This window comes from Choloepus didactylus, chromosome 2 (assembly GCF_015220235.1).
Source record: "Choloepus didactylus isolate mChoDid1 chromosome 2, mChoDid1.pri, whole genome shotgun sequence".
NCBI lineage: Eukaryota > Metazoa > Chordata > Mammalia > Pilosa > Megalonychidae > Choloepus > Choloepus didactylus.
Window position 1 is genome coordinate 113,434,286 of NC_051308.1, and position 72,089 is coordinate 113,506,374.

At 39.7% G+C, this 72,089-nt stretch overlaps 3 protein-coding genes and 1 pseudogene across 3 annotated transcripts; all 4 read right to left on the reverse strand.

Moving 5' to 3' along the window:
• Positions 1-23,882: 23,882 nt before the first annotated feature.
• On the reverse strand, positions 23,883-30,505 carry LOC119512916 (late cornified envelope protein 1F-like). The gene is made up of 2 exons (XM_037807741.1): positions 30,145-30,505; positions 23,883-23,989 (listed from the first exon to the last, which is right to left on the reverse strand). The coding sequence occupies exons 1-2, from the start codon at positions 30,503-30,505 to the stop codon at positions 23,883-23,885; spliced, it is 468 nt and encodes a 155-aa protein (XP_037663669.1).
• Positions 30,506-39,215: 8,710 nt separating this feature from the next.
• On the reverse strand, positions 39,216-39,602 carry LOC119512927 (late cornified envelope protein 1F-like). Its single transcript, XM_037807751.1, has one exon. It carries the CDS (start codon positions 39,600-39,602, stop codon positions 39,216-39,218), a length of 387 nt encoding a protein of 128 aa, XP_037663679.1.
• Positions 39,603-42,750: 3,148 nt separating this feature from the next.
• On the reverse strand, positions 42,751-49,261 carry LOC119517558 (annotated as a pseudogene).
• A 17,756-nt stretch (positions 49,262-67,017) lies between these two features.
• Positions 67,018-67,404, reverse strand: LOC119512932 (late cornified envelope protein 1F). The gene has a single exon (XM_037807764.1). The coding sequence runs from the start codon at positions 67,402-67,404 to the stop codon at positions 67,018-67,020; it is 387 nt and encodes a 128-aa protein (XP_037663692.1).
• Positions 67,405-72,089: the final 4,685 nt, after the last annotated feature.

Below are 72,089 nucleotides of genomic sequence, written 5' to 3' on the forward strand. Positions count from 1 at the left end.
GTGGAAAGGTCAAGATATCGGTATCTTGGCTCACACAGGAGCCGAGCTCCTTGACTCGGACAGTGATGGACCTAAGAATCCATCTGGTCCATGCCTCTGTCTCAAGGTAGGGCAGCACCCAACTATCAATCTGCCTTGGACTTAGATGATGAGTCAGTAGCACAGTTGTAACATTGCTAACTTGACCTTTTGTCCTTGGATATTAGCTCTCAATGGCTTTGGGACCATTCAGTAAAGATTTTTGAGTCACAATGGCTTTCTGAGGATACCTATTTATCCAGTAGGTTTAGCTCCTATATCCCCACTCTTCTCTCATCTTCTTGGAGAACTGGAGGAGACACTGCTGAGATCTCATGAGAAACAATTCAGATTGAAATAATTTTCCTCTGTGTCCTCCCACCTGCCTATGTTCTGAGCCAGGAACAAGCACATTAATAAATTTCATCTTGTTTCCTTCCCTGTGAATCTTTCCTTTTAATTATAAATGATGAAATAATGCTTTGGATATAATAGAAAATATAGTGATTATTTCTTAATTATTAAGTGGAGAAGATATTTTAAGTATGGCACAAAACCCATAATATATAAAGGGAAAGGTTGAAAAATTTAAGTACAGAAAAATCAAATTTTATATCACAAGATTACCATAAATGACATTAAAAAAAACCCATATAATCAATTGGGGAAAACTGCAATACATGTGCCAGGTAAGGAATTAATATCCCTAATGTACAAATAGCTCTTACAAATTAAAAAAATATAAATAAACATTTGAAAAATTCTAATGGGCAAAGGTCCTAGACAGTCCATTCATAAATAGTCACACACAAATAAATGGCAAATCAAATTTGAAAAGATATTCAACTGTATTAATTTTCATACAAATGCAAACTAAACAACCAGGCAATATCTTGCTCTATTTGGAAGGATGTTATCAGATTCATTATTTTTTCAAAATAATGATTGTAGTGGCTAACAAACTCAATGTGTGAGTTTGTGGAAATAAATATTTATATTTTAGGATTGTTATATAAATTGGCATAACCCTTCTGGATGGCAGTTTGCGTTATTAGCATGTAATCAATTAAAATTTAAAATCAGCGTATCCTTTTATGCAATAATTTCCTAGAACTACAGCCTGAGGAAATAAAGCATTGACATAGAAAAGGTAAGTGCTAAGTATGTTCTTTGTAGGTGAACATATCTAATTTAGATACACTAAGAGAGCTTAGCAAGGTGGCAGGATATGAGATCAATGTATAAAAAATAAATAATTATACCAGCAACATCATTATAATCATTGTTTCAGGAAAGAATCATCAATGGATGTCAAAATCATTTGGGTAAAAGTTTGCTAAGACACACGTGTTTAAATAATTTGAAAATGTCCCCTCTTTAGTTGTTAATTTCAAAATAAAATGTGAAAATATGTAAATATTTAGTCAACAAATTTAAAGGTGCTATTTAAATATCAACAACATTTCATATAAGGCACATTTTAAAAACTTTATTGCAGTAATATAAATATATATACAACTCAAAATTTCCCATTTTACCTGCTTTGAAATAAACTATAGACCCTATTCTTGGCTAGATGGAGAATAAGAGGCAATATCATTGTGCTAGGATTGAATCTATTACGTACCCCATAAAAGACTTTGTTCTTTTAATCCACTCTTGTGGGGGCAGACCTAGGAGGGTGGGATCTTTTGATTAGGTTGTTTCCATGGATATGGCAACTACCCAATTGTGAGTGAGACTTCAGATTATTTCCATGGAGATGTGACCTCGTCCATTCAAGGTGGGCCTTAATTACTTTACTGGAATCCTTAAGAGAGCTCAGAGCCAACACAGACCCAGTTGCTTGGAAATGCAGACAGAAAGACGTTTGGAGATGCTAAGCTAAGAGATGAAGTCCAGAGTTTGGCCCGGAGAAGCTAAGTGAGAACCCACAGGCACATAAAGAGAAAACCAATGGAATCAGAAGCTGAAAGCAATGCAACCCTGGAACAAAGGACCAGCAGATGCCTGCTACGTGCCTTCCCAGCTGACAGAGGTGTGGCAGCCATCAGCCTTTCTTCAGTGAGGGCATCCTCTTGTTGATGCCTTAGTTTAGGCACTTTTATGGCCTTAGAACTGTAAATTTGTGAAGTAATAAACCCTCATTGTAAAAGCCAATCTGTTTCTGGTATATTGCATTCTGGCAGCTTTAGCAAAACAGAACAATCATTAAGATGAAAACTGCACAAATAGGATGTATATATGCAATATTCTTTCACTAAAACTCTAACAGGGAATAAATTTTTACTTTATTTTGTCTTCATTTGGTGAAACATAACTTATTTAAAAATTTATAAGAAAAATAAAATGACTAAGAAAATTCATGACAACCTAAATACGAAAAACTTAAGAATATCTTAGAAAGAAGGCAATTGTGAGAGTTCACACGATTTACTTAGGGGTACAGTAATTAAAGGCAGTAGGTAATCTCACAAGATATACACATAGACCACTGGAGCTGCCTGGAAATAGAATTGCTATGAATCCAGACATTTTTGGAGGCTAGAATATGGACAATTCAAATACAATTCTGGGACAACTGGGTATCAATGTGAAAAATATTAAAATAAATGTGATGTATATAAAATTTAATTGCAGGTAGATTAAAGACCTAAATATAACAAATAAAAATAAATAAGCACAGCAAAACTTCGCAACATTTATATGGAAATAGTAGAAGAATTAGTCCTTATGAGATTTTAATAGGAAAACATACCTTAAACAAGATGTGAAAAGCATATGTTTTGATAATGGAAACATTTCACAAATCAAGTTCTATTAAACATTTTAAATCTATGTTCATATAAAAAATATGTCACTAATGAAAAATGAAAGGAAAACCATGGGACTGGAAAGTTATTGACAAAAAATTAGCACCTGGGCTATCTAGAGAACTCCTGAAACTCAATAATTACAAAAGGCAAACTGTGAAACAGAAGAAAAACCTTAAAATGTCAACACAATGTTAGCCAGAAAACACATTAAAGGATTCTCATAATGACAAAATCAGAGAAACAAATATTGAAACCACAATGGGATTGTATCTCACATGCATCCATGTGTAATGATGAAAGTCTGAGAGTACAGTTGTAGGCAAGATACAGAGCAACAAGGAACTCTTTTTTACCACTAGTGGGTGTGCAAACTGATATAAACACTGTAGATAGTATTTGGCACCATCTTATAAAGTTAAAGGAGGGCATAATGTACAGATCAACAGTTGCATTCCTAGGTACTTAAATGAGAGAGATTGCCCCATGCAGACACAATATTATATTTATAAGACTTTTCATAGCTGCATTATTTATAATATTCAATTTTAGCAACAACCAAATGCCAGTCAACAAGACACTGATAAACGTTTACATTATGTTCACAAATGGCTTATTACACAGCAGTACCATCAACTATTGCTACACAGATGCACAAGTAAACCTCACAAACATAGGTTGATGGCAAAAAAAAAACACTTGGAGAAGAGTACACAGGTATGATTATAGTTATGTAAAGCAGCAAATGTGTGAAACATAAGGTGTACTGTTAGGATTCAATATATGTATTAAACTATAAAGAAATAGATAGGAAAGATTAATATCAAATTCTGGAGTAGCTAGCATTGGTGAGGAGAGAAAAGAATGCAATCAGGTATGTATAAATGCTTTATCTCTTTAGTGGGACAGCCGGCAAGAAATTGCTCATCCTGTAATTCTTACACTGTTTAGATATTTGACAGGTTTTAATAAAAATTAAAAATAGAGAGATTATATATCCATAAGACCAAATATATAATGTGGATTGTACCATACAAATCCACCATTTCTAATAAAGGTAAACCACATTTATTGAAAATATTTCAATAAATAGTCCATATGGCAACCAATCTTTGTTGGTCTAATATATCTATAGCAATGGATGCTGTGCCTGCACATAGTAAATACTCAATAAGTATTTGTGTAATTGTTTCCCTTTTCACTTTGTTTATACTTTTTTTGGATAAATGGTATATTTGACCATATTAAAATAAAATTTTCTTGGGAAGGAAGAAAGCAGAAGAATTCGGAAGAAAGGGCCAGTAAGAGGAGGACATGTCCCAATGGATAATGTCTCTCTCTCTGCCATGCCTGAGTAGCAGGGCTTGACCCCTAGAGGGGACCCGGATCTGAAGATGCTGCATTCATGAAAGTTGGTGGGAAATTTGGACACAAGTGACAATGCCCGGGGGACCCATATCATAACAGGAGACACAGAGCAAAGGACAGACTCCTTCCACCATGTACTGGCCAAATGTATCTCTTTATACTGAGGCCCCCAGGGTGCTGAAGACAGCAGGAGAAAAATGATGACACAAGAAGGAATAAAAATGAGTCAAGGCAAGACAAAATGCAGACTTCTGGTTTTATTGTTTCACTTCAGACTGGGGTGGGCAAAAAGACAAGCTGTAGAGAGCCCGAAGCTCTGTGCCTTGGCGTACCAAGAGCAGGACACAAATATGGAGAAGGAGGTCAGTCAGTGTGCTTTGGGGAGAGGCTTTGGGCTTCTGGACATTAGGGCAGAGCAATGCTCCAGCCAGAGCTCCAGGTGCTCACTAAGACTTCTTAGCAACACGGCCAGGAGGAGAAGGGGATATTTGTCCTCTGCTCTTCTAGGCTGAGGGTCCACTTCAGCAGCAGCCTCCAGAGTACTGACCGCTGCTCCCTCCACAGCAGCTGGAGCCCCCTCCACAGCAGCTGGAGCCCCCCGAGGGCTGGCTGCAGCAGTCAGAGCTCTGGTGCCTGCGGCGGTGGGATCTGCGGCGCCTGTGGTGGCTCAGGCAGCAGCCCCCACCCCCGGAGCTGCAGCAGTCGCCACACCCGGAGCTGCAGCAGCCCCCGGAGCTGGGGCCACAGCAGCCCCCAGAGCTGACACCACAGCAAGAAGAGACTGGAGCTTGGGGAGGGCACTTAGGAGGGCATTTTGGGGGGCATTTAGGAGTTTGGCACTTGGGAGGACACTTGGGGGTGCACTTGGGAGGGGGCTGGCACTGCTGCTGGCTCTGCTGGCAGGACATGTCGGCGGGCGTTCAGGAGCTGAGGGAGAACCAAACACAAGTCAGACCCAGGACAGAGGCCACCTCACCCCTTTTGTCCTTTCAGCATTTCACTATGGACATTTAAATGACCTGTTTGACAGTTGTCCTAGAGATTGAATGTCACTGAAATTTTCAGGAAGTTGACCAAGTTCTTTCACATTATTTCCTTCAAACCTCATAATCTCTTCATAATGGTGGGGATTGTCATACCCTTCATTAAGAATGAAATGAGGCAAAAACATATGAAAAAACCTGCCTTCAGTTAAACATCTGGAAAGCAAAGGAGGCAGTTTCTCCAATCATATCAATCACAATGCTGAAATTGTCCTATCTAGAAACTGGGCCAGAATGCAAATGTTTTCTTGAAGAAAGAAAGAATGAACACAAGAATTCTCTCTTGGAGTAACTTTCTTGATGTTTTTGTCCAATAACACTTGGAAGGACAGAATTGTAAATGGTCTTGGAGACTGCCTGGTCTCTGTAGCTCACTTTATTCAAGAAGCTAAAGAACAGTGGTTTTTTTTTCTGCATACAAGGAATTTGAACTCAACTCTCCTGACTCTAGTCTGGTGCTCTGCAATTTTCAATACATCCTGGCCTCAAACTAATGTTTTGGCACAGCGATTTTCAACTCGCTGTGTCCAACTTCTTAAATGGATTTCCAATTTCAAATCAGATCCTCAGACAATGTCTCTCCTTATTGTTTGAGAACCACTGGAGCTAGCTCATCTTTGCAAGAAGAATCACAGTTTTGCTCTGAAAGGTGAAGTCTGCTCCTGAAAGTTGTTCCAGGGGAGCACAGTAGTGAGTGTTTCAATTCCCTCTGACCTTAGACACCCATCCAGTGGCAAATCAGTCTGGTCCAGCAAGAAAGCCCAGCCACTCAGATCTGCCTCCTGTTTCTGGTTCGTGCACTCCCCACCTCCCCTGAGCATATCCTCTCTCAGTCTTCCTGAACCCTCTCTCCTGCTATCAATGTAGCTTCTAGCTCCCTCTTGTCCCTGTCCCACTGTCTTCCCTTCCTTCCATTCTGAGTATCCCTCCTGGGGAATCTCCTGCACCTGCTCCCCGTGGATACTCACCGGGTTCACAAGCAGATTCAGGGTCGGTCAGCACCTGAGCAGGTGAGTGGATGGAGGTGCTCTGGTCCGAGGCCCTTTTATCCTGGCCTTGGGCTCTGCGCCGGCCTGTGAGACAGGGCCTGGGCATGAAGGACCCGCCTCCTGCCACCCACTGGGTCCTGTGACCCGGGATGACTGGTGCCTCCTCACCTGCCTCCTGCACATGGGGCTCAGGGCAGTTGCTCCCAGCTAGGAACAGAGCTGCCGAGAGACACTCCGCATTCCTCCTTTCTTATTTCCTGGGTGGTCTGTAAGAATCATAGAAGCTGCTACGTGTGTATGTTTCTATCTTAGCCACCCTGGCAGATTGTATGTGTGTACGTGCATGTATCCATGTCCTATTATTCTCAGCATTAGATACCTAATTTCCTTGAAGTTACATTGCCTCCCATCTGTATGGTTTTTTTGGTTTTTACTTTTTACTTTTTTAGCTTGTATTATAATTTTTTTAACAATTTTATTGATACACCATACAGTGCATCCTATTTGTACCATCAGTGGCTCCTGGTATAATCATATAGTTATGCATTCACCACCACAATCAATAGGAGAACATTCCCATTTCTTATTTTTAATGTAATTTTATTGAGATATAACATGACATTCAGTCATCCAAAGTATGCATGTATCAGTTTTTCATGGTATCATCATATAGTTGTGCTTTCATCACCACAATCAATTTTTTGAACATTTTCATTACTCCAAGAGATAAAAATGAAAATAAAGATAGAAATAAAAATGAAAGTAGGAAGAACAGCCCAAACATCTCATCCTCCTTCCCACCCCACCCCCCGCATTATTCATTTACTTTTTGTCCCCCTTTTTGTACTCATCTGTCCATACACTGGATAAAGGGAGTGTGAGCCACAATATTTTCAAAATCACACAGTCACACCATATAAGCTATGTAGTTACACAGTCATCTTCAAAAATCACTGGATTACCTTACAACAGTTTCAGGTATTTTCTTCTAGCTATTCTAACACACTAATAACTAAAAAGAGATATCTGTGAAGTCCATAAGAATGATATGCAGAATGACTTCTCAACTCTATTTGAAATCTCTCAGCCACTGAATCTACTTTGTTTCATTTCTCTTACCCCTTTTGGTCAAGAAGGCTTTCTCAATCCAATGATGCTGGGTCTAAGCTCCTCCCCGGGCATCATGTCCCACGTTGCTAGGGAAATTACTCACCTGAGAGTCATGCCCCACACAGTGGGGAGGGCGGTGAGTTTACCTGCAGTGTTGGCTTAGAGATACAGACCACTTCTGAGCAACGAAAGAGGTTCTCTGGGGGTGACTCTTAGGCACAATTATAAGTAGATGTAGCCTCTCCTTTGCAGTAACAAGCTTCATAAGGTCAATCCACAAGATTGAGGTCTTGGCCTACAATGGTAGTCCCCAGTGCTTGCCAGAATATCAGGAACTCCCCAGGTGGGAAGTTTTATATTTCCAGTTTTCCCTAGTTCCTCAATTACTCTGGAATGTATCAGGGCTTCATGCTGACCTGTACAAACCAATCAGATACCACTCCCCTATTCAAGGTTCCACATGATTATGGTGTTGGAATATATTGACCATGTAAGTTAAATTATATATTGTGCCACAGAAAATACAGATTTTCCACCAAATAAACATCTCTTCCTTTGTTCTCACATAGAAGTTGATGTTTTACAACACAGTATCATCCTTTTCCATTTAGTCTGGTTTACCTTAGTCCTAAACAAGCCCTTTTTGTTCTATCTCTAATTAAAATCTGATCTCTTTTTCAGCTTCTTTGACATTTGCTGTATGGGGTAATGCTGACATTCATAGCTGCAAACTCTGGCTGTGAGTCTCAGGTGTCACACAGATTCACAAACAGCTTATCATCTCAGAATTTAGAAATAACCATTGCAACTCATAAATAGATGTGATTGCTGTAAAAGCTTACAGTCTAGGGACCTTTACCATAAGCCTTCCCCTGATAACCTATGTTGTCAGATTCAAATCTCAGAGTTTGCATATTATAGTTAGTTCATATTAGTGAGACATTATAATGCTTATCTTTTTGATTCTGGCTTATTTCACTCAACATACTGTCCTCAGGGTCAATTCACCTAGTTGCATAACTCACAACTTCATTTCTTCTTGCTGCTGCTCAATAATTTGAATGTGTACACAAAGGTTCACCATTCCATCTATCGGTCAATATGCCCTTAGTTCACCTCCATCCATTGCAAATAGTAAATACTGCCCCCACAAACATCAGTGTGCAATGTCCATTCATGTCCCTGCACTCAGTTCTTCCAAATATATACCAAATAATGGAGTTACAGGACCATACGACAACCCCATATTTAGTTAGCTCCCTGTGGAACCACTACACTGTACTCCAGATGGGCTGCACCATTCTACTTCCCTACCAATAGTGAATAGGTACATCCCTCTCTCCACATTTTGTCCCACACTTGTATCCCTCTGTTTACTTTTTAAATAGGTTTATCCACACACCATACAATCTATCCTAAGTGTACAATTAATGGCTCCTGGTATAATCAAATAGTTATGAGTTCACCACCACAATCAATAAGAGAACATTCCCATTTCTTCTGGAAAAAAAAAAAAAGAATCCCATACCACTCATTTATATCCCCATATTATTGACATCTGGCTTTGGTATAGCGGTTTTGTTACAATTAATGAAGGAATATTACAATGTTAATTATAGACCTTAGCTTGTATTAATAGTATTTTTCCCATATACCACCCATTATTAATACCTTATCATAGTGACATACATTTGTTCTAGTTCATGTAAAAACTTTCTTATATTTGTACAATTAACCACAGACATTGGCCATTCCAGGTTTTCCTAAGTTATACAGTCCTAGTTTTAATTCTTTAGCTTGCCTTCTGGTGACATAGATGACCCTAATCTTCCTCTTTCTAGTGTACGCACATTCAGCTTTGTTAATTACACTTGTAATGTTGTGTTACCATCACATGGTATACTGCGATCCAATTCTGAATTTTCACAATCACGTATGGTTCTTTCTTAGTTCTATTCTTCCCTCAGGCTATTTACAACATCCACCTCTGCAGGAGTAATTAACTACCTCATTACTCTTGACCATTGAGGAAGCCTGTCCAGGGCTCCACATAGTGTTCAGGATGAAGGCCACAGTCATTTAATGGACATTCGAAGTTCTGTGCAATATAACCATGTACCACTCCTCCTATTTATACTCGGCTTCCTAAGCAGAACTGGCCTATTAGCTGTAATTGAATATGTCTCTCCCTGCCTAAACTCTTTGCTCTAGTCCATGATCATCCCCTTTCTGGGACAATGTAGTTCAAATCCCACTTATTTTCTCATCTTTTTCTCAAAATGAAATTTTTGTGGGGTATACATTCCTTTTTTAATGCAATTTCATTGAAATATATTCAGATACCATATAATCCATCCAAAGTATGCAATCAATGGGTCATGGTATCATCATATTGTAGTGCATTCATTGCCACAATCAATTTTAGAATATTTTCATTGCTCCATAATAAATAAATAAAAATAAAAAAGAACACCCAAACATCCCATACTTCTTATCCCCTCTATTATTTATATATATTTTTTGTCTTTATTTTATTACTAATCTACCCATGACTGGATAAAAGGAGTGTCTGTCACAAGGGTTTCACACTCACACAATAAAAGCTCTAGAGCTATACAGTCATCGTTAAGAATCAAGTCTACTGGATTACAGTTCAACAGATTCAGGTATTTCCTTCTAGCTATTGTAATACACTAGAAACTAAAAAGGAATATCTATACAGTGCATAAGAATAACCTCCAGAATGACCTCTTGACTCTCTTTGAAATATCAGTCCTAATTTATTTCCTTTATTTTCTTTCATTTCTTTTCCCTCTTTTGGTAAAGAAGGCATTCTCAATCCCATGATGCCAGGACAAGGCTTATCCCTAGGAGTCATGTCCCATGTTGCCAATGGGACTTACTCCCCTGGGAGTCATGTCCTATGTAGGGGGAAAGGTAATGAATTTATTTGCAGAGTTGGCTGGCAGAGAAAGACCACATCTGAGCAGCAAAAGAGGTTCTCTGGGTGTGACTCCTAGGCATAATTATAGGCAAGCTTAGCTTCCCTTTTGCCACGGATAAATTTAATAAGGTCACGCTTCAAGATCGAGGGCTTGACATATTAAATCAGGAGTCCCTAACATTTGTGAGAATATCAGGAATTCCATAGGTGGTGAAGTTTAATATTTCCACATTTTCCCCAGTCCCTCAAGGGGACTTTCACAAATGAAAGTTTAATAATCCCACTGACAGCTCGACTTGTGTCTTATATTTCTGTACTCCCCATCTGTAACTAGTGCAAAACTATGCACATAGTGGGTGGTTAAAAGATATTTTAAATCTTGTAACTAGGATTACATTGACTTTACAGTTTACAAATAGCAGGTCCATACCCCTTAGATTATCTTCATAGGATGCCACACTCTGAATCAGGTACAGTGAGCCACATGATCCTGGGAGATCTGCCACTGTCTCACCTGGGCATGACATTGAGTCTGCTGCCTGGTGGATTCCAATTGGCTTAGTTATGGTGGAAAGGTCAGAATATCTATATCTTGGCTCACACAGGAGCCGAGCTCCTGACTCTGATAATGATGGAGCTAAGAATTCATCTGGTCCATGCCTCTGCCTCAAGGTAGGGCAGCACCCAACTATCAATGTTCTTTGGATTTAGATGATGAGTCAGCAGCACAGTTGTAACATTGTTATCCTGACCTTTTGTCCTTGGATATTGGCTCTCAATGGCTTTGGGACCATTCAGTAAAGATTTTTGAGTCACAATGGCTTTCTGAGGATACCTATTTATTCAAGGGGTTTATTTCCTGCATCCCTACTATTCTCTCATTTTCTTGGAGAACTGGAGGAGACACTGCTGAGAGCTCATGAGAAATTATTCAGATTGAAATAATTTTCCTCTGTGTCCTCCCACCTGCCTATCTTCTGAGCCAGGAACAAGCACATTAATAAATTTTAGTTTGTTTCCCTCCCTGTGAATCTTTTTGTAAATTGTAAATGATGAAATGATACTTTGAGAATAACAGAAAATGGAGAAGATATTTTAAGAATGCAACCAAATCCATAATATAGAAATGAAAGGTTGATGAATTTAAGTACAGAAAAGTTAAATTTTATATGGCAAAAGTACCATAAATAACACAAAAAGACATATCATCTATTAGAGAAAATTACAACACTTGTGCCAGGTAATAATTAATATCCCTAATGTACAAAAAGCTCTTACAAATTAAAAAATATAAATAAACATTTGAAAAAATCTAATGGACAAAGGATCTAGACAGTCCATTCATAAACACATACAAACAAATAAATGGCAGATCAAATTTGAAAAGATGTTCTACTGTATTAATTTTAATACAAATACAAACAAAACAAAAGGGTAATATCTTGCTATTTTTGGAAAGGTGTCATCAGACTCTTTTTTTTCAAAACAATGATGGAAGTGGCTAACAAAACACAATGTGTGAGTTTGTGGGAAGAAACATTCATATTTTGGGCTTGCTATATAAATTGGTATAACCATTCTGGATGGCAGTTTGGGTTATTGGCATTTAATCAATTTAAATTTAAAATTAGCATATCTTTTTATGCAATAATTGTTCTAGAAATTTAACTTGAGGAAATAAAGCTATGACACAGAAGAGATAAATACTAAGTATGTTCATTGCAGTTGAACATATTTAATTTAGATAAAATAAGACAGTTCAGAAAGGTAGCAGGATATGAGATCAGTGTTTAAAAAATTAAACATACTCAATTATAGCAGCAACATCATTATAATAACTGTTTCAGGAAAGAATCATCAATGAATGTCAAAATAATTTGGGTATAGTTTTCCTAAGACACACATTTTAAAATAATTTGAAAATAACCCCTCTTTACTTGTTAATTTCAAAATAAAATTTGAAAATACATAAATATTTAATCAACAAATTTAAAGATTCTGTTTAAATAGCAACAACATTTTATATAAGGCACATTTTAAACTTTTTGAGTGATACATGTATATATATATAATTCAAAATTTCTCATTTTACGTACTTTCAAGTATACAATTCATTGGTGTTACTTACATTCGCAATATTGTGCTACCATGACCAACAGTCATTATCCCAACTTTTTCATCACCTCAAACATCCACCTCCTCCTGGATGGTACTATATTGAGTGTGTGGAATTCATACAGTGAAAGCTAGAAAAATATATTGAAATAAAATATATACCCTATTGTTGGCTAGATGGAGAATAAGACGCAACATCATTGTGCTGGTTTGAATCTGTTATGTACCCATAAGAGATCATGTTTTTTTAATCCACTCTTGTGGGAGCAGACCTATTGAGGGTGGGGTTTTTTTGATTATGTTATTTCCATGGAGATGTGACCTTCCCAATTGTGGGTGAGACCTTTTGCTTATATTATTTCCATGGATATGTGATCTTGACAATTTATATTATTTCCATGGATATGTGATCTTGACAATTCAAGGTGGGCCTTAATTACTTGAGTCCTTAAGAGAGCTCAGAGCCAACATAGACCCAGTTGCTTGGAGATGCGGGCAGAAAGACGTTTAGAGATGCTAAGCTAAGAGATGAAGTTCAGAATTTGCCCCTGAGAAACTAAGTGAGAACCCACAGGCACATAAAGAGAAAACCAATGGAATCAGAAGCTGAAAGCAATGCAACCCAGGAGCAAAGGACCAGCACCAGCAGGTGCCAGCAATTGGCCTTCTCAGCTGACAGAGGTGTTCTGGACTCCATCAGCCTTTCTTCAGTGAAGGCATCCTCTTCTTGATGCCTTAGTTTGGGGACTTTTATGGCCTTAGAACTGTAAATTCGTGAAGTAATAAACCCTCATTGTAAAAGCCAATCCATTTCTGCTATATTGCATTGTGGCAGCTTTAGAAAACCAGAACAACCATAAGGATGAAAATTCTGCACAAATTGAATATATATATATGATATTCTTTCACTAAAACCCTAACAGGATATTTTGTTTTACTCTGTTTATCTTCATTTGGTGAAACATAAGTCATTTAAAATTTGTAAGGAAAATAAAAAGTCTAAGAAAAGCCCTAACAATCTAAAGAAGAAAAACTTAAGAACATCTTTAAAGGAAGCAATTGTGAGAATTAACACAATTTACTTATGGGTGCAATAATTAAAGCCAGTGGGTATTCTCATAGGATATACACATTGACCTCTGGAGCAGCCTGGAAATAGAATTGCTATGAATCCAGGTGTTTATGGAGACTGGAATATGGACAATTCAAATATAATTCTGGGACAACTGGGTATCGATGTGAAAAAATATGAAAATAAATAAGATATACATAAAATTTAATTGTGTGTAGATTAGTGACCTAAATATAACAAATAAATACAAACAAGCACAGCAAAACCTTACAACATTTAAATGGAAATAGTAGGAGAATTAGACCCTATGGGATTTTAATAGGAAAACATATCTTAAACAAGATGTGAAAAGCATGCATTTTGATAATGGAAATATTTCACAAATCTAGCTCTATTAAACATTTGAAGCTTATGTTCATAGAAAGAATATGCCACTAATGAAAAATGAAAAGAAAAACATGGGCTTCGAAAATTACTGAGAAAAAATTAGCACATGGACTGTATAAGAACTCCTAAAAAATCAATACTTATAAGTGGCAAACCATGAAATAGAAGGAAAACATTAAAAATGAGAAGATGCTATGAGCCAGAAAGCACATTAAAGGATTCTCATAGTCAGAAGTAATTCAGAGAAACAAATGTTGAAACTGCAATGGGATTGCATTTCACATGCATCCATGTGTAAGGATAAAAGTCTGAGAGTATAGTTGTTGGCAAGACACAGAGCAATAAGGAATTCTGTTATACCACTGGTGGGTGTGCAAACAGATATAAACACTTTAGATAGTATTTGGCACCATCTTATAAAGTTAAAGAAGGGTATAATGTACAGATCAACAGTTTCATTCCTAGGCACTTAAGAGAGACTGCCCATGAAGACACAATAATGTATTTATAAGAATTTCCAGGCTGCATTATTTATAATATTCAATTTTAGCAGCAACCAAATGCCTGTCAACAAGATGCTGATAAATAAATCACATTGTGTTCACAAATGGCAGTACATTGACAATAGTTACACTGATGCACAATAAAATCTCACAAACACGGGTTGAAGGGCAAAAATACACTTGCAGATGAGTATGCAGGTATGATTATAGTTATGTAAAGTAATAAATGTGTGAAACATAAGATATACTGTTAGGATTTAATATATGTATGAAAATATGAAGAAATAGGGAGGAATTATTAACTCAAATTCTGTAGTAGCTAGCATTGGTGAGGAGAGAAAAGAATGCGATCAGGTATGTGTAAATGCTTTATCTCTTTAGTGGGGTAGCTGGTAAGAAATTGCTCATCCTGTAATTCTTATGCTGTTTAGATATTTGACAGGTTTTTAAAAAAATTAAAAATAAAGAGGTTATATATCCATAAGACCAAATATATAGTGTGGATTGTATCATACAAATCCACCATTTCTAATAAAGGTAAACCACATTTATTGAAAATATTTCAATAAATAGTCCATATGGCAACCAATCTTTGTTGGTCTACTAACATATCTATAGCGATGGATGCTGTGCCTGCACATAGTAAGTACTCAGTAAGTATTTGTGTAATTGTTTTCCTTTTCACTTTGTTTATACTTTTTTTGGATAAATGATATATTTTTCCATATTAAAATAAAATATCTTGGGAAGGAAGAGAGCAGAAGAATTAGGAGGAAAGGGCCAGTAGGAGAAAGGGCTTGACCCCTAGAGGGGACCCGGATCTGAAGATGCTGAGTTCATGAAAGTTGGTGGGAGATTTGGACACAAGTGACAATGCCTGGGGGACCCATATCATAACAGGAGACACAGAGCAAAGGACAGACTCCTTCCACCACATACTGGCCAAATGTATCTCTTTATACTGAGGCCCCCAGGGTGCTGAAGACAGCAGGAGAAAAATGACGACACAAGAAGGAATAAAAATGAGTCAAGGCAAGACAAAATGCAGACTTCTGGTTTTATTGTTTCACTTCAGACTGGGGTGGGCAAAAAGACAAGCTGTAGAGAGCCCGAAGGTCTGTGCCTTGGCGTACCAAGAGCAGGACACAAATGTGGAGAAGGAGGTCAGTCAGTGTGCTTTGGGGAGAGGCTTTGGGCTTCTGGACATTAGGGCAGAGCAATGCTCCAGCCAGAGCTCCAGGCGCTCACTAAGACTTCTCAGCAACACGGCCAGGAGGAAGAGGGGATATTTGTCCTCTGCTCTTCTTGGCTGAGGGTCCACTTCAGCAGCAGCCTCCAGAGTACTGACTGCTGCCCCCTCCACAGCAGCTGGAGCCCCCTCCGCAGCAGCTGGAGCCCCCCGAGGGCTGGCTGCAGCAGTCAGAGCTCTGGTGCCTGCGGCGGTGGGATCTGCGGCGCCTGTGGTGGCTCAGGCAGCAGCCCCCACCCCCGGAGCTGCAGCAGTCGCCACACCCGGAGCTGCAGCAGCCCCCGGAGCTGGGGCCACAGCAGCCCCCAGAGCTGATACCACAGCAGGAAGAGACTGGAGCTTGGGGAGGGCACTTAGGAGGGCATTTTGGGGGGCATTTAGGAGTTTGGCACTTGGGAGGACACTTGGGGGTGCACTTGGGAGGGGGCTGGCACTGCTGCTGGCTCTGCTGGCAGGACATCTTTGTTAGTGTTCAGGAGCTGAGGGAGAACCAAACACAGGTCAGAACCACGACAGAGGCCACACATCCCTTCTTATCCTTCAGCATCCTTTCTTGTCCCTGTACTTTAATAAACTGAGAATAGGCTGAGATTTAGTGACTGTAAGTTTCAACTTGTTGACCAAGTGCTCTCATGTTCCTCTTTTGAACCTAATGATTTAGTCATAATATTATGAAGCATTTTTCAACTGTTTTATAATTAGAAAACTGAGGCCAAAAGATATTAAGAAAAATTTCTGAATATCAAACATCTAATATGGAGGCTTTCCATTGTAATTATTCACATGAATGAAAATCTAGGAAGAAGTTTAGAAATGAAATCATTTCCTTAGAGGAAAATAGTCATTCTCTCTTGGAGTATTTTCCTAGATAACCTTGTCTTATAAAGATAAAGAAAGTCAGAATTGCTAAGGATGTTGGAGGAGAGTTCCTGGTCTCACTAAGTGAGGAAAAAGATCATTTATTTTAAACCTGAGACTTGCCCACAGGTGCCCCAACTTGTTCTAGTGCTCTGCTGTTTTCAGCAACCAGCTCAAGTGAATATCTCCACATAGGGATTTGCATACTAGTTGTATCCTACTCACTTCTGCAACTTCTTAAACAGATACACCAGATCCATTAATATGAATACTTAATCATGTCTCAAAGCAAGCTCTGATTCCCTCTCTACCTGATGAGGAACTCTATTTCCAGCTCAAAAATTTCAGGAAGGGGCAGTTATGTTTTCAAAGGTAAATATCCCTTCCTGAAAGTAATTGCTGGTTAGCAGGAAGGTCAACGCTTAATTCCCTCAGAGACCCAACAATTCTAGATCAGTTGATTTTTAGAGCACTGAGCCACAATCACACATCTCCCCATCCTAATATTCCCAGTTTGTCCTCATGGCTCCTCTCCATCAGTATTCGTGTTCCTGAGACCTTTTTTTGGTTCCTCTGCTAACGGACTCCAGCCCTCCCTCCCTGGCCAAGCCCTTGCCCAGCCTCCCCTCCTGCTTCTGGTCTGAGCCTCCGTCCTGGGGAAGCCCCTGCTCCTGCTCCCCGTGGACACTCACCGGGTTCACAAGCAGATTCAGGGTCGGTCAGCACCTGAGCAGGTGAGTGGATGGAGGTGCTCTGGTCCGAGGCCCTTTTATCCTGGCCTTGGGCTCTGCGCCGGCCTGTGAGACAGGGCCTGGGCATGAAGGACCCGCCTCCTGCCACCCACTGGGTCCTGTGACCCGGGATGACTGGTGCCTCCTCACCTGCCTCCTGCAGCTGCTCCTGGCTAGGAACAGAGCTGCTTAGAGATGTGGTTGCGGGTAGAGGGACCCCTGTTAACATTCCACTCCTCATCCTCCTTGGAGCGTGCCTTCCTTGAAGGCTCTCAGCCATCAATCTTGGAGTTTTCAACCCCAACACTTCCTTTCTTGTCTCCCCAGTGTTATAGTAATCACTCCATACAAACTGGCTTGGAACAAAGTTTAACATATCTTTTCATATTTTATTCTATACAAGTACCCTGACACAATAAATATTAAAGTTTGCATGTTTTCTACTTTATAGAAATTGCATCATACTTGAGGTACTCATTATTAACTTCCTTCTTTAAAAATTTTTGAGTTATTCAGGTTGATCTGTTTAGCTATAGTTTATTCTTTTTCACAACTACATAGCATACATCTTATGAAAACAGCTTGAGTTTGCTATCCAGTCTCTTTTTGATGGACACTTATTTGTTTTTCCACTATTATCTGTTATAAATGTTACAGCTAAGAATTTTTTTTTGTATGTATAATTGCATATATGTGGAAGAGTCTCTCCAGGTTAAGTGCCTGTAAACAAAATTGATGAATTTTGGATTCTCTCAATTAGACTCTCCTAATTGTTTTTACCAATTTCTATTCCCACCCATGGTAGATAAGAATTATTCTTGCTGCACATTGTTGCCAAACTTAAATAATTGCCATTTGATGCTTGTGAATTGGTGTGTGGTAGTGGTTTAATCTGTGTTTCCCTGCTTAGTATGAACCATGAGCATATTTTTATATGTTTATTGGTTATTTGGGTTTCCTATTCTATGAACTATCTGTTCTTATATTTTGAAAAGTGTTTCTATTTGTTTTTCTTATTTTGTTGCTTTTGTAAATGTTCTTTTCATATTCGAGTTATACATTTGTAGGTTACTACTGCATTGTCATCAAGTGGGTTGCCAGTATCTATTCACAATAAACGACTTTCTTGTTCATGTTTTCATGGTGTCCTTTGGTGAACAGGTGTTATTATTTTTAACATAGCTACATTTCTGTATCATTAACTATATGGTTACACTATTTATGATTTTAGGAAATCTCAACGTCTCATAATAAGCTCAGAAAATCTTTTCTATTTTCCTTTAAACATTGTAAAAATTATTTTTATTTTAAAAATGAATGTTATTATTCAACACAGAATGGAATTTTTGTATACCTTTTACGTATCTAAAGTTTTTTTCCAAATGAATAATCAGTTGCCCCAACATCATATTCAAATACTCCACTTTCCCCACTGATCTGAAATATGCCTCTGTCATCAAGTTTCCACGTATGTGTACACCTGTAATTGGACTGACAATTCTTGTCATTGCCAATTTATCTATCCCTGTAAGAATGGCTAAAAGTGTATAATCAATTGTGATATCTAATCACACATGTTCCATTATTTCTTTCTCCTCCTTAAGATTGACTAGGCAAGTCCTGGAACTTGCCCTTTCTTACAAATATTAGAGCCAATTTTTAACCTTCTGCTAAATGAAAGTAAAGCAAAATGAAACAAAACATCACTGGCATTTTGATAGAAATTTCATTGAATATACACATTAATTTGTGAAGGGCTATCAAATTTCATGATACTAATTTTCCTCTCCATCCACTTGTGAATATGGTATTTCTCTCCTTCAATTTTGCTATTCTTTAATAAAGTCTCCTTATTTATCAATAAATATCTTTATATTAAAATTATAAACTTTATGTACTTTTTGTCATTGTAAATAGCAATGTCTAAAATTATATTTTTGAACTGTTTTTTGCTGGTTTATATAAATTTATTTGTTCTGTATTCTGATCTTATATCTTGCACCTTTCTGACTCTGTTATTTCTAATTTTTCTGTAGTAAACATTCTTATTCATGTTTTTTCTTTGTGAAATCTTTTTTCCTTAGAATAAATTCCTAGAAGTACAACTGCTCATAAAAGAGTATGTTCATTTTAAATTTTAACTCATTCATACCATAACTATTTGTTGAATAATGAACCACCAAATTCCCCTCCAGAATAGCTATGCCAGTTTAGATTTCCAAAATCATAACATCCATTTCTGCTTACTTTCAACCAACAATGCAAAGGCGTACAAATGCTTGACCTCATTCAAAAAAAAAAATCCTTGTTTTGAATGTAGTTCTTTGGTTATTTTTATACACAAACATGAAAGAATAAATTCCACAGTTTATTGGCCATTGTATTTCTTTCTAACCTATTTGTTCTTTCAGGTCCTTTGCCCATTCATTTACAGATAGATTAATTTATTTTCTCTAAAATGTCAAGAACTTGTTGTTTATTACGGATTTGAATTCTACTCCTGATTTGTGTAATTTATTTTTTTCTCAGTTGATTATTTTTTCTGTCTAATTTTTCATGATGCTTTCTGCCTTCAGAATTTTTTTTTAACTATGTAGTGAAATTTATCAATATTTTCTGCCAGGCTTAAAATACTTTTCCCAGCTACATATAGAGAAATAATTACCTATATGTTCTTCTAGTTAATTTGGAATATGGTTTTGTCTTGTTACTACAAATAAGGGTTTGCGATGGAAGAAAATAAAACAAGTTAACATGAGCAGTGCTGGGTCTGGGAGGGCGAGTAAAATTGACTGAGTCTGAATAAGTTCCCATCAGGTCTCAGCATTCTTTCTATTCCCCCTGAGAACATGAGATTCTGAAGGCATAAGGAACATAAGCCTCTCAGAAGTTCGAGCCTATGCTAGTGACTATTTTTTTTTTATATATTAAAATGGTTTCCAAGCCATTGAGATCTAATATCCAAGGAAAGAGACAGTCCCCACATTCTTATATCCATGCTGTCTCCTTATCACTGAAGCCCAATCAGATTAATTGATGCTTGGGGTGCTGTCCTTTGTGGTGACAAAAGCATGGATAAAATAGCTTCTAAGCCCCATCATCTTTGGAATGGATGAGTTGGGCTCCTGAGAAATAAAAACCTGTGTGAGCTTAGTAATCAATATTTCACTATGCTCGCATTAAATAAGTATACCCTTTGGAACAAGCTGAGCCATACTCAAGTAATTCAGTGGTAGGTTTCTGCAGGGTGATGAGGCCTATGTACTTCTATTTGAATATCTCAGAGTGAGACAGCTAATGCTGATGGCCTAAGTCATAGGCAAAGTAAAGTTAATGGTGATGGTAATGAGTGGGTTTTTTAATTGATTACCCATTATATGTATAGCCTTGTATTAGGAGTTGATGAGAGCTGCAGAAATATAGGACCCCAGCTGGAGAGTAAAGCAGGGTTTATTGCAATCATATTTGAGTGGTAAGACTCATAAAGAATATCACAGCAAGTAATATTTGAACAGCACTGTTTTAAAAATCTGAAGATGTGGAATAAAGCATGAAGTAGGACAGGAAGGGACAAATTCAAGGTAGAGAAAATAGGCCAATTTTGCTTAATAAGAGTATATCTAAAGGGAGGTAGCAAAGCCTAAACTATAGATGTAGCACAGGGTCACATTGTGTATGACGGGCCTCAAACACTAGTCAAAGGAGAGTGGACTTCACCACTGACATCGTGGAAGAGAGAAAAAAGGAGGAGCCAGGCAGATTAGAGACAGCAATTTAGGGGAAGCTGGGCATCAGATAATACCTGATGCAGAGAGAAACAAGATATATTATGTGTGTGTGTGTGTGTGTGTCTATGTATAATATATTTACCATCACATACAAAATGACTCAGATACATACACAAAAACATATATACGCATAGTCACATATTTAGTCTCATAGTCTCTGTAATATCTATGCAGATGTTTACTACAAGCACACACATACATACACACACAAATTCAGCCAGATATTAGTGGGGTTCACACTGCACAAAAGGATCTAGATATTATCAAATCGATAACCATTCAGGGTTGAGGGAATTCCAGAGATCTCCCCAATATTTCTACCATAGCCCAGAGGGAAGTGGACTTTCTATTTCCCTTTTGTTTGATAAATTAGCTTAGCCATTCAATAACCTTGTAATATCCAAGATGGGGTTATTGCTATCTAACTAACCATTTTGACCCAGATATGAATCCCATGTTCACATATGCAAATCCCAATATTTCTTTCAAGGAAAGTCTGTGTTGATATAAATTATTTAATTAAAATCCTAAAGTACTACTGGGAATTGAGAGGGGCTTATAAAACAATGAAAGAAAAGAAGAATTCATACAAAGTACTGGATACACCTGTTTTAAATATGCTCCAGTCTCGGCTCTACTAGGCAGGGCTTTCTCATGGCCACATGATCCCAATCTGGGTTCCACCCTACAAATCTCCCAGATCCTCTCTTCCTTTCCCCTTTCTCATCTGCAGACCTCAGAATACCCTGAAATATCTGAATTTCTCACTCTAATTAGCAGATCGATTCATCTTTCTCTGCTCCCTCTATAAAACTGCATTCTTAGTTTACATTTTCGTATTAAACCTGTCAATAACCTCGGCAATATAAAAGGGGCTTTTCTTTTCTAAACAAATCCACTCTCCTTAGAAAGCAGCTGTAAGTTTAAAAAAGTGAATGTGTTTGCATTTCTGTAGGTAATATAGGATGTAATAGACTCTCTACTAGGCTCTTTCTTTGCATTAGCTTATTGACTCTGGCACACTCCATCAGAGTTATTTTTGTGTTATCTCTAGTCTAGAGTTTCAAAACTGATAATGAGAAGGATGAGGTATTTATTTACAAGGTTGTGCAGGATTCTGTCTAAAGTCTATCTGATTCTTTAGCCCCAAAACTGAGCAAGACAGTTACCTTCCAGGGAGAATGAGGTGGGGAATGATGGTAGGGATTTCTTCCCCAACACCCATCTCTACACGGCCCTATTCCTAGCTGGGAGCAGCTGCCCTGAGCCCCATGTGCAGGGAGGCAGGCGAGGAGCCACCAGTCATCCCGGGTCACAGGACCCAGTGGGTGGCAGGAGGCGGGTCCTTCATGCCCAGGCCCTGTCTCACAGGCTGGGGCAGAGCCCAAGGCCAGGATAAAAGGGCCTCGGACCAGAGCACCTCCATCCACTCACCTGCTCAGGTGCTGACAGACCCTGAATCTGCTTGTGAACCCGGTGAGTGTCCACGGGGAGCAGGAGCAGGGGCTTCCCCAGGAGGGATGCTCAGAATGGTAGGAAAGGAAGACAATGGGACAGGGACAAGAGGGAGCTGGAGGCCACATTGATAGCAGGAGAGAGGGTTCAAGAAGACTGAGAGAGGATATGGTCAGGGGAGGTGGGGAGTTATGGGGAGTGCGCCAACTGGAAACAGGAGGCAGATCTGAGTGGTTGAGCTTTCTTGCTGGACCAGACTGATTTGCCACTGGATGGGTCTCTAAGGCCAGAGGGAATTGAAACACTCACTACTGTGCTCTCCTGGAACAACTTTCAGAAGCAGACTTCACCTTTCAGAGCAAAACTATGATTCTTCTTGCAAAGATGAGCTAGCTCCAGTGGTTCTCAAGCAATAGAGAGAGACATTGTGTGAGAACCTTATTTGGAATTGAAAATCCATTTAAGAAGTTGGACATGGAAAGTTGAGAATCACTGTGCCAAAATATTAGTGCGAGGCCATGATATATTGAAAATTGCAGAGCACCAGACAAGAGTCAGGATAGGTGAGTTCAAATTCCTTGTTTGCACAAAAAAAACCTCTGTTCTTTAGCTTCTTGAATAAAGTGAGCTACAGAGACCAGGCAGTCTCCAAGACCATTTACAATTCTGCCCTTCCAAGTGTTATTAGACAAAAACATCGAGAAAGTTACTCCAAGAGAGAATTCTTGTTTTCATTCCTTCTTTCTTCAAGAAAATATTTATATTCTGGCTCAGTTTCTAGATTGGACTATTTCAGCATTGCGATTGATATGATGGGAGAAACTGCCTCCTTTGCTTTCCAGATGTTTAACTGAAGGCAGGTTTTTTCATATGTTTTTGCCTCATTTCCTTCTTAATGAAGGGTATGACAATCTCCACCATTATAAAGAGATTATGAGGTTTGAAGGAAATAAAGTGGAAGAAGTTGGTCAACTTTCTGAAAATTTCAGTGAGATTCAATCTCTAGGATGACTGTCAAACAGGTCATTTAAATGTCTTTAATGAAATGCTGAAAGAACAAACGGGGTGAGGTGGCCTCTGTCCTGGGTCTGACCTGTGTTTGGTTCTCCCTCAGCTCCTGAACGCCCACAGACATGTCCTGCCAGCAGAGCCAGCAACAGTGCCAGCCCCCACCCAAGTGCACCCCCAAGTGTCCTCCCAAGTGCCAAACTCCTAAATGCCCCCCAAAATGCCCTCCTAAGTGCTCTCCCCAAGCTCCAGTCTCTTCCTGCTGTGGTGTCAGCTCTGGGGGCTGCTGTGGCCCCAGCTCCGGGGGCTGCTGCAGCTCCGGGTGTGGTGACTGCTGCAGCTCCGGGGGTGGGGGCTGCTGCCTGAGCCACCACAGGCGCCGCAGATCCCACCGCCGCAGGCACCAGAGCTCTGACAGCTGCAGCCAGCCCTCAGGGGGCTCCAGCTGCTGCGGAGGGGGCTCCAGCTGCTGCGGAGGGGGCTCCAGCTGCTGTGGAGGGGGCAGCGGTCAATACTCTGGAGGCTGCTGAAGTGGAACCTGAGCCAAGAAGGGCAGATTTAGGGGTCAAAAATGGTCAAAGATTTCTCCTCCTCCTTTTCTTCTTATTGAACCTGTCAAAGTTCCTGAGAGATATTGATGAAATTCTGGCCTAGATGGTTCCTCTACCCTGACGTCCGGAACCTTGACTTCTCTTCCAGTACGTATATGCTGATCTGGAACCCATCTCTGTGGCAGTACTTCCACAGCCTTTCTCCTTGCTGACACCTTCGTCCTGTGAAACAATAAAACAAAGAATCTGCTCGCCATCCTGTCCGAGACTGATTTCTATTACTGCTTGCATCACTGTTTTCTGCTCCCTGAAGCCTCTAGGACCACAGATGCAGGTTGGCTTCTAGGGGCTAAGGACTGGGCAAGAGAGAAGAATTCATCTTTTCCTCTATCTGTCTCCTCTCAAGTCATCTAGGTCTTGAAACGACATTATGTGGATGGAAATGTCTCAGTGTCTTTATTAGTTTTCTATCATTGCCGTAACAAATTATCACAACCTGGTGGCATAAAACAGCACACATTTATTATCTTGGAATTCTATAGGTTAGAAGTTAGACATGGGTCTAACTGGGCTAAAAGGCAGGCTGTCAGTAGGGCCTAGCTCCTTTCTGAAGGTTCTCAGGGGGAATCCATTTCCTTGCCCTTTTTAACTTGTAGAAATAGCCACTTTCCTTGGCTTGTGGGCCCCCTTCTTCCTTCTGCAGAATCAACAGCATTGCATCTGTCTGATCATTTTTCCATAGTCACTGTTCCCTCTTACCATAGCCAGAAAAGGTCATGTGGTTTTAGTATCCATGTTATTCAATTAGATCCACCCAGGTAATCCAGGATAATCTCCCCATCTGGGTCCCTAACTTCATCACATTTGCAAACTCCATTTTGTCATGTAAGGAAACAGTCCCCTGTCTGAGGATTAGGATACAGACATCTTTGGGGGATCATTATTCTGCCTACCACAGGCTGTGTGAACAGAAGTTCTTCAGTTCCTATTAGTGTCTTACCTTGTCCCTCAGGCATGCCCTGGAGAGCAACATTATCCAATTGGTCAAAAGTCCTCCCTCCTAATTATTCTCATCTACTCAGTCCTGTGCTCACTCTCCCTTTTACCCCCCACAAAAACGCCTCTTCATGCTCTTCCTTCAGGAAAAAAAAAAAAAAAAAAAATCAAAAAACAAAAATAAATATCTCCTTGGATATTATGTTTTAACAATGGGCAAAGCTCAGTCACCAGGTCAACAATTCTGCAAATAGATGTTCATCCCCATTTTAATTTCAGCTTGTTCATATCCATTTTTTAAAAGTGCCATAACACATTTCAAAAGAACAACTTTTTATTAAGGAAGTCAAAAGCTTGGAAACAATGACATGTGCTGTGATAAACCACCTGTTCTATGACTCTGCACATCTTTCTATTTGTTGAAGAAATCTTTCCATTCAAGACAGTGTAGCCAAGGCTTATCTTCCTACCAATCATTTCTTTTTACTTTTCCTCTGATTTTCAGTCATTCTCACTGTATAGGCTAGCTTCCCTCACCCACTTTGCCTACTGTATCTGTCTCTAGGACTGCCGACATGTATTTCCATCAGACTGAGGAGACGAGGCTCATTCATTCTCTTAGCCTTTTCATGCAGACCTTTCAGACATCCTGGTCTTCAGTGTCTAATATAGATGCCATTAGGGTCCCAGAAAGAGGGGAGAGAAAGAAAGAGTAGAGAAACAATAGCCACATATTTTCCAAATTTAATAAAAACAATTCAATCCACACACTCAAGGATTTTAATACCCCCCAATCAGCATAAACCCAAAGAAAACCACACATAGGCATATCAGAGTCAAATTGCTAAAATCTAAAAAGAAAAGGAAAACACTAGAAAAAGAAAATAAAGTCAGAAAAAAAATGATGCACTAAATATAAGATTTAAGATGGTTTCACTTCTTATCAGAAGCAAAATAGGACAGAAAACAAAGAAATAATATCTTTAATCTGCTAAAAGACAGATAACTAACAATCTAGAATTCTAAATTCACCAAAATATCCTTGTTTTAGTTTCTTAGGTTGCTCAAGCAAATACCATGAAATGGGTTGGCTTAAACAAGGGGAATTTATTGGTTTATGGGTATGAGGCTGAAAGAAAGTCCAAATCAAGGTATCATTGAGGTGATGCTTTCTGCCTGAAGACGGAGGCATTCTGGGACTGGGTCCTGGCAATTTTGGGCTCCTCTGTCACATGGCAATGCCCATGGCAGCATCTGCTGGTCTCTTCCTTCTCTTCCAGGTTCCATTGATCAGTATCTTGCTTCCTATAGCTTTTTCTCTCTGTCTGAATTTCGTTCTCTTATGAAGGACTCCAGTAATAGGATTAAGTCCCATCCTGATTGAGTTGAGTCACACCTTAGCTGAAGTAACCACATCAAAAGGCCCTACTTACAATGGATTTACACCACAGGAATGGATTAAATTTAAGAAAATGTTTTCTGGGGTACATATAGCTTCAAACCACTATAATCCTTCATAAATAAAAAAGTAGAAATATCACAAGATAAACAAAACCTGAGATAATTCACTTCCCATACTACACAAAGTATTTTCAAAAGTTATTCAGGCCTAATGAAAATGATAACATGAAAACTCCGATCTACATGGAGAAGTGCACTAAAATAATAAAACTTGTATAAATATACACCTCATAATACCTTTGTTTTAGTTTTCTAGCTGCTAAAACAAACCATACAATGGGATGGCTTAAACAATGAGAATTTATTGACTCACTGTTTTGAAGTGAGAAGAAGTCCAAAATCAAGGTGTCAGCAAGGTGATGCTCTCTCCCTGAAGACTGTGGCATTCTGGGGCTGGCTGCCAACAATCCTTGGGATTCCTTGGCTTTTCTGTCACAGGCAATGCACATGGCATCATCTTTTCCTTGCTCTTCCGAGTTCCATTCATTTCCAGCTTCCAGCTTCTCCCCGTGGCTCTCTCCCTATGACCTTCTCTATAAGGCTTTTCAGTACTAGGATTAAGACCCATCCTGATTCAGTTGGGCCACACCTTAACTAAAAATAACCTCACGTAAAGGTCCTGTTCGCAATGGGTTCACACCCATAGGAATGGAATAAGATGAAGAACATGTTTTTCTGGGGTACATAACTCCAAACTGCCACAACCTTTAAACATCACTGACTGCTTAAATTAAAACTAATTAAAATATATTATAAAGTTTATAACATGTAAAAGGTAAAAATATGGCACTCTGGCAACAATTTGCATGAAGAACAGGAGGGAATAAAGGAAAGCAGGCAGTTGTAATATTGTAAGAACAGCATATGTAATATGGTAAAACATTAATTCATTGTAGACTGAGATAAATTAAAATACATGTTGCAATCCAGGGTGCAAGCATTAAAGCAAACAAAAGAACAGGCAAAGCTAAAATGCCAATCAAAGAGATAAACAGAGAAATACTGGTCTCATATCAGTACTGGGCTCTGGAGGAGTCAGAGCGGGTAAGAAAAATGCATTCATGGTTGAAAGTACTTGTAGGATATGTGACTCTCTTTCATAAAGGAGAAGCACAGCTTATCCTCCTTTAATGGATCTGCATAATGATGTCAGAGATGCAGACCATATCTTCTAAAGTGAGGGTGTTGACATACATCAACTTCAGCACCATTGATATTTTGAGCCCGAAATTCTTTACTGTGGTGAACTGTCCTGTGCACCACCCAGTAGGAACAACCAAATGTGTCTCCAGATACTGAAAAATATTCCCTGGGGGTATTATATATTTTAGAAGAAAGTCCCCCAAAATGGAGATCTCTTGATCCAAATGCAGAGATATTTAATTTTGAAGGAAGTACGTGTTCTCCTTCCTTAGAGACCTAGTGGTAAGATAAGAGAAGAGGAACAACATAGCAAGTCTTAGCTGAACAGTTGGGAAGATGTTCAATATAATCCTTTAGCTGCAAAATGCTGAGTATAGTCTTTGGTAGTTAGAAATGCTTATTATAATCAAATCACTCAAGCAGCTTTGATTCACTTTAAGCATGACAGCCCTTACTAGCATAGTTTGCTGTGATGTAATCTCAAAAGCTTACACTCTGTTCCTGGTTACATTAATGAGATCTTTTCCCAGCTCTGCTTGTAGGGATAAGATATCACCCAAAGCAGGATGAAACCCATATGGCCTATATTAGTACCTTCCTCCCCTTGAAGGTGTAGGAGCCCCAGGCCTGGGTTAAAGGCCTGTGGAGCTCGGCACACAGCAGCCTGCGTGACCTAAGTCAGCTAAAGTTTAATCTACCTTCTTTGTGAACTAGCAGGAATACACAGCTGGACTATGTATCTGTAGAAACCAGACCTCCTGCATCAGATGTTGATCTATAGCTTACCTCCTTCCTGAGCTCCTATAATTTTCCTCTCTTTCCTGTACAACATAATCAACAAGCCGCTTGATCTCTGCTGTTTCCTTTGGGCTCCTTTAAGTAACTCCTGCTAAAGGTTTATATCTCAGACAATGCCTCGTGTCTTCTTTGGCCTTTCGACTAGCAAAGCCCCCATGGATGGTGACAGAAGGACAAGATCAAAGGTCTGAATGTTCAACAGAGAGAGAAAGGCCTACCAGATAACAGGATACGCTGTTATGAAATAGGCAACCATTACTCAATTTTAATGAATCCTGTGACTTTTACTCAGTTTTCCTTTTGTTTTCCCTGCTTTCTTCTGGAACTTTGCCATTCCTTTGCCTGTTTGGGCTATAAAAGCTAAAGTTACCTTTCTCACTTTGAACTGTTCTTGGAAAGATTTTTTCTTTTCTCCATTCCTTGTTGATGCATTTTCAGTAAACTCACCTTATCACCAAAGCAAAGAGACTTGTTTCTCTGTTTGATGTGGGATCAGGCAGACCTAAATATATAGGACTGTGTTTTTATGACAGTAACACTAGCAGTTCCAGTGACATAGACAAAAGGGCAAGAATGAACAGGGCAGAGTAATCTGAGCTGCAACTACTGCAGACTGGAGTAAAAATGATTGGAAATGAGAGGGAGTCTGGGAAGCTTCTGAGAGAACATAAGCACCGACCCACACCATCCAGAACCAGAACCACAACCTGCTCTTAGCAGTAAATGGAAGGACGGCAAATCCACAGAAGCTGATATGTCTTCAACAGTGTAGATCATTGTTTCTAAGTTCTTTCCCATCTTAGTACAGTGTTTTCTTCAACTTCTTTTTAATTCAAATGTGACAGGAAACTAAACTGACACTGGAAGTCTCTTCTCCCAGTTGGTAGGCTGATGGCATGACAATGTGCTTCTTTAGAATGTGATGGACATGAGACTTTTTTTTGTGCTAGTTTTCAACAGCAGCCCCCAGAGCTACAGCAACCCCTGTAGCTGCAGTCACAGCAGCCTCCAGAACTGACATTGTAGCAGGAAGAGACTGGAGCTTTGGGAGAGCATTGATTGGAAGGAGAGGCAGAGGAAGCAGAGGGTACAGGATGGATGACCTGAAAACAGGTAGACATGGAGCTTTGGTTGTATGAGATAATGTCTCTCTGTCCCTGACAATCCTGTGAAGCAAGATCAGACAGTTGAGAGGCAACAAAAGTGAAAGGAGCTGTGTTCATTGTAGACACTAGGGATTCAAGTACAAGCAAGACTGCTTTTGAGGCCAAGATGACAAGGGCAGGCTCAGAGTTGTGTCAAACATGTCCATCTTCCTGCAGTCCCCACATCTGACATCTGCACCCCTAACATCTGCAGCTCACAAAGTATCTCTGGCCCCAGACAGAACAATGCTGGGGCAATCAACAACATAAATAGTCTAGAACACAATGACAAGCAGATTCCTTGTTTTATTGTTTCAGTTAAGGTAGCAAACTGCCAAGAGACAGCTGGAGAATGGCATAGGATGTTGGGGTTCAGAGGGCAGGCCAAAGGGGCAGGATCTGAGATCAGCAGGTAAGTTTACTGGAGAGGGTACAGGCTTCTGGTCGCCAGGACACAGGGACCCTCTAGAGGCTCAGAGCCTTTGCTGGGACTTTTCAGACCACCAGGAAGGCCCAGGAAGAAGAGTCAAGGGAAATCCTGGGAATGCTGGTGTTCTAGGCTCAGAGTCCACTTCAGCAACAGCCTCCGGAGTACTGACCACTGCCCCCTCCACAGCAGCTGGAGCCCCCTCCGCAGCAGCTGGAGCCCCCCGAGGGCTGGCTGCAGCAGTCAGAGCTCTGGTGCCTGCGGCGGTGGGATCTGCGGCGCCTGTGGTGGCTCAGGCAGCAGCCCCCACCCCCGGAGCTGCAGCAGTCGCCACACCCGGAGCTGCAGCAGCCCCCGGAGCTGGGGCCACAGCAGCCCCCAGAGCTGACACCGCAGCAAGAAGAGACTGGAGCTTGGGGAGGGCACTTAGGAGGGCATTTTGGGGGGCATTTAGGAGTTTGGCACTTGGGAGGACACTTGGGGGTGCACTTGGGAGGGGGCTGGCACTGCTGCTGGCTCTGCTGACAGGACATGTCGGCGGGCGTTCAGGAGCTGAGGGAGAACCAAACACAAGTCAGACCCAGGACAGAGGCCACCTCACCCCTTTTGTCCTTTCAGCATTATTTCTGTTCCCTACATTTAATAACTGGTTTAAAATTGGTTACAGAAAATAAAATTCCAATAGCTGTACTACTTCTAGTAATTTATCAAATATTCCTTTGAGTCTCCTTGAAAAGTTGGAAAAATTTTACACTCTTTTACAAAGTAGAGAACTGAGACAATAATAGAAATCTGCTCAAGGTTACAATGAGTTAATTGAATAAGATAATATTTTTTAATTATGTCAGACAAAAATCTTAAAATTGTCCTATCTAGAAACCAGGTTGGAGCTAAAATCTTTATGAGAAAAAAATCTCCACAAAAATCTTTCCAAGAAATGTTTCCTAGATAATCATGTGATTCAGGGAATTGAAAGGTCAGAATTGCAAAAGGTCCAGGAGATTCCTTATTGTGAGTGACTTATTATTTTTAATGGAAAAACTGAGGATCAGTGGCTGAGATCTCAATGCCAGAGCTCTGATCTTCTCAGCTCATCAAGCTAATGGTTGGCAGGGTGATTCTGCGGCCTCTTGTGTCCTGCTCATCCTGGGAAGTTTGTAAACCCATTCCCAGACTCAAGGATATATGGGTTTAATAAGCCCCAGAGTCCGTTCTCCGCTACCCACTGCCTAGCTCTTCCTTTCAGGTCATCCAGGGTTGTATTTTCAAAGGGTGCTCCCCTCCTGGAAACTCCAGAGTGGAGCACAGTGCTGTGTCTTTCAGTGTCCCCAGACAAAGGGGCCCACCTCACTGCAGATTAGTCTGATTCCTCCCGAGTCCAAAGTCACAGTTATCCATTTTTTTTATGCAGCTTGTCCCCCATAGGCCCCAGGTCCCTCCTTACCTGCCTATCCTCAGCCATCCTAAAACTGCCTTCCTTTGACAATGTGGCCCCAATTTGCCCCCTGCCCAGGCCCCTGCCCAGCCTCCCCTCCTGCTTCTGGTCTGAGCCTCTGTCCTGGTAAAGCCCCTGCTCCTGGTCCCCATGGACACTCACCGGGTTCACAAGCAGATTCAGGGTCGGTCAGCACCTGAGCAGGTGAGTGGATGGAGGTGCTCTGGTCCGAGGCCCTTTTATCCTGGCCTTGGGCTCTGCCCCAGCCTGTGAGACAGGGCCTGGGCATGAAGGACCCGCCTCCTGCCACCCACTGGGTCCTGTGACCCGGGATGACAGGAAACTCTTCACCTGCCTTCTGCATGGGGCTCGGGACAGCTGCTCCCATGTGGGAACAGGGCTGCTTAGAGATGGGGTCGGGGACAGAATTCCTACCTTCATCTGCCACCTCATTCTCCGTGGAGGGCCCCACCTTGAGGACTTCCCAGCTTTCAATTTTAGAATTTAACACACCCTTCATTTCTACCCCCCATCCCATGTTAACTCTGCTTCTCGTAGTCTGGTTTGGGCTAATAAAACCCTGAAATCCTACTCATGTCCCTGTTATTCTGCCAACCTGTGTGTGTGTGTGTGTGTGTGTGTGTGTGTGTGTGCAACTTCTCACGTAATATGATGGAATCTGGGTCCTCCTGATGTGGGACCTGTGAAAGCCATTTAGCCTCTCTCATTTTCCATTGTTCCAAGTGTGAAACTGGGAGAATGATGAAAATTACTTTCAGGAATATTGTAAAGGTCAATGAGGTAACACACAGATAAAGAAAAATAAAGGGCTTCATGGATGGTAATATGATAGACTTGAAATAAATGAAATATTCATCTTTGCTTAATAAAGTGTGAGGATTTTTTTGTAAGCACAGCTTCTTTCTAAAAAGAGTGGTTCCCATTGTTTGTTTGTTTTTAAATAGCCCTTTTCTTATGTTGAGGCCGTTGATGCACTGATATTAAGATGTGTACGAGGATGGAGCTATTGTAGGGGTGCTAGAAACAGGGCATTGTTCCCATTTAGCATGAGGATTTGGATCTTCAAGGGTCCTATTGGGAGGAGAGACTGACATCCACAGACAAGAAAGAGCAAGAAGAGAGAGAAGGCCTTGAGGGGTTATAAGCTAGCAGTTTCATGTGGGGCAAAAGGACTAACAGAAAACATCCCTGGTTCTAAGGAGGCAAGAGACTTCCAAGAACAGGAGTGCTTAATATTTCCTATAAATGTGTTTACGTTGCTACTTTGTAAGCCCCTTTCATCTCTCTCCATCCTCTAGGTTTTCTTTTGTTTTCCACTTGTTCACAGGCTTTACATGAATGGGGATTTTTGAATTGTCCTTTTTTAGTAAATTAATGGAAAGCACAAGGTGGTCATAGGGATAGCAGTAACCACATAGCTGGGTTTCCAGATTACCCCCAAACAAAACAAATTTAATTTCAGATGAAGGCAAATGAAAGCCGGAATAAATCATGTGACCTGAAAATCCTATTCTCCCCAAGCCTTGCCAGAAGTGGGAATAGCCCAGAATTTGGGAATAAAATCAAGAACATAATGAGCATAGTGAACCCAACTAGTATCTGGAGAAGATATGTATGTTCATATTTTAGATTGTTTACATACTTCTTTACCATCTTTCTGAGAGCATCAATTAATTAGCAAGGGCCCTGCGTCCTCCGACAGTATACTGCCTCCAAACCCAGGTGTTTTTTCCTTGATGCTTTTCCTCCAGGATATCTAAGGCAAGCCTGTCCTACCTCCAGAGATAATTAACACCAACTATTGACATAGACTTGTTCAGAGCCACACACTGCTTAAGAGAGGAAGCTCAAAATCCTCTGACTGCCATGACAGGTACTGTGAAACATGACTCTGCTCTATTTCTGGTTTAAGCATTTGCCACCCACCTTCAAAATATTCTGAAAATGAACTAGATTGTGTTCTGCCTTTGATCATGCTTCTCTCTGCAGTGCATGTTTTGGTCTTTCCCCTTCCAAGACAGTGCAGTTCAAATCCCACTTATTCTGCTATCCACACATGTAACTCAAATGTTATTGTTAATAGACTCCTTGACTGCCTGGCTTGGGTCAGATATGTCTGTACATCCATTACCTCATAGCACAGGGTTATGCACATAGTAGGTAGGTAATGGTGTTAACTTCCTATCACCAACATTACATTGATCTTACAGTTTGCCAGTAGCTATTCCGCATAACTTAGATCATCCTCATGAGATCACCCTCTGATTCAGGCACAGTGAAATGTATTGGCCACATCCTCCTGGGAGATGTGCCACTGTCTCACCTGAGCATGACACCAGTTCTCCAGCTCAGATTCTTCCAGTGGGCTTAATAATGGGGATGAGGAGGATAGCAATGCCTTGGCTCACACAAGTAGGTCTATCAGAAGCCCAGCCCCTGATCACCAGGATGATGGGGCTGAGATTCCATCTGGTCCATGCCTCTGTGTCTCTGCAGGGCAACACCCAAACCTTCAATTGATCTGACTTGGATTTAGGTGATGAGTCAGCAGTATAGTGGTATCAGGAAGATTGGATTTGAAGCCTGGGCTATGAGATCACAGTGGCTTTGGTACCAGTTCAATAGAAACATTTTTGACTAACAAAGCATTGGCTTTCTGAGAGTTCCTATTTGTCAACGTGTTTTATCTTTTTTCCTGCAAACTTTTCACCATCTCATCGAATGCAAAGGAACACTGCTGAGAGCCAACCAGGAATAATTCAAATTGATATTTTTTTCTTCTCTGCTGTAGAGCACCAAGCTAATTGGCAAGCTTTGTTTTGTTTTCTCCATATCTACAAACTCTTTAAAAATTATAAACGATGAGGCAATACTTTTAAAGTCTAGAAGAAAATTGAGTTGCTACTTTAAGTAGCATGTTTTATTTCTCTTTTTTTTTCTTTTTTAATCAGAATGGTTGTAGGTTTATGGAATAAAATTATGCAGAGAGTACAGAGTTCTGAGATATCTACCCCTTCACACACAAAGTTTTCCCTATTATTAGCGTTTTGCATTAGTGAGGTTCCTTTGTTGTAATACATGAAACATTTTATAATTATACAATTAACTATAGTTTACAGTTTTCATTAGAGTTCACTCTTTGAGTTGTACAGTTCCATGTTTTATTATTTTTTAAACAAACTTTATTCTGATAGCACCACTAAATTGTATATTTGAAAGTGGATAAAATGGGAAATTTTAGTTTGTGTAAATAGCGTCTCCTAAAATTATATTTTCTTGTTGTTGCTAGTGCTGTAAGTTTTAATATATTGGTCTTATATACTGCAACTATACTGAACTCTCACTTTGCTTTTAAATCATTGCAGTGAACATTCATATGCATCTGTTCTTTCATTATTATATTTTTATCCTATTTAACTAATTCCTGGAACAATTTTTGTATAAAAGGGTATGTTCATTTAAAATGTTAATTCATCTACCCCAATAAATATTTATTGAATGAATGAATCACAAAATTCCTCTACTGTCAAGTTATGCATTCTTAACTACAAAGAATGAGATCCTTTGCACATAACCTCACCAACAATGAGTTTTATGAGGCTTTTTAATCCTTGCTAATGTATCATGTATCCAATAGCTCCCTTCCAACCATAATATATTTCTTCTTTACTAGTGAGGTTGAATGATTTTTCCAATCTAATTTCAATAGCTATTGATCTTTCTTTCTATTCTTTTTCTTTTTTTTTAGAATTTGTCATTTGTGACCTTTACCAAATATTTGTAGAATGTTTCCTTGTTTGCTCTTAATTTATATGAACCCTGTTTATTAGGAATATTAATCCTATCCCTATCATATGTTTTCTATTTCTCCAAGTTTAGTTTTTATCCTTCCATCTTTTTAAATGTAATTTTATTGAGATATATTCACACACCATATAATCCATCCAAAGTATAAAATCAGTGGTTCACAGTATAATCACATATTTGTGTATTCATCACCATGATCATTTTTAGAACATTTACATTACTTCAGAAAAAGAAATAAAAAGAAAAAAGAAGAACCCAAACACCCATACCCCTTATTCCTCCCTGTTATTAATCACTAGTATTGCACTCTATCTAATTTTAAGAGTTGCAATAGAGGTAGGTTAACTAATACAGTGTAGTATTGTCAGAGATAGATACAGAGATCAGTGGATCAGAGCAAAGCATTCAGAAGTAGATCCATACACATACGGACAACTGCCTTTTTTTTTTTTTTTTTTTTTGGTATATAGTCATACAATCATTATCAATGATCAAGGTTACTTGATTACTGTTAAAAATACTGTTCTAGCTATACTAAACACTAGACAGTAAGAAGAAATATCTGTATAAGAAGTCAGTAGTCACAGTCATTTGTTAAATCCTAATTTCTCAGTTACAACTCCTCCCTCTCATTTGATCTTTCTCTCAATCTCCAGGGATATCTGGGCAATGATCGTTTTAATTTCTTTGTGCTGGAGAGGGGTGTTGGCCTTTTGGGGTAGAGGCATAGATCTTATGGTGAGACTGGTACTTCTAGATTTCAGGGCTTATCTGGCATAGCATCAATCTGGAGGCCTTACGTTTCTGAAAAATAATCTTAGCAAGAAAAACTTTTATAGAGTCTTAGAGTCCAGTGCTCTCCCTAGTGTTTTCAGGAATACTGTTGTTTGGGACTTGGCATACTGTGGTAGTTTGCAATATCTGACTGAAGCTTGCATAAGAATAACATCCAGAATGACCTCTTGACTCTATTTGAAATCTCTTAGCCACTGAAACTTTATTTTGTTCCATTTCTTTCCCCCGTTTTGGTCCAGAAGGCATTTTTAATCCCATGATGCCTGGGAGTCCTGTCTCATGCTGCCAGGGAGACTTACACCTCTGGGAGTCATGTCCTACTTATGGTGGGGGGGGGGGGGGGGTGTAATGAGTTTATTTGCAGAGTTGGCTTAAAGAGAGAGGCCATACCTGAGCAATATAAGAGGCTCTCTGGGGGTGACTCTTAAGCATAATTACATGGAGGCCTAGTTTTGTTATTGCAGAAATAAGTTTCATAAAGGCAAGCCTCAAGAGTGAGGGCTTGGCTTAATCAATTGAGTCCCTAGTGCCTGAGAGAATATCAGGAATCTCCCAGGTGGGAAAGTTTAATAGTTCCACATTTTCCCCCAGTCCCTCAAGTAGACTTTGCAAATACTTTTATATTTTCTGCACAAAACACTCTGGAATGTATCTGGATATTAAATTAACGTGTATGGAATAATAGGATCTCATTCCCTATTGTAGGCTCCATATATTTAGGTACTTTAAATAAACTGACAAGACAGGTTAAATTAGATAGTGTGCTACAGAAAATAAACATCTCTTCCTTTGGTCTTACACAGTTGAAGTTTAAAAATACAGACAATATCATTCTCATTCTTTACCCTGTATTCTGATTTACCTTAGTCCCAATCATTCATATCTCTAATTGGAATCTGATGTCTTATTCAGCTTCTTTAACAGTTGCTAGATGGAGTAATGCTGACTTCCGGAGCTGCAGAATTCTAACTCTGAGTCTCAGGTGTCACACAGATACCCAGTGTTCCAGGAAACTACCAGGTTGTACACAAAGAACACAGCATCTCAGAATTTATAAATAACAGTCAAAATTCAGAAAAAGACATGACTGCTGTAAGAGCTTACAGTCTAGGAACCCTTATAATGAGGCTCACTTGAACATTATATACTCCTTAATCACTGGTTCCCCATTCTCTGCCCACTTTTTACTCACTAATAGATAACCTGTGCACTCGAATTCAATTCTCAGAGTTTGCTTATCATAGTTAGTTTATACTAGTGAGCCCATATGTTATTTGTCCTTTTGTTTCTAGCTTATTTTGCTCGACATACTGTCCTCAAGGTTTATTCACCTTGCCACATGACTACATTCCTTCCTGCTGCCACTCAATATTCCGTTGTCTGTATTCACCACAATTCACCCTTCTGTTCATCAATCCATGTACCCTTAGGCCACCTCCATCCATTGCAAATAGTGACTAATGCCACCACGAATGCTAGTGTGCAAAAACCTATTCATTTGCCTACTTTCAGTTCTTCCAAGCCTTTAAACAATCACGGGGTTGCAAGATCAAGTGGCAACCCTGTACTTAGCCTTCTGTGGAACCACCAGTGTGCCCTCCAGAGGGGCTGCACCATTTCACTTCCCTATCAACAGCAAATAGATATATCTCTCTTTTCACTTCTGCAGCTCCTGTATCCCTCTGTTTATTTTTTAAATAGTTTTATTCACAAACCATAAAATTCATCCTAAGTGGAAAGTCAATGGGCTCCATGCATTCACAACTATGATCTATATGAGAACATTTCCATTTCTTCTGCAAAGAAACAAGAAGAGAAAGAAGAATAAAGGATATAACAAGAACAAGAATCCCATACCCCTCCCTTAAACCCCCCTCTTAACACTTAGCTTTGGTAAACTGCCTTTGTTACAAATAATGAAAGAATGCTACAACGTTACTGTTAACTATATACCCTAATTTGCATTAAATGTATTTTTTTCCTCATATATCCCATTTTTAACACCTTGCAATGGTGACATTCAGTTCTTCTCCCCAAGTAAAAACTTTCTTATATTTGTTCATTCACTTACCAACCTTGTCCACTCTAAGTTTCACTATGTTTTACAGTCCTGGTTTCTCTCCTCTATCTGGTGTCATACATGCTGCTAACTTTCGTCTTTCAACCATACCCACACAGCTTTGTTCATTTCCTTCCATCTTTTTAATGGTGCATTTTGCCTCATAGAATTTAATTTTTACATGGTTAAAGGTATCAATATTTACCTTTATATTATGGATTTCATGTTATTCTTAAAATTTTCCCCAAATAATGATTTAAAAAATCTCAACTACATTTTTAGGGTGTTGATTGCAATTGTAGCTACATTTGCATTCATTGAATTGTATATTTAAAATTAGCGACTTTTATTGCATATAAATTAGACAGCAATAAAAGTGCTTAAAGTTGTTAATAATAAGGATTTATTTATATATATGGATCATAGATGTGTATAAATATATGTGTGTGTACACACATGCACCCACATAAACTGAAGGAGTCAGGTGAAGACTGATTAGGAGAAGGGGTGGGGAATGGAGAGCACTGCAGTGAGGAGATTGTAGTGGGAAGGAGGAGGAGGACGTTTGCCTCCAGGCTTTCCTGAGGGACAGGGCTAGACATCTGAAGGGGACTAGTAGTTGGAGGACCAATATTCACAAATGATGCTGCTTCAGAGCCTTGGTTAAGAGGGAAAACACAGAGATGGGGAAAAAATACAAGCATACAAATTACAAATGTCTCCCTCCTGCCTCATCACCCCCATCAGCTGTCCACTCAGCTGTTCCAACAGAGCTAAGAGGGAAACAGACAATGGTAACACAAGCAAGAAAAAAGATCAGTCTATAGCAAGTTGGTGAACAGATTCCTTTTTTATTTAGGCAGCAAATTTTAAGAACTTAAACTGGGGAGGGAAATAGGGTATGTGTTTGAGCTTCCCAGTGCAGGCCACAGAAATAAGGTCCTATGTCAGCATCTGGATTTTAGGGAGAGGATTTTGACTCTCGGACCCTAGGAAAGAGGGACCCAGTGGTCCAGAGCGCAAACTTTTGCCAGGACCCCTCAGCAATTCAGGCAGGCTCTGGAGGAAGAGGAAGTTCACAGATCTTTGTATCCTTGAAGTCTGCTGTCTTGCATCTTAGTCCACTTCAGCAGCAGCCTCCAGAGTACTGACCGCTGCCCCCTCCACAGCAGCTGGAGTCCCCTCCGCAGCAGCTGGAGCCCCCTGAGGGCTGGCTGCAGCAGTCAGAGCTCTGGTGCCTGCGGCGATGGGATCTGCGGCGCCTGTGGTGGCTCAGGCAGCAGCCCCCACCCCCGGAGCTGCAGCAGTCGCCACACCCGGAGCTGCAGCAGCCCCCGGAGCTGGGGCCACAGCAGCCCCCAGAGCTGACACCGCAGCAGGAAGAGACTGGAGCTTGGGGAGGGCACTTAGGAGGGCATTTTGGGGGGCATTTAGGAGTTTGGCACTTGGGAGGACACTTGGGGGTGCACTTGGGAGGGGGCTGGCACTGCTGCTGGCTCTGCTGACAGGACATGTTGGTGGGCGTTCAGGAGCTGAGGGAGAACCAAACACAATTTAGAACCAGGAAACAGAGATGTCCTGCTCTTCTTGTCTTTTTGGCACTGTTTATAATCATAGAAAGTTAATCTCCAGTTGTTTTACTACTTCTGAGAGTTTTCTCAAACTCTCACATCTTCTCTTTGGAAGCCAGACAAGAATTTTCATCTATTACAAAAAGTAGTGAACTAAGACCAAACAAATGCATCCAATAGTCAAAAGTCACATAAACAAAAGAGGAAATTATTCTAATCATTCTTTCTAATTATCTAATTCTAATAATTATCTCTAATTATTCTATCTTGTCTCCCAGTTAAGGGAAAATTATTTCTTAAAGGAAAAACACACAATCATTCCCCCTTGTCATAACTTTCATAATGATTTGATTCTATGAGGATCTTGGAGATTAGCTGGCTCCATCATCTCACTTTCTTTAAGAAGAGACTGAGAAACCCTGTCAATTACTGAAGACCTTTGCTGAATGCCAGCCCCTGTTCTCAGTCCAGAGATCTGATCTCTGCTCACCACCTTCTCCAGCTAATGGTTGACATGGTGATTCTCATGTCCCCTGTGTCCTACTCATCTGGAGACTTTTGTGAACACATTCTCAGATAACCCCAAACAGTCTCTGGTCCCCTGTTTACTGCCTAGCTCTTCCTTTGCAGTCAAGGGCACAGTTGTATTTTCAAAGGTGCTCTCCTCTTGGAAACTCCACAGTGGTGCACAGTACTCTGTCTTTCAGTGTCCCTAGACCTGAAGAGACCATCCCACTGCAGATTAGTTTGATTTCTCCAGAGTCCAAAGCCACAAGCACCCAGTTCTTCTCCCTCCTGAACCCACTTGGTTACAGACTGTCTCCTCGCACACCCTTCCTCAGGTGTCCTGAGACTCTCTTCCTTTGACAATATGGACTCCAATTTAGTCCCTTCCTAAGAGCCTGCCCAGCCTCCCCTCCTGCTTCTGGTCTGAGCCTCCATCCTGGGGAAGCCTCTGCTCCTGGTCCCCGTGGACACTCACCGGGTTTACAAGCAGATTCAGGGTCGGTCAGCACCTGAGCAGGTGAGTGGATGGAGGTGCTCTGGTCCGAGGCCCTTTTATCCTGGCCTTGGGCTCTGCCCCAGCCTGTGAGACAGGGCCTGGGCATGAAGGACCCGCCTCCTGCCACCCACTGGGTCCTGTGACCCAGGATGACTGGTGCCTCCTCACCTGTCTGCTGCACCTGCCTCCTGCAGCTCAGGGCAGCTGCTCCCAGCTAGGAAGTTGCCACAGCCCCGTTATCCTTGGGGAGTGCCAACCTTGAAGACATCCTAGTTCCTGTTCTTGGACTTCAGGCCCCAAGTCCTTTGTTTCCTTCTTCCCTCTGATGTTGGCTCATTGGGTCTTGACAGCCTGATTTGGACTATGATTTAGAAAATGTTTTGCATTTCTCTATTAGGGCCAAGTTACCCTGACCGACTGTCTGAGGTCAGAAAACTTCAGTCTGCATCTACATCTGACCTGCTGTTTATTTTTATAGCCTGAAAGCTAAGAACAGATTTTATAGTTTTAAATGGTTAGAGAAGAATCAATAGAATAAAAATATTTCATGACCCATGAAAAGTATATTAAATTCAAATTTCAGTGCCCATAAGGTTTTATTGGAACACAACCAAGCCTAATCCTTTATGTATCATTATGGCTCTTTTCCCACTACAGTGACAGAGATGAATAGTTGGGATGGAGACCCCATGGCTTCCAAAGCCTAAAATATTTCTCTGTTGCCCTTTACTGAAAAATTTGTGGATCCTTGGTGTAGTCCATTGCTTTTTTAAAATCAAATTTCCTTTAATTTATAGAAGACAATATAATACAAATTGCATAAGGAGCACACAACTGTTTTGCAGAACAGTTTTAAAATCTATACAAATTGGAATATAGTACTTTAAACTGAATACAAAACTCATAATTCAAATATTAGCCAATCTGAAAACTTTACTTCCCATAATATAAAAATCATACTTTGAGATGCAAAATATTTTACTAAACAAACTGTATAGATATTTTAAATAATCATTAAAAATTCAACATTAGAATTTATAAAGATTAGCTATAAAAATCTATTGGCAGTCACTTGTCATATATAAAGGTACCGTTCATTACATTTCAAAATAGTCTCTGACATAAAACTGCCCTAATAACTATACTATTTTAGAATTTGATAAACCCTACATTAAATTGATTGTAAAATCCCCTTGGAAAAACATTGGTAAGCATCTTCAGAAGGTTTAAAAAAATCCTCAAAAATCATTTTAAAGGCCTGTAAACATTCCATTCTGCTGAAGCAAAACTAAGTAATGTATGTTCAACTGTTTATAGAACATATGATCAAAACACAATTTATTATCTATTTGTGGAAAATCACCATTCCCAGAGTAACTGAAAACAAATTATTTAAAAGTGTCAGTCTTTTAAGTAATTAAAATTGTCAAACTTTTAAATAGTTCTCTTCCACTCTAAGAAAAATGTTAAAAAGTCACCACAACTCCATTCATGTACCTTAGATGCCTTTTAGGAAAAGGCTTCAAAAATAATTAACTCAGTCTCAAAAACCCTTTTAAATCCAATAAACAAACTTTTAAAATCTCATTTAAAAGACCTGTCAATAGAACAAGTGTATATAATCAGGATATATAATTTATATATTTAGTTATGTATATTTTTCTTTTACATTTGTAATTTAGAATCTATTGGCACAAATAAGAATACACACACACACAAACATAACTGAAAAAGATAAATTTCAGGAAACAGTAAGAAATGCAAACCCATAGGGTAAACTGATACATTTAAAAATTCATTTTATCAAATTTTCATTTTATTTGCCATTTTTGGAGTATTTACAACTACTGCTATTTAGAAATACAAAATTGTTTAATTTTTAAAGCTTCCAGTTGTGCTAGTAGCTTCCTCCAGGTCATTTCCCACTTTATCCTCTGTCACCAGATCTCTTACATGAGAACTTTGAGTTGCAAAAGCCTAAATAAAAAGCTTCATTTTTACATTATAATTTTAAAAACTCTATTAAAAAGAAAAGAAATCCATCTACCTTCTAGACCAGTCCACAAAAAGTATTTCTTTCCTAAGAATCAAACACTTTTATGGGAATAAAGAGCCTTCAACGTTTTTAACTGTTCTATTAAAGTTTTATTTTGATTTTCCAGGACTGCAACTCGATTTTCCCAGCATTTCACATATTCTTTCTAGTTTCTGCGACATTCTAGAGCAGCCTCTCTGTTTTTCATTAACCATATTCCTCTTTTCAGTTGGGGATCATCTGTCTTAGTTGTCTGAGATATAAGATTCACAGGCGATGTCATTACCACAGTTTGTGGCAGCAAAGTAGCGGTGGGTTTAGCACTGATCTGATATGTCTGCACATCTGCAGATGCAGTCTGTACAACCACTGGTGGCTGGGCACAAGTATTTGCTGTGTCCATCAGAGGTCTGGGCATGCTGAAGAATTGTTGTTGTACCTTGCTGAGTACTGCCTGAATTTGTCATGGTTCATGTCTGAAATCACTGTACTCCATCTGTGCCTGGACTGGCCATCCTAAGGTTCCATGTGGGGCAATGGCAACGGTAGGATGGGCGCCATGCTAGAATCCCATGGGTCTTCTGTGAGGAGCCTGTGCTGTCTCAGCTGAGTCCTGAGACTCCTCACTTGCTGATAAGCCTGGTGCCTGTGGCTGCCGCCTGGCTGCTGTCCAGAGGCGGGAAATTCCACTCCTCCCCTCCCTGGGTGGATCCGGGTTCATTAGCATCTTAAGAACCCTTCACTCTGCAGAGGGCATGTTTCTTTCTCAGGTTCTCAGGAGTCAGACGGATGGGGGAGAATCAGTGTCACTTAACGGCCAACTGTCCTAGACTACTGTTTCCTCGGCAGTACGTGCAGCCACGGGCGGCGTGATCCACACCAGGCGGGAGGCGGGGGAGTGAAGGGGGAGTCCACTGCTTCTAAGAGCGTGGAGTCAGACAGAACTAGAAGAGAAACCTGCTCTGCCACCTGTTAGCAGTATGTCTTTGCAAATTTTTTTTTTGTTTTGCTTGTTTTTTGTTTGTTTGTTTTTTGTTTTTTGGTTTGGTTTCTTCAACTATATTGTAGAGATAGAGCTAAATATATCTCAGGGATCCTGTGCCAATCAATAAGATAAGTAAAGGTCTGTTGCATGGTGGACACTTAAAAAATGAAATTCCTACACATTTATAAATAAAGGAAAATATAAACTGCTTTCAAAGGACAGTGAATCTGGGTTTTGTTTCCTTTTGCTTTGCTTTGCTTTTTCGGTTGGTGGTTTTGTTTCAATTATTTCCTTTTTCTGTCCAAGGCTCCTTTGTTCTGCAAAATATCTTGATGCATTTGAATACGAGACGGCAGCCAGGAAAGGAGTTTCTGTGGAGTGGGAGAGCTCTTCATCACAGGCATAATTAGAGTGACAAGGGACCATGTGGCAGAAAGAGTGAAGCCCACATAGGAGGAGAAGGAATGCAGAGAGGGAGTGAGATGGAGAGCGCACAGGCCACTAAGTCTAGGGAAACTGGAGCTGAGCTGCAGGGAGGCTTTCTAAGAGCTTCCTAAATGCCCTACTGCTCCCTATCCCTACGTTTTCATTACTGTTTTCTTGTTTGAAAAGGGTTTTCCATTCCTACACTCTCTGTAGATGAAGGGAAAAGGGCAGCAGTTCACATCTGGCTCAAGTTGATACACAACACCATGGTGAGATTTTCCAAAACAACAACAACAACAATAAATTTAACTAATTAGTTAGAAGAAGACACATTAAAGCCAGAAGAAATGAATAAAAAGCAAAACAAAAACAAAAACAAAACAAACAAAAAGCAAAAAACAGCTTCCCTTTCCTATCAGCAGCTGAAATTTCGAGAGAGAACCTACAATTCCCCAGAGTCTAGAACAGCTAACAAGAGGAGGGATAAAGTCAGTTAGCATGTAGTTGCAAGACATGAATGTGTTTGATTGTGAGTGTATATTTGGGTGTATAAATGTATAGAGATACTAAGCATATGTGTATTTGTATATATACATATAGATTTTAGAGTGATTGTGTGTGTGTGTGTGTGTGTATGTGCATAGTGCATAGATACTTTTTTTCCTGTATCTTGCTCTACCATCTTTCTGGTTTTTCTCTCTCTTCTTTAGAACTTTCCTGGAAATAATTGCCTGTTTCTTCAATAGTGTGACCATATGGCCAGAGACAGTTTTGTATCATGCCTTTTGGACAAGCATAAATTATCATAAGCCTTCTTTTCACTCTCAGGTGTGCCCCAGTTAGGATGATTAACCACATAGTTGTGCTATCCCTAAGTGAAGTGTTTTCAAGGGACCTCATTGGTTCAGGATAAAATCTAGACTCCTTTGCCTGACATTCAAGGACCTCTGCAATATGACCCTCTTCTGTGTCTGCAGGTTTTCCTTTGCTCCCTAACTTCAGAAATCCTTCTCTTAAGCTGATGTGGCTCATTAACTTTGAGCAGGCTACTCCCTATCCTACCTGTGTTTTACTTTATGTGACATAGCTCTGAAACGAGATTGAATTCTTCTTGAGATTAGGATTGGGATGTATTGCTTGTAGCCTCATCAGCATCTAGAAAAGAGTTAAGCATATAGTAGGAAATTGATAGGTGTCCTAAGACACATCACGAGCATTGCATAGCGCTGAGTGTTTGCAAATACCTTTTCCATGTGACATAAAGTAATCCCACAAGATTGATGTTCAGACATGCACCATAATATCATCCTGCAGATATCTGCCTATCACCCAAGTATGTTTGTTCTCCTTGGATTGTTCCAAAAGGCTTAGTTATGGAAGGAAAGTTTGAGATACTGATTCCTTGGCTCACACAGGTAGTACTGCTCAGAAGACCAGCTCACTGATTCCCAGGATGACAGGACTGAGATGCCATTGGCCATGCTTCTGCCTTCAGGCAGGGCAGTACCCAGTGGTCAAATAATCCGACTTGGGCATAGGTGATAAATCAGCAACACAGTTCTATGCAGTAGCACGGCTAAATAGCTCTTACATCATGGGACTTGTTTCTAAGCCGTAGCTATTAGATTTCAATTAATTGGCTGCCATTCCAATAGAAAAAAAAATAATTGCTGCCAAAGGATTTGTTTTCTGAGATCACCTATACATCAAGAGTGCCTGCCTCTTACATCCTCTCAGATTCGAGGAATGGGAGGGAGCATTGCTGAGATCTGTGGGAAGTTATTCAAGCTACATGAATTCACTCTGTTCTCTGCATCCCTCACCCACTTACAGAAATAAGACCTTGTAAATTAGCAAGGAAATTAGTTATTTCCCTCCTTTCCAAAATCTATCTTTTGTATTATAAATTAGCACACATCAAATGTATCAGAAAATATTTATTATTTATGATTCATTGAGAAAGAAAATTACGTTGAGTCAAGAAGAAAGTAAAAGACAATACATAAGAAAAAAATTGATTGTTTTATACACATTAAAAGTTAAAAGTCCATATAGCAAATAGTACCATAAATAAGATAGACAGAAAACAATTGATTAGGGAAAATTACCACACATAAACTAGGAATATAGGAAAACAAACTCTTAGAAATCAATAGGAAATATGCAAACAATGGGAAAAGGACATGAACAGGTCTTACCAGAAAAGAGATACAAATGACCAAAAAAGTTTTGAAAATGTGTTCAGTGTTACTAACAATCAAATGATTAAAACAAAACAAAAGGAAATATCTTATCTTTTCCTATCCAATTTATTTTTTCATATCACATTGACAAAGATTGAATGTTTAACAAAAACTCAGTGTTGGAGAGGATGTGTGAAATTGGACACTCATGCTCTACTGGTATGAGAATAAATTGGCATAATTATTATGCATGACCATTTGATAATTCATTTAATACATACTTTATGCAGTGTAAATGAATTAAAATAAAAATTGAGCATATTCTTTTACACGTGTTTGAACTTCTAGGAATTCAACCTAAGAGATAAGGGAATGATAAGGAAAAAATATATGCATAAGAATGTTCATTGTGGCACATTAAAAATAATGAGTTCATTTGGTGGGAATGTAGAATGGGGCAACCACTCTGGAAGACACTGTGGAGGTTCCTCAGGAAGCTAAGTATAGATTTGCCATATGACCCAGCTTTTCCATATAGTTATATACTCAAAGGAACTGAAAGTTAAGACACAAACAGACATTTGTAAACTGAGGTTTATTGTGGCATTATTCATGATTGCCAAGAGATGGAAGCAGCCCACATGTCCATCAATGGATGAGTGGATAAGCTGTGGTATATACACATGATGGAATATTATGCAGCTGTAAGACAGAACAAAGACATGGAACATATAGTAATGTAGATGAAACTTGAGGACATTATGTTGAGTGAAATTAGCCAGAAACAAAAGGACAAATACTGTATGGTCTCACTAATATGAAATAACAGTAATGAGCAAACTTTGAGGGTTAAAAACTGATAACACAGGCTACTAAGAGAAAGAAAGAGGGTAGAGATCAGGCGTTTCATGCTGAAGGACTACAGAATGTTCAACAGGATTGATTGCATAGATCGAGAAATAGATAGCATAATACTGTGTGATGGTAACACAATATTGTAAGTACACGGAACAAAGATGTCTGTGAGTAAAGCTGAAAGAGGTGGAATAAGGGAATATATGACATCAGAGGTAAATACAGATGATAAAGACTGGGACTGTAAAACTTGAAAAAACTGGTGTAGCCAATGACTGCTACTAAAGGTACAAATATAAAAATGTTTTCACATGTGGGAGAACAAATGAATGTCAACCATGCAGAGTGTTCAAAAAGGGGTGGTATTTGGGAAAAAAAATAATCAAAACAAACTGGAGTCTATGGTCAACAGTAACATTCTAATATGCTTCCATTAAATGTGACAAAGGCAATATAACAAAGTTAAATGTGTATGAGAGGGAGATATAAGAAGAGGGATATGGGATTCTTGGTTATATGGTTATATTGTAATGTATGACACTTTATTTTTCTTTTTATTATCTTTTTTATTATTCCCCCTCCCCCCCAAAAAAACCTTTTTCATAGTAATCAAGATGTTTAAGTGCTGACTGTGGTGATAAATGTACAACACTGTTGATACCATGAACAACGGACAGTACACTGTGGATAATTGTAAGGTATGTGAATATATCTCCATAAAATTGTAGGAAAAAATATAAATAGGGGTAAAAGTGCTGGAGAAAACATGGAGAGAGAGATGTACCTATTTACTGTTGATGAGGAGGCAGAATGGTGTAGCCTTTCTGGAGGTCAGTGTGGTGGCTCCACAAGAAGCTAAGTATGTGGGGGCCATAAGGTCCTGCAACCTCATTATGGGGCATGTACCTGGAAGATCTGAGAGCAGAGACATGAATGGACATTTGCATATTGATGTTTATGGATGCAGTATTCATGATTTGCAGTGGGTGGAGGTGGCCTAAGCGTACACTGAGAAACAGAATGGTGGTCTGTGGTGTATGCATGCAATGGAATACTGAGCAACTACCAGAAGGAGTGAAGCTGTGAGACATGCAAGGAGGTGAATGGATCCTGTAGACAGCATGTTGAGTGAAGTATGCCAGAAACAAAGGCAAACACTACAATGGCTCACCAATATGGACTAACTAAAAATGTGTAAACTCAGAACTGAATTTTAGAGCACAGCCTAACAGGGAAACAATTATTATAATGGCCCCTAGATTGTAAGGTCTTACAGCAGTCAAATCTATTCCTGAATTGTAATGGCTTTCTCCAAACTCTGAGATGCTGATCCCTTTGTGTATAACCTGATTAGTCTCTGGAATATTGGGTATCTGTGTAACACCTGAAATTCAGAGCTAGAGCTCAGCAGATATGAATGTAAGTATTAACGCATACAGTAACTGTTTTTTTAAAAAACAAAAGCTGAAAAAAGAGCCCAGACTTCAGTTAGAGATATGAGTGAAGCAGATCTGGTTAAGACTAACGCAAATTGGGCCAAAGGGTAAAGGTTGACACTGACTGTGTGTTAAAACTTTAACTTCCATGTGAGAACAAGGGTATTTGGTGTAGGATCTATATTTTCTAAACAATAGAACGTCTATAATCAGTTTCTTCAAACACCGCAGTTACATGGAACTTTGAATAGGAAATGAGATATCGTAGGTTTGTATAGGTTAGAGGGAAATAGCAACACATCCCAAAGTAATTTGGGCAGAGAATAAAAATATATATGCGGGCCCCCCCTGAGGAGCTGGGGGGAAATATGAAAGTGTTGGACTTCCTCACATCGATTGTTGCTGATGTTCTCAAAAACACTGAGGACTAATGGCTTGGTATGCCGAGCCTTCTGTCTTGGGGCTTGCCCTTATGAAGCTTGTTACTGCAAAGGAGAGGTTAAACCTGCTTATAACCATGCCTAAGAGTCTCCTCCTGAGTGCCTCTTTGTTGCCCAGATATGGCCCTCTCTCTCTAGCTAAGCCATCTTGGCAGGTGAACTCACTGTCCTCCCCTTTACGTGGAACCTGACTCCCAGGGGCATAAATTTCCCTGGCAATGCAGGAAATGGCTCCCATGGATGAATCTGGACCCGGCATCGTGGGATTGAGAATATCTTCTTGACCAAAAGGGGGATGTTAAATGAAACGAAATAAAGCTTCAGTGGCTGAGAGATTTCAAATGGAGTTGAGGGGTCACTCTGGTGGACATTCTTACACACTATGTAGATAACACTTTTTAGGTTTTAATGTATTGGAATAGCTAAAAGTTAATACCTGAAACTATCAAACTCCAATCCAGTAGCCGTGACTCTTGAGGACGATTGTATAACAATGTAGATTACAAGGGGTGACAGAGTGAATGTGAAAACCTTATGGATCACACTCCATTTATCCAGTGTATGGATGGATGAGTAGAAAAATGGGGACAAAAAGTAAATGAAAAATAGGGTGGGATTGGGGGATGATTTGGGTGTTCTTTTTTACTTTTATTTCTTATTCTTATTCTTTCTGGCACAAGGAAAATAGATTGGGTTGATGAATGCATAACTATATGATGGTACTGTGAACAGTTGATTGTATACCATAGATGATTGTATGGTATGTGAATATGTCTCAATAAAACTGAATTTAATTTAAAAAATAATGAGTTCTGCAAATTTTCAGAATACAGGACCAGTATTTTTATACCTGCTTGAAAAAAACAGAAGACAAAATTTTTTAAAGATTCCATTTTAAATAGCAAAAAAATGCACATCATACAATAATAGGTATTTTAAATGAATAAACATTTATGCATAAAATTTCATTAGAAGATATTAAAGATCTAAGTAAGTAGAGAGCTATACCTTATGCACATTGTACAATGGAGAGGAAAAGCAAATATAAAGATGAAAATTTCTCCCATGGTGTTACATGTATTCAATATAATTCCAGTGAAAACTCCAACACAGCAGTTTTGTTTTGCTTTGTTTTTTCTCGGTTTTGTGAAATGTGATAAAGTCATTCAATAAATTATATGGAAGAACAAACACTAGTAGTTATCATGGTTGATTATAAGGCTATACCAGTAAAGATAATGGGAAATCTCACAGTGATCCATGAACAGACCACTGGAATAGAATTGTGAACCTAGTTTTAGATTCATACAAATATGAGAGCTTGGTGTATAGCTGATGCACTAGGTCATATCATTGGAGAATACCGGACTATATGATGCTCTCACCAAATTATCATCTATATTGGGAAAATAAAATTTACTTAAATGTATAAAAATAAAAGTTTCTATAAAATATAAATAAAATATAGAATACCTTTAATAAAATGTGATAAGGAAAGACTTCTGAAAAAAGGCATAAAAAACAAATTGTAAATGAAAATTTTCACAGATCTGGCTATATTAAAATCATAAGCTTTTAGTCACAGAGAAAAACATTAAAAAACCACTCTAAGGGAAAATATTTGCAACTCATTTCAAAGGATTCAAAGGTGGAATGTGTAAAGAAAACTCAGTAACAAAACAAGCAAAAAATAGACTGGAAAATATTCCCAAGATAAGAAAGACCTTTACAGAAAAGGAAATCCCATTGTTCAATGAACATATGAATAGTTTCTAGAGATCACTTATAGTAAGGAAAATGCAAAGTACAACGAGATGCCATTCCACACTTATCATTGTACACATATAAAAATTTGACATCACAATGTGTTGCTAGAATGTGAAGCAACAGGAAGTATTTTAAATGAATGGAGTATAAAATGGAGTAACAACTTTAGAGACCAACGGGTCAACATATTTTAATCTTCAATTCAAGCATGCTATTCCTAGCTACATAACCTGCTGAGACTATCTCACATGTGGAAAAGGTGTAGAGACTGTTTAATAACCAAACTGTTTAGAACTGCAAAATAATTGGAAATAACATAAATGCCTATTAATAAAAAATTATTAAAGTGAATAGACATGGTGTTGTAAGTTGGAATATTATACAGCACTAAAATGAACCAAGGTGCACTGATTAACAGGAATCTCTCACAAATGATACTGTGATAGGAAAGCAAGTTTGCATAAGAGTACATAAAGTATGAAATAATTGATTTAACAGGTAAATATGTAACTATACTACATATTTTTAAGAAAATATGTAATACATTGGAAGTATAAACAAATACATAGGGGAGTGACATCAGCAAAAGGGTGGAGTAAGATACCTGGTGCAAACAGCCCCTCACAGGAGGAAACTGTTTGGGAAAACAAGCCAAATGGTCAGAACCAACTTTCCCAGAACTCTGGAAGGCACTCAAGGGTTGACACCAGCCAAGCAAAAATGGAGTAAAAAAATAAATAAATGACAAAACTAAAAATGGAAAGGAAGCTTTGGGATGTTTCATTTGCCCTGCCAGGTTTGGCATGACAATGACAGTGGAATGGGTCCAGAGTTGTCCAGCTTCCTAGTACAGGTCCCATTCAGTGTGTTTGCAAATCTGCCCAAGCCTACTCCCTGAAAGACTGACTCAAGGTCATCATTAGTTTCACCTAGCCAGGGAATCACACAGACAGGAGAAGTAGGGTGGAGAAGTTGTGTGGAAAAGTGCCACAGAACAGAGCCAACTACAGCCACTGGAGGCAAAAATTGTTGAGGCATAAAATAGAGAACTGGGGCTGAGGATTAGAAACTGGAGTGAGGTTTTTCCCATTGCTTTTTTGGAGGGGAAATGAGGACATCCAAGAAAATTCCTGTATACTTTGACATTTTTTAAAACTACCACACATGCCCAGGGCAAAATTCATGCTTGGAAAGAGTGTGGAAGAACTTAATTGTTCACCACAGGCTGATCTGTGAGCTATGTGTAAATCAGGTGAGGCATTGAAGGAGAGCCCCAACACAGAACAAATCTACACCTCAGCCTTTACCAATAAAAAAACGAATGAATGAATGGAACCCAGAAAACTCTGGTAAATGGGGAAGGGGAATCTGATTTTCAGAATTAACACGTCAAAATAATAAAATGTCCAGACTTCAACACAAATCACAAGGCATCAGAAAACCAAAACCAAAACCAAAACCAAAACCAAAACAAAAGAGATGGTCCATTCCAAGGAAAAATAATGTGACAGAAATTATCCCTGAGGAAGCCCAGACATTGTAATTACTAATCAAAGACATCCAGTCAACTTTTCTAATAAGTTCAATGAGCCAAAGACAAACATGGATAAAGAACTAAAAGAATTCAAGAAAACAACACATGAAAAAAAAAGGAAGAATTAGAAAATTTTAAATGGAACCAAACAGAAATTATGCAGATAATAATACAATAATTGAATTTAAAAATTCATTAGAGAGGTTCCAAAGCAGATTTGGACAGACAGAAGAATCAGTGAACTTGAGAATAGGTCAATTGAAATTACATAGTCTAAGGAGCAGAAAGCAAAAAGAATAAAAAGTGAGCAGATCCTAAGGGACCTGTAGGATACCATGAAGCATATCAACATACTCATTATGGGAATTCCAGAAGGGGAAGAAAAATAGAAAGATGCATAAAGAATATTTGAAGAAATTATGCCCTAGACTTTCCTAAATTTGACAAAATACACGAATATACACATCTAAGTTCAACAAACAACAAATAGGATAAACTCAAAGAGAAACACACCAAAACAAGATATAGTCAAACTGTTGAAGACAGAGAATTCTAAGGGCAACAAGAGGGAAATGACTTATCACATACAAATAATCCTCAATAAGATTAAGTGCCAATTTCTGATCAGAAACCATGGAGGCCAGAAAGCAGTGGGTTGATATATTTAAAGTGCTAAAAGAAGAAAACAGGAATTCTATATCTGGCAAAATTGTCCTTCAAAAATGAGAGAAAAAACAAGACATCCCCAAGTTAACAAAACCTGTGGTAGTTCATTATTGCAGACCTGTTCTATAAGAAATTCTAAAGGGAGTCCCACAGGGGGAATGAAAAGGATACTAGACAGTAATTTTAAACAATATGAAGAAATAAAGATCCATGATAAATGTGTGTAAATATATGTCAGTATTAGTGTATTTTTGGTTTGTAAATCTACTTTTTTTTTATCTTCATTTTATTGAGATATATTCACATACCATGCAGTCATACAAAACAAATCGTACTTTTGATTGTTTACAGTACCATTACATAGTTGTACATTCATCACCTAAATCAATCCCTGACACCTTCATTAGCACACACACAAAAATAACAAGAATAATAATTAGAGTGAAAAAGAGCAATTGAAGTAAAAAAGAACACTGGGTACCTTTGTCTGTTTGTTTCCTTCCCCTATTTTTCTACTCATTCATCCATAAACTAGACAAAGTGGAGTGTGGTCCTTATGGCTTTCCCAATCCCATTGTCACCCCTCATAAGCTACATTTTTATACAACTGTCTTCAAGATTCATGGGTTCTGGGTTGTAGTTTGATAGTTTCAGGTATCCACCGCCAGCTACCCCAATTCTTGAGAGCCTAAAAAGGGTTATCTAAAGTGTGCGTAAGAGTGCCCACCAGAGTGACCTCTCGGCTCCTTTTGGAATCTCTCTGCCACTGAAGCTTATTTCATTTCCTTTCACATCCCCCTTTTGGTCAAGAAGATGTTCTCCGTCCCACAATGCTGGGTCTACATTCCTCCCTGGGAGTCATATTCCACGTTGCCAGGGAGATTCACTCCCCTGGGTGTCTGATCCCACGTAGAGGGGAGGGCAGTGATTTCACCTTTCAAGTTGGCTTAGCCAGAGAGAGAGGGCCACATCTGAGCAACAAAGAGGCATTCAGGAGGAGGCTCTTAGGCACAACCGTAGGGAGGCCTAGCCTCTCCTTTGCAGCAACCGTCTTCCCAAGGGTAAAACTTATGGTAGAGGGCTCAACCCATCAAACCACCAGTCCCCTATGTCTGTGGTCATGTTAGCAACCATGGAGGTGGGATAGGCGAATACCCTGCATTCTCCACAGGCTCCTCAAGGGGGCACTACATCCTTTTTTTTTCCTTGTTTTTCTTTTTTTTTTTTTAACTTTCCCTTCTTTTTTAAATCAACTGTATGAAAAAAAAGTTAAAAAGAAAACAAACATACAATAAAAGAACATTTCAAAGAGACCATAACAAGGGAGTAAGAAAAAGACTACTAACCTAAGATAACTGCTTAACTTCCAACATGTTCCTACTTTACCCCAAGAAAGTTACATAAAATAGCAACATTTCTGTGAACTTGTTCCTACTATACCCATCAGAAATTAACAGACCATAGTCATTCCTGGGCATCCCCAGAACGTTAAATAGCTTATCTTTTCTTCTTGGATTATTGTTCCCCCTTCCTTAATTGCTCTCCACTGCTAGTTCCCCTACATTCTACATTATAAACCATTTGTTTTACATTTTTCAAAGTTCACATTAGTGGTAGCATATACTATTTCTCTTTTTGTGCCTGGCTTATTTCGCTCAGCATTATGTCTTCAAGGTTCATCCATGTTGTCATATGTTTCACGAGATCGTTCCTTCTTACTGCCGTGTAGTATTCCATCGTGTGTATATACCACATTTTCTTTATCCACTCATCTGTTGAAGGACATTTGGGTTGTTTCCATCTCTTGGCAATTGTGAATAATGCTGCTATGAACATTGGCGTGCAGATATCTGTTCGTGTCACTGCTTTCCGATCTTCCGGGTATATACCAAGAAGTGCAATCGCTGGATCGAATGGTAACTCTATATCTAGTTTTCTAAGGAACTGCCAGACTGACTTCCAGAGTGGCTGAACCATTATACAGTCCCACCAACAATGAATAAGAGTTCCAATTTCTCCACATCCCCTCCAGCATTTGTAGTTTCCTGTTTGTTTAATGGCAGCCATTCTAACCGGAGTTAGATGGTATCTCATTGTGGTCTTAATTTGCATCTCTCTAATAGCTAGTGAAGCTGAAGATTTTTTCATGTGTTTCTTGGCCATTTGTATTTCCTCTTCAGAGAACTGTCTTTTCATATCTTTTGCCCATTTTATAATTGGCCTGTCTGTACTATTGTCATTGAGTTGTAGGATTTCTTTATATATGCAAGATATCAGTCTTTGGTCAGATACATGGTTTCCAAAAATTTTTTCCCATTGAGTTGGCTGCCTCTTTACCTTTTTGAGAAATTCCTTTGAGGTGCAGAAACTTCTAAGCTTGAGGAGTTCCCATTTATCTATTTTCTCTTTTGTTGCTTGTGCTTTGGGTGTAAAGTCTAGGAAGTGGCCACCTAATACAAGGTCTTGAAGATGTTTTCCTACATTATCTTCTATGAGTTTTATGGTACTTTCTTTTATATTGAGATCTTTGGTCCATTTTGAGTTAATTTTTATGTAGGGGGTGAGGTAGGGGTCCTCTTTCATTCTTTTGGATATGGATATCCAACTCTCCCAGCCCCATTTGTTGAAAAGACCATTATGACTCAGTTCAGTGACTTTGGGGGCCTTATCAAAGATCAGTCGGCCATAGATCTGAGGGTCTATCTCCGAATTCTCAATTCGATTCCATTGATCTATATGTCTATCTTTGTGCCAGTACCATGCTGTTTTGGCAACTGTGGCTTTATAATAAGCTTCAAAGTCAGGGAGTGTAAGTCCTCCCACTTGGTTTTTCTTTTTTAGAGTGTCTTTAGCAATTCGAGGCATCTTCCCTTTCCAAATAAATTTGATAACTAGCTTTTCCAAGTCTGCAAAGTAGGTTGTTGGAATTTTGATTGGGATTGCATTGAATCTGTAGATCAGTTTGTGTAGAATTGACATCTTAATGACATTTAGCCTTCCTATTCATGAACATGGAATATTTTTCCATCTTTTAAGGTCCGCTTCTATTTCTTTTAGTAGAGTTATGTAGTTTTCTTTGTATAGGTCTTTTACATCTTTGGTTAAGTTTATTCCTAGGTACTTGATTTTTTTAGTTGCTATTGAAAATGGTATCTTTTTCTTGAGTGTCTCTTCAGTTTGTTCATTTCTAGCATATAGAAACATTACTGACTTATGTGCATTAATCTTGTATCCCGCTACTTTGCTAAATTTGTTTATTAGCTCTAGTAGCTGTATCGTCGATTTCTCAGGGTTTTCTAGATATAAGATCATATCATCTGCAAACAATGACAGTTTTACTTCTTCTTTTCCAATTTGGATGCCTTTTATTTCTTTGTCTTGCCGGATTGCCCTGGCTAGCACTTCCAGCACAATGTTGAATAACCGTGGTGACAGCAGGCATCCTTGTCTTGTTCCTGATGTTAGAGGGAAGGCTTTCAGTCTCTCACCATTGAGTACTATGCTGGCTGTGGGTTTTTCATATATGCTCTTTACCATGTTGAGGAAGTTTCCTTCAATTCCTACCTTTTCAAGTGTTTTTATCAAAAACGGATGTTGGATTTTGTCAAATGCTTTTTCAGCATCTACTGAGATGGTCAATTGATTTTTCCCTTTTGACTTGTTAATGTGTTGTAACACATTGATTGATTTTCTTATGTGGAACCATCCTTGCATGCCTGGAATGAACCCCACTTGGTCATGGTGTATGATTTTTTTAATGTGTCTTTGGATTCAATTTGCAAGTATTTTGTTGAGGATTTTTGCATCTATATTCATTAGGGAGATTGGCCGGTAGTTTTCCTTTTTTGTAGCATCTTTGCCTGGTTTTGGTATTAGATTGATGTTAGCTTCATAAAATGAGTTAAGTAGTGTTCCATTTTCTTCAATGTTTTGAAAGAGTTTGAATAAGATTGGTGTCAGTTCTTTCTGGAAAGTTTGGTAGAATTCCCCTGTGAAGCCATCTGGCCCTGGGCATTTATTTGTGGGAAGATTTTTGATGACTGATTGGATCTCTTTGCTTGTGATGGGTTGGTTGAGGCCTTCTATTTCTTCTCTGGTCAGTCTAGGTTGTTCATATGTTTCCAGGAAATTGTCCATTTCTTCTACATTATCCAGTTTGTTGTCATACAGTTGTTCATAATATCCGCTTATAATTTTTTTAATTTCTTCAGGATCTGCAGTTATGTCACCTTTTTCATTCATTATTTTGTTTCTATGGGTCTTCTCTCTTTTTGATTTTGTCAGTCTAGCTAGGGGCTTGTCAATCTTGTTGATCTTCTCAAAGAACCAACTTTTGGTGATATTTATCCTCTCTATTGTTTTTTTGTTCTCTATGTCATTTATTTCTGCTTTAATCCTTGTTATTTCTTTTCTTCTACTTGGTTTAGGATTGGTTTGCTGTTCATTTTCTAGCTTCTTCAGTTGATCCATTAGTTCTTTGATTTTGGCTCTTTCTTCCTTTTTAATATATGCGTTCAGTGGTATAAATTTCCCCCTTAGCACTGCTTTTGCTGCATCCCATAGGTTTTGGTATGTTGTGTTCTCATTTTCATTCGTCTCTATATATTTAGCAATTTCTCTTCGTATTTCTTCTTTAACCCACTGATTGTTTAGGAGTGTGTTGTTTAACCTCCAGGTATTTGTGAATTTTAGAAGTCTCTGATGGTTATTGACTTCTAATTGTATTCCATTGTGGTCAGAGAATGTGCTTTGAATAATTTCAATCTTTTTAAATTTATTGAGGCTTGTTTTATGTCCCAGCATATGATCTATTCTGGAGAAAGTTCCGTGAGCACTAGAAAAGTATGTGTATCCTGGTGATTTGGGATGTAATGTCCTGTATATGTCTGTTAAATCTAATTCATTTATCAGATTGTTTAGGTTTTCAATTTCCTTATTGGTTTCAGTCTGGTTGATCTATCTATAGGAGAGAGTGATGTGTTGAAGTCTCCCACAATTATTGTGGAAACTTCAATTGCTTCCTTTAGTTTTGCCAGTGTTTCTCTCATGTATTTTGTGGCACCTTGATTGGGTGCATAGACATTTACGATTGTTATTTCTTCTTGCTGAATTGCCCCTTTTATTAGTATGTAGTGGCCTTCTTTGTCTCTCAAAACATCCCTGCATTTGAAGTCTATTTTATCTGAGATTAATATTGCTACACCTGCTTTCTTTTGGCTGTGGCTTGCATGAAATATTTTTTTCCATCCTTTCACTTTCAGTTTCTTTGTGTCCCTGTGTCTAAGATGAGTCTCTTGTATGCAACATATTGATGGTTCATTTTTTTTGATCCATTCTGCAAATCTATATCTTTTAATTGGGGAGTTTAATCCATTTACATTCAACGTTATAACCGTGAAGGCATTTCTTGAATCAGCCATCTTATCCTTTGGTTTATGTTTGTCATATTTTTCCCCTCTCTCTATTAATATCCTTTATTGTACCCATACCGAATCTCTTTAGTACTGAACCTTTCTCCAAGTCTCTCTGTCCTTTCTTTGTTTCTCTGTCTGTAGGGCTCCCTTTAGTATCTCCAGAAGGGCAGGTCCCTTGTTAGCAAATTCTCTCAGCATTTGTTTGTCTGTGAAAAATTTAAGCTCTCCCTCAAATTTGAAGGAGAGCTTTGCTGGATAAAGTATTCTTGGCTGGAAATTTTTCTCACTCAGAATTTTAAATATATCGTGCCACTGCCTTCTTGCCTCCATGGTGGCTGCTGAGTAGTCACTACTTAGTCTTATGCTGTTTCCTTTGTATGTGGTGAATTGCTTTTCTCTTACTGCTTTCAGAACTTGCTCCTTCTCTTCTGTGTTTGACAGTGTGATCAGTATATGTCTCGGAGTGGGTTTATTTGGATTTATTCTATTTGGAGTTCGCTGAGCATTTATGATTTGTGCATTTATGTAGTTTAGAAGATTTGGGAAGTTTTCCCCAACAATTTCTTTGAATACTCTTCCTAGACCTTTACCCTTTTCTTCCCCTTCTGGGACACCAATGAGTCTTATATTCGGATGTTTCATATTATCTATCATATCCCTGAGGTCCATTTTGATTTTTTCAATTTTTTTTCCCCATTCTTTCTTTTATGCTTTCATTTTCCATTCTGTCATCTTCCAGGTCACTGATTCATTGTTCAACTTCCTCTAGTATTGTACTATGAGTGTCCAGAATCTTTTTAATTTGGTCAACAGTTTCTTTAATTTCCATAAGATCATCCATTTTTTTATTTAGTCTTGCAATGTCTTCTTTATGCTCTTCTAGGGTCTTCTTGATTTCCTTTGTCTCCCGTACTATGGTCTCATTGTTCATCTTTAGTTCTTTGAGTAGCTGCTCTAGGTGCTGTGTCTCTTCTGATCTTTTGATTTGGGTGCTTCGGCTTGGGTTATCCATATCGTCTGGTTTTTTCATATGCTTTATAATTTTCTGTTGTTTTTGGCCTCGTGGCATTTGCTGAACTTGATAGGTATCTTTTAGGATTTGTAGACCAATTGAAGTCCTTATCTCTAATTTATCAGATCTACAGCTTCGTGGAGTACACTTTCTCTAACTAACCAGCAGGTGGCATCCACGAGCCACCTGTTCTCCACAAGCCAGTTCTCCCCTGCTTAGCCTTTTTGGTGAGTGGGGGAGTGAGTCTTGTGGGGTCCAATTGGTGTACCAAGCTTGCGTGTGTAGTTGGTGTTGCCTGCCCTGTGTATGGGGCATGTTTCTTGGCAGTCAGGGAGGGGGGGTGGCCCTAACAATCAAATCTCCCTGGTGATCCTAGAGTTTTAAAGCTGCTGCAATAGTCTAATCCTTCAGTTCAGTCCTGCCACAGTTTGTCTCTGCCACTGACCCACAAGTCCTTGGTATTGGTGTATGGCTCCTGAGACTTGCAAGTGGGCCCCTCTTCCAGGCTGTGCACCCTGGGTCCTCTGTTGAGGGATGACTGTGCTATGTCACAGGTGAGTGCCGTTCCCCCAGGGCGGTTCTGGGCTGCTGGACTGTGTAGGGAGGCTCCCAGTCTGCTGAAATGATGGCTGAATGGGGCTTTGTTAATTCACACTGCTCCACCTTCCCAACTCTGGGACAATCAGCTGAGGTTGCAGGGAAGGCTAATGTCCATGCCCAGTTTTGTGGTGTGTGCCTGTTATTTGAAGCACGTCCGTCACCCTGGGTTGTCTGGGGCAGCTCTGGGCTATGGGGCTGGCGATGGGCAGGAGTGTTTCCTGTCCACCAGGATGATGGCTGTGAGCAGGCACCCCCCTTTTCTTGGGAAGTTGTGGTGTTTAGTGAATTTTCTCAGCCACTGGATTATTGCCTTTTGTCTCAGAGCTCTCTTAGTTCTGCTCTTGACTTGACCTGCCCAAATTGCAAGTCTTTGAAGCTTTCTGTATTGGGCTTCTTAGAGTAATTGTTTTAGAAAAAGGAAAAAGTATTAAAAAATTAAAAAAAAAAAAGGGCCCTCCTCAGAGATCTAATGGGTTATTGAAATGCTAAGAGACAGAGCAACCAGGGCCATTAAGGAAAGGTCCACAGGGCAGAGAGATCAGCTTTTCTTCGGGATTTGCATATGTGCCTCAGGGCCTGAGCTCTGCCCTTCCCCTTTCTATGTTCACCAGAACTCCAAAAATCCTCCGCTTTTATTTTAGATTTTTTCGTGTTTTTTTTTTTCTATGCCTGTCTCCTCTCTGCTGGGCTGGCTGCTCTCAGATTCTCTGGTGTCTGGTCTCAGTCTATCTATGGTTGGAGTTTGGATCAGTAGAATGAGTTTCCGATAAGGGCTGCCACTGCAGTTCTCCCTTCTCCTTCCCGGAGCTGACGGCCCCTCCTCCCACGGGACTGAGCCTGGCAGGGAGGGGCGCGGGTCCCCTGGCCGCAAAAACTTACAGATTTCGCTGATCTCAGCAGTTCCACATTTTCATGAGTGTTGTATGAAGTATGCCCAAAGTCAGATTGCTCTGTGGTGTCCAGTCCACGCAGTTCCTGGCTTTCTACCTACTTTCCTGGAGGAGTAACTAAAACATACAGCTCACCAGTCCGCCATCTTGCCCCGCCTCTGTAAATCTACTTTTAATTCTTACACTCTCTAAAATTAAAATACATGAAAGTAATCACAGTTCCATCTTATTGGGTACACAAAGCAAAAGATGCAAATTGTGACAAGAATACCATAAAGAAGAAGACAGAGGAGAGCAGGAGATTGTGCATGCTATTGAAGTTAAGTGGGTATCAATTCAAAATAGACTATTATAGATTTAGGATTTTAAATGAAACCTCATGGTAACCACAAACAAAACCTCTAAAAATTACACTGGAAAGGTAATGAAAAGGGCATCAAACTGTTTCACTAAAAATAATCAACAATACACAAAAAGCAACAAAGGAGCAAATGAGAGATAAAAAAGCTATAAGACTTACAAAAAACACAAATGGCTGAATTAAGTCCTGCATTATCAATTGTTACTTTGAATGTAAATGGATTAAACTCTCCAAGCAAAAGGCAGAGGTTTTCTGAATGAATGTAAAAGCATGATCCAACTATATGCTGTTTAAAAGAGACTGCCTTAGACTCAAAGACACAAATAGGTTGGAAGTAAAAGAATGGAAAAAATATTCTATGTAAGTGGTAACCAAAAGAGCTGTAGTGGTTATACCAATATCAGACAAATAGACTTTAAGTTAAAACTGACACAAGAGCCAAATAAGGGCACTGCATGTGAAAGAGTCAAGCCATCAAGATGTGACAATTACAAACATTTATGCACAGATTCCCAAAATACATGAAGCAAACTAACAAAAGTCCAGGGAGAAATAGACAGTTCTATGATAATAATTGGAGATGTCAATACACCATTTTAATAATGGATAAAACACTAGGCAGAAAATCAATAAGGAAAGAGAGGATTTGAACACTACAAAAGAACTAGACATAGCAGACATATACTGAACATTTCACCAAACTACTGTAGAATGCACATTGTTCTCTAGTGCATATGTATCATTCTCCAGGAACAGACTACATATTAGGCCACAAAGCAAGTCTCAGTAAATTCTAAAAGATTGAAATCATACATAGCATCTTCTCTGACCACAGTGGGATGGACCAGAAATCAATAATGAAGGAAAACTGGAAAACCCACAAATATGAGGAAATTAGAGTCTTTTAAACCTCCAGTGGGTCAAAGAAGAAATCACAAGGGAAGTTAGAAAATTCTTAAGAGATGAATGAAAATGAAAACCAACACACCACACTTTAAGGGGTTCAGCAGAGGCAGTGGTCATAGGGAAATGCAAAGCTGTAAATACTTACAGTAAAAAGTAAAATCTCAAATAACCTGATCTCATATATTGAGGAATTAGAAAACCAGCAAACTAAACCTAAGGATTAAGATTAGAGCTGAGATAAATGAAATAGAGAATAGAAAAACAATTGAATCAATACAACCAAAAGTCAGCTCTTTGAAAAGAGCAATAAAATTGACAAACCTTTAGCTAGAATGAAAAAGAAAAGGAAAAAAAGGCACAAAATTACTAAAATCAGAAGTAAAAATACGGGCATTGCTATTGATATTGCAGAAATAAAAAAGATTATAGGAGAATCCTATGAACAATTGTATGCCAACAAATCAGATAACCTACATGAAATGGACAAATTTCTAGAGATACACAATTTGCCTAAACTATTGAATGAAACTGTAGGAAGGACATAACAAACACTGGCCAGTTTGAAGCAAGTGAAACAGCTGGGCAGGGCCAGATGGATGGGCTGGCTGGGCAGGACAATCCAAAAACAAAGTTGAGGTCTCAGGGGAGGCAGAGGTCAAAGAGTTCGCTGCAAGTGTGCTCAGAGCTCTCAGCCCACCTCCCTCCAGGTGCAACCCTGAAAATTGGAACGTGGGAAAGGATGGGACTTGCTGGAGGCCACACTCACCAGAGTCCTGCCATCCAGCCTGGGCTCTTTAGGATCAGAGATGAGACCAGCTGTGGACTCCACACTCTGGAGAAGACATCAAATGAGGGAGAAAAGTACTGGCTTTGCCCTGCCCAGAGCTGGCTCTTCTACTGACCACATGAGTGACTGTGGACCTTGACTTGGCCTTAATTTGTGCATCTGTGGGATGGGCACACTGACCTATGGGCATAACAAGAAGAAACAGTAGATCTCAACAGATCTATAAGAAGTAAAATATTGAATCAGTAATGAAAAACCTCCCAATAAAGAAAATTCTAGGACTAGAGGGCTTCACTGATGAATTTTACCAAACATTCAAAGAGAAATTAATACCAGCCCTCCTTAAACTCATCCACAAAAATGAAGAGAACTCTTCCTAATTCGTTCTATGAGGCCACATTACCCTGGTACCAAAGCCAAATAATGACATCTGGAAAAAAGAAAAGACAATTGCAAGGCAGTTCCCAGCGCCTGGGATTGGGGGGAATGAGGAGTTACCGCTTAATGGATACAGAGTTTCTGTTTTACTTGATGGAAAAGTTTCAATAGCAGACAGTGGCAATAGCAGCACACGGGAATATAATCAATACCACTGAATTGTTTTGAGTTCTGTATATATAACCACAATAAAATTTTATGAAAGAAACCTTTGAGAAACTGAAAATGAAAAGAGAAAACACGGTACATATAACCTTAACTTAGAATATTAGTTATGTTTGGAGGGGAGGGAGGAGATTGGCTTCAAGTGTGTGAAAAGTTTTATCACTTAAGCTGGGCAATGGGCAAGCAATTATTTATTAAGTAAATATTTATACTCTTTATAAAGATGGTTTATAATCTAAAATTTTATTCATGTATGTCTAATGTATATTTCATGGTGTGAAACTTCTGAAATGGTATTCATTGAAAACTTTTCAATAAACTAAATCTGTAAGGAGAAGGATTTTTTTTCTGTTTGTTCATCAATGAATATCAACTGCTTAAATGAGGGTCTGGTACATATTAGGCACTCAATAAATATTTATTGAATATTTTACACACTGTGTGCTGGTTTTATACTTTGTTTAATTTATATAGTTTTGGGTGTGTTTAAATTTTATTTTGATGGAATCATATCTATCAAAATTTTCTTTTAATAATTCTTCTGGTCCTTATGCATAAAAATATATTTTCCATGGTAAGTCCTACTTTGTGATTAGAGTCAAAAATCTAGCTCTTCAACCCCTCTTGAACTCATTTTGTTATAGAATGTGATACGTATTTGTTTTATTTCATTTTCCCCAGTTGCACTCATTGAATAAGCCCTACTTTCTCCACTGCCCTATGATTACTCACATAACATAGTTTATGATATATTGTCTTCCACATGAAAGGGTCTGGGCTATTTATTTTATTCCACTTGCCTCTGTGATAATACTTGTACCAGCCTAAGATCTTTTCTTTACACTTGGGATTTTATTGCCCAAAATTCAAAGGGCTTAAATTAGTCTGGGACCTGAGGAGATGAAGAATTATTCCTGAATTTCTGAGGAGTTAGGGAAAGGAAAGGGAATTCTCCAAGGACATTGGGGTTAGCATGCATCAACAACCCCCCCCCCCCAGGAGTCCACTCTCTGGGGTCTGTGCATTGCCCCTCACTTAGACTAACCATGGCAAGTGGCTTAAAAAATGTACTTAACCATGTTGGGCCTCAATTTCTGATTTTCCAAATAGGGCTAAAAATGAACCTACCTCATAGAATTGTTAAGGACTAAAGAGCATAATCAGAGCATTGTATCAAGCATAGTGCCTGTCATATTGGAATTGCTCAAACATTGACAATCTCTTATAATACCCAGTCATCCAAGTGCCTTTTCCTCAGGTATTCAATGCCATATGGAAAAACAGAAAATACATCTGGCGTTCTAGGAAGAGCAAACACAAGAATGCACAATAGAAGGATAAATGATTACCTGAGAACATTTTTACTGAAGGATTGAAGCATTAAAGTGATGTGAACATAAGGGAAATATCAGGAAAGCTTCCTTGAAAGGAAAGCGGGTGACCTAGATACATCCAGAATCAAAATCTCTAGTGAGAGGCACAGATGTAGTTCTGTCTTTGACAGAGCATGCCATTGTTTCCAAGCTTTTTACACAATTGCTGAAGCCTGGGTAGTGTGTGTGTATCTGTATAATTTGTGATTCTATTTTTATAGGCAGATGGGACAACTGAAACTCTTTGAGTCTATTTGCAGAAGTGAGATTGAGGGTCTATTTGTATTATAACAGTGCACATTTTTACAGTATGATGTACATGGGGTCATTTTATATATTTCGTAGTATTTTGCTGAAAATAACACATGGTGAAATTCTTTGGGTGGGGAGAGAGCAAGGGTATCAGGAAGAAGGAGTCTTATGGCTGAGTGGTACCATATCTGCTCTCCGCCTGCTTCAGTGTGCTTGTTATTAGGCTATTGTGTCTGAGCTTCAACTCTACCCTTCTGAATCTGGGTTTTATGGTGTTAAGGTTGGAACTTTGCAAACCGCCTTCCTCTTTGCCTCCTGGCTTTCTGTAAGTCTCTGACAATTAGGGGCGCTCTAAGGAGATTGGAAGGCTGTCAGAGGGACAAGGGCACGCTCCTTCCTCCTTCCTGTCTGCCCCTATGATGCTAGACGTCTCCACATTGGACCAGGAGCACTCCTAGGACAGAGGCAGTATTTTATTCCTCAAATGAGGCTCATCCTAAGTTCAGGGGAGATGGATATCACACCGTGTTGGAGGTTTTCTGGGTCCAAAGGCTGGGCCTCCCTCCTCACGCTGTGCAGGGAACCTCCAGAGAAGACAAAAAATCTCACAATAGTCTTTCTAGAAGTGATTCCTTATCTCTTCTACCTCTTCCTCTTTTCAAGCTGCAAGGACTAGGGGCACTTAGGATGGGGACTGACAGATAGTTCCAGGCCAGTTTCCTTAAATACAAGGATATACACCCTCTGAATCATCCCTGCAAGTCTTCCCTTCATTTGTCCCTTAGGCTTTCTGATAGGTGCAGAAATCAGTGGAATCTTGAGCAGTGGGGGCTGGACCCCATTCCTCCTCTATAACCCATGTGTAGGGACCCTACTGCGCACACACAGGAAACTCTCTACAATTGCCACCAGGTTTGAGGCCAGGATCGCCACATAGCCCAAACAGCATGAGAGGATACAGAATGTCCTCACTGACCACCCTCTTTCCCACATGTTAGACACTCCAGACCAGCCTTGCTGTGCCCCCGTAAAAAATCCCAGGACCAGCACAAGCTAGTGCCCCTCCTCAGAAGCCTGGTCTCCCTCCTATGAGCTCAGAGACCCCTGAACCACTGAGGAGAGACCCTGCCTCAGAGGCCTGGGTTTCAGCATTACCAGGCTTTTCCTCCATGTTTTTAAGTTTTAATAATTACAACTCTAAGGGTGGCACTTGTTGAAGTTGCTACTCCAAGAATCCTTATTGCCCCTGTTTCATTTTCAGTTGTCCAATGCCAAGTTAGTGGTTCTTTATATTAAGCTCTTTCTCTTAAGGTAACTATCATAATTTCTGTCTCCTGGCTTGACCCTGATGGATAGATGAAAGGACTTCTTTCAGCTCTAAAGAGGACCAGGAGTTGAAGGAACTGTGTTCACAAGGACACTGGGAGTCTTGAAAACAAGCAAAACTGTCTCAAGGCCCAGATGACAAGAGGAGAAATAGCTGAGATCAGACAGGCTCATCTTTCTCAGCACGTTTACAAGCAAGAAAAAACCATCTAGAACAAGATGGTGAACACATTGTTTTATTGTTTCAATTAATTCAGAGAATGCAAAGAAATAATCTAGGAATGGCATAAGAGTTACTATTTGGAGATCTCAGAGCAGAGTAGGCTACAGAGCTGGGACAAGAGGTCAGAAAGTGGATTTTTAGATTTCTGGACTCAAGGGTGGAGGAATCTTCCAGAGCAGTTTGAAGTCCTCTCTAAAATGTCTTAGCAACTCAGACAGGACCAAAGATGAAGTCAACCCTTTCATGTCTCTAAATCTATTTTTTCTTCTCAGAGTCCACTTCAGCAGCAGCCTCCAGAGTACTGACCGCTGCCCCCTCCACAGCAGCTGGAGCCCCCTCCGCAGCAGCTGGAGCCCCCCGAGGGCTGGCTGCAGCAGTCAGAGCTCTGGTGCCTGTGGCGGTGGGATCTGCGGCGCCTGTGGTGGCTCAGGCAGCAGCCCCCACCCCCGGAGCTGCAGCAGTCGCCACACCCGGAGCTGCAGCAGCCCCCGGAGCTGGGGCCACAGCAGCCCCCAGAGCTGACACCACAGCAGGAAGAGACTGGAGCTTGGGGAGGGCACTTAGGAGGGCATTTTGGGGGGCATTTAGGAGTTTGGCACTTGGGAGGACACTTGGGGGTGCACTTGGGAGGGGGCTGGCACTGCTGCTGGCTCTGCTGACAGGACATCTCGGCGGGCGTTCAGGAGCTGAGGGAGAACCAAACACAGGTCAGACCCAGGACAGAGGCCACCACACCCCTTTTGTCCTTTCAGCATTTCTTGTATCTGTGGTTGGAAAACCTTGAGATGAGAAGTAGAGAAATCACCTCTGACATTTTTATCACTCTTAACAGTTTACTAATATTACACAGTCTCATTTCAGCCTCAGTTGGAAGGTTGGCAAATATTATAATCTCCACAAATGTAAGGAAAATTATTTGTTAACATCTCAAAAGTGTAGGAGAAAAGACCAGGAAAGAAGTTGGTTCCAGTCGAGCATTCATTCTATGATGTCACCCAGAATCCTGAAAATGTCTAATCTAGGGACCAATTTAGATCTGAAAGCCTCTTTAAGGAAAAGGCAAAAGCATTCCTTCTTGGAAGAAGTTCTCAGGTTTTGAGTTTTGCAGGCATATAGAAAACTTCTAGTTGCAAAGGGCCTTGGAGTCAATTTGGACTCAAGGGTGGAGGAATCTTCCAGAGCAGTTTGAAGTCCAATTCACTTTATAGATGAAGAAACTGAAGCCAAAAGAGGTGAAGTCACTGGCCCATTGCTCTTTGCTAGCACATCTGGGTCCGTTCCTAGGTTGCCTGACTCTCAATCCAGTGCTCTGTCCTTTATAGACTCTGCCTCCCAGACCCACTCCCTGGGCTTTATTACAGGGCTTCTCAGTCTTCAGCGTGCACCTCATTCTCCCTGATAGATCTTCTTGTTGGAGTCTACTAGCTCTGCAGGTGTTTCTGATCCTTTCGTCTGTTTAATACCCATGTCCTCAGCACATCCTTTCTACAACTAAGTATGGCTCCATTTCCAAAAATATATTCCAGTTATGCAAACTGCTCCAGAATAATCTAGAAACCAATGCTTTCATTCCCTAAAACTTGAAGAATGTACCCAACAACTGCAAACAATTTGGTTTCTCTAAAACACTAGCATGCAGTCACTTATATCATCACAGTTGCTCTTGGTCTCTCCTCTGCTGTCCCATTTACCCTCCTCTTTCAGATTTCCTTGCCCCTCTTCCTTTCCAACCATGGCTCCAGACTTCCCAAGGCCCTGCCCAGCCTCCCCTCCTGCTTCTGGTCTGAGCCTCCGTCCTGGGGAAGCCCCTGCTCCTGCTCCCCGTGGACACTCACCGGGTTCACAAGCAGATTCAGGGTCGGTCAGCACCTGAGCAGGTGAGTGGATGGAGGTGCTCTGGTCCGAGGCCCTTTTATCCTGGCCTTGGGCTCTGCCCCAGCCTGTGAGACAGGGCCTGGGCATGAAGGACCCGCCTCCTGCCACCCACTGGGTCCTGTGACCCAGGATGACTGGTGCCTCCTCACCTGTCTGCTGCACCTGCCTCCTGCAGCTCAGGGCAGCTGCTCCCAGCTGAGAAGTTTGCCTGAAATGGGGACCAGTGGAGTAAGGAAATGGACATCACTATTTCCAGAGTCCTCTTCTGCCGTATTAACAGTAGAAAACAGCTCTCTTCACAGCTTCTCTAGTCACACTTAAGGTTTCCCATTTCCCAAGCTTTTAGTAAAATTTATTACATATGTACACACTTTCTGTGAGAGTTTTGCTTGTTTATGAGGTTGTTGTTTTATTATGCAAATTAAGGAAAACTAACGGGATCCATATCTTGTTTGAAGTGATAAGGGGCAGGAAACTCATGCTCTGGGTGGCCCCAGACAATCCAAGAGCAAAAACTCTTATTTGCATTTCACCTAGTCCTGACTTAAAATTTAAGTTCATTTATATATATATATATAATCATTTTTGTTATGCATTTTTATCTTCTAATATACTTCAAAGTTTTTTGCAATGACCTACTGTATGTCAAGAAGGCTGAATAATTGGCTTGCTAGTTGACAAAATGGCCAGAGAGCTAAATACCAGGGAGAGTGTGTTTAACAATACTAATAAAATTTATAATTATAATATTGATAAATAACTTGTGGTGAGCATGTATAGTCTGCAAGGCACTGCTCTGAGCTGTTTACATTCATTGGCTCATTTAATGCCCACAATAATCCTATCAGTTAGAGCCCATGACTCTCTTCATTTTACAAATGAAGCAAACGGGGCACAGAAAGGCAAGTTAACTTGCCCAAAGCCACAGAGGTTGATTGCTGACGGTCTGACTTAGGGCCTAGATTCTGTATCACTCAGCCTCCCAATAATTGTTATCAGTGACTTCTTTTTCTGGTCAGGGTGTAGAAAGATGAAAAACACCATTTCTCCTATGATAAGAAAAATCTATAGAGAATAAAAATTATAACTTTCTGTGTGGCAGCTGGGAGTTATGGATGTAAGGAAAACCTAATGAACTGAATTCCAGAGAGAAACAAGCCCATGGATGTTTCATGCTTGGGGATAAGAGACACTGTCCCAGGACTGGGCAGCTGAGGGAGTGGGCTTTCCACAGATGGAGAGGCTTTGCAGGATCCAGGAGAAACCAATTACGTTTTATGTAACAGTGTGGGCTGACAATGATTAGCCTAAAAATCCTCTATGCCCGTCTATTCCTCAAATTTTGCTAACAAAGTACCAGTGAGTAAGGGCTTACACATTATAGCAGTCATGTTGAAATTGAATATAAAAATGAACCTGAAAATAATATACAGGCCAACCTACTCCCAGCTCAATTATTAACAAGAACAAAAAGGTGTATAATGGGAGACTGGAAGCTGAGAAAATCACAGTTAAACTCAATCTAATGAAAGCTTCAACCCAATCCCAGGCTTCTAGGAGTAACTAGGAAGAAGTTGAATAATCAGGCCCCCACTCTAACTACCAGACAGAAGGAAGGACTTGCAATCTTTGGAAAATACACAAAACAGAACAATGTTTTACTCTAGCCTACTCCTTTGTCATATACACCATGTTCAGATACAATAAAAAAAATTTATGAGACAATTAAAAAATAGCAGGAAAATGTGACCCATAATTAATAGAAGAGCTCCAAGAATAAACGATTGCCAAAATTAGCAGAAAAGACTTTAAATAACTATTCTGGATGTGTCGGTTTGTTTTTAAATACAGGAAAAAATGGATAAAATTAGTGGAAATTAGGGAATGTTTGGGAAGAGAAATGAAAATTCCCAGAGAAAAACCAAGTGGAAATTCTAGAAACAAAATCACAATATCTGAAAAATTTAAACATGTTAAAAAGTAAATTTAATGTTAAAAATTTCATTGGATTGTCTGAGCAGATTGGAAACTGTAGAAGAAATGATTGGTGAACTTGAACTTAAAGAAATTATCCAAGCTAAATTGAAGCGAGTAAAACAATATTGAAAAAAATGAGCAGATATTTGGTAACCTGTAGAATAATACTAAAGAATTTAACAAACATGTATTAGGATCTCCAAAGGAGATAAAATGATGGAATGGGAGAGGAAATATATTTGAAAATAATGGCCCCAAATTTTCCAAATTTCATGAGAACCATCAACCCGTTGGACCATCATGTTCATAAACCCCAAGCGGAATAAAAACAAAGAAAGCCAATAAGTGGTATTACGTGTTCAGAGGGAGGATAGAAAGTAGCTTTTTGGAAAACAGGTGTAGGAAAGAGGAATTCTGGCAAAGGGTCTCTGGGAAAGAATTTTTTTTTAAGTTCTGATAGGACATCAGCTTAAAGGATGATGGGTGAAACTTAGACCAATGGTGATAATGAGGTGGAAAGAGCAGGGCATTCACTGGAGTAGAAGCAGTGTGAGAAAATGTATGACGCAGGAGGACGCAGGCTCTCCTGTGAGCAGTAAGAGGCCCAACGTGATTGGAACTTAGGGCATGTGAGGGGTGAGAAGAGAGTGAGACACAAGATAAGGCCGAAAAGAAGATGGGATCCAGACTGTGGGGAGTCAAATGTCGGGTAAGTCCTTTGGATTTCATTGAATGTTCACTAGAAATACACTGAAGGCTTTAGCTTAATTTTTTGTTGTTATTTCAAGTTTGTTGTTTTAGCAGGGGAAGGAAAAGCACATTAGTGCTGGATCCTCATATGGAAGGGGACTGTGTGGGAAACCCCAGGGGCAGAGGGCAATAGCAGTAGGGAATAGAGGTGAGAAAATACTATTGCTAATAAGCCTCCAAATGTTACTGTAGATCCAGGGGCATTATTTGCAATTTCCAAACCCCAAAACCTCTGAAAACTGAGTTTTTTTTTTGTCTGATTATTGACAACATTCATCTTGTGGCAAAAAACTGACCTCAACTGACAATGAGGTTGCTTCACCTTGCTGTGAATACTCATGTGTTCTGCTGCAGTAATATTAATGTCCTCCCTCAGGGGACAGGAACCCTAGAGCCATGGGGGTGGGGATGGAGGTAAGGATCTGGACTGCTCAAGATGTGGTATAAGTTGAAAACAGACTCTGAAAACCAAAGTGCAGAATAAGTTTATTGAGCTAAGTGGCACACATGGGAGCAGAACTAAAAGAAAGCAGAAAAGTGGCAGGGCAATAGCTTATGTAGCTACTCAGGACAAAGTAAGCTTCTCCTTTCCCATGGAGATAGTGGTCTTAATTAGCACCGCAAAGAATTGTTGGTATGTCAGCTTGCTTCAGTTGTTTTTGTTTCTTCTTTGTAGTTTCCTGAGTGAAAATGGAAGTTTAAACAAATTAAGATGATTATAAAGCTGTGTACTATTCTAACTTCACAGAT

Excerpts from the sequence above, each read along its gene's own strand:
- LOC119512916 (XM_037807741.1), bottom strand. The coding sequence starts at position 30,505 with ATGTCCTGTCAGCAGAGCCAGCAGCAGTGCCAGCCCCCTCCCAAGTGC. Across the intron at positions 23,990-30,144 it reads CTGCTGTGGAGGGGGCAGTG|GTTCCACTTCAGCAGCCTCC; the intron begins GTCAGTACTCCG and ends TTCTTGGCTCAG.
- LOC119512932 (XM_037807764.1), bottom strand. The coding sequence starts at position 67,404 with ATGTCCTGTCAGCAGAGCCAGCAGCAGTGCCAGCCCCCTCCCAAGTGC.
- LOC119512927 (XM_037807751.1), bottom strand. The coding sequence starts at position 39,602 with ATGTCCTGTCAGCAGAGCCAGCAGCAGTGCCAGCCCCCTCCCAAGTGC.